Source organism: Lepisosteus platostomus, chromosome 12, assembly GCF_059453375.1.
Source record: "Lepisosteus platostomus isolate fLepPlt1 chromosome 12, fLepPlt1.hap1, whole genome shotgun sequence".
NCBI lineage: Eukaryota > Metazoa > Chordata > Actinopteri > Semionotiformes > Lepisosteidae > Lepisosteus > Lepisosteus platostomus.
In genome coordinates this window covers 17,819,339-17,891,427 of record NC_142622.1, presented here as the reverse complement: position 1 = coordinate 17,891,427, position 72,089 = coordinate 17,819,339, and the positions used below count along the sequence as shown (strand labels likewise).

The 72,089-nt window shown below is 37.8% G+C and overlaps 2 protein-coding genes across 2 annotated transcripts; one reads left to right on the top strand and one right to left on the bottom strand.

Annotated features, from left to right (window-relative positions):
* Positions 1-5,709: 5,709 nt before the first annotated feature.
* Positions 5,710-26,887, top strand: tmem170b (transmembrane protein 170B). The gene is made up of 3 exons (XM_088601257.1): positions 5,710-6,056; positions 12,138-12,308; positions 16,748-26,887. The coding sequence occupies exons 1-3, from the start codon at positions 5,894-5,896 to the stop codon at positions 16,876-16,878; spliced, it is 465 nt and encodes a 154-aa protein (XP_088457383.1). The 5' UTR covers positions 5,710-5,893; the 3' UTR covers positions 16,879-26,887.
* Positions 26,888-49,119: 22,232 nt separating this feature from the next.
* Positions 49,120-69,239, bottom strand: LOC148651218 (androgen-dependent TFPI-regulating protein). The gene is made up of 6 exons (XM_088601256.1): positions 68,898-69,239; positions 64,880-65,011; positions 61,178-61,279; positions 55,783-55,898; positions 54,584-54,735; positions 49,120-50,360 (listed from the first exon to the last, which is right to left on the bottom strand). The coding sequence occupies exons 1-6, from the start codon at positions 69,048-69,050 to the stop codon at positions 50,329-50,331; spliced, it is 687 nt and encodes a 228-aa protein (XP_088457382.1). The 5' UTR covers positions 69,051-69,239; the 3' UTR covers positions 49,120-50,328.
* Positions 69,240-72,089: the final 2,850 nt, after the last annotated feature.

The following is a 72,089-nucleotide window of genomic DNA, read 5'->3' as shown; positions in this document are numbered from 1 at the left end:
GTCTTTACACGTTCTGTACCTGATAATTAAATTTCTCATTGACTTTGCCCTTAAACATTCATTAGACAGTGTGCAAATTACACAATGCAGTTAAGATATATACAGTATTCACTTCCAGTCTGCATTTCCTTTGAGCTGGTTTAATGGCAACATCATATTTATTTCTTGCAAAATCACCTCCTCTGTATTTCACCCCTTAATGGTGGAACCTGTTGTATCAAAACTGTGTAGGGTTTCCAGTTTGAAGCTGATGGTTGAATTAACATGATATCAGTGCTTCCATTATTTATAAAACCAGAGAGACAGGTATTTTAAAAAGTGGATGATAGTTTTGTGTTTAATAACAATATATTCTTTATAACTGTTAAAAAGCTGCTTTATAACAGGCAGCCAATATGATGCATACTGTATGTTCCATGAATTTCCTTAGCTGAGATGTCTATATTATCTAGTTTACAGGGTGTTGTTACAGTATATCAAAGGCCCTCTGTGGTCCCAGATGCTGTGGGAAAAAAGTAAGCTTTTATCTTTCCAGGTGACCCTAAAGGCAAACCACAGCGCTAAAAATGAAAGAGGGTTTCTAAGAGGAGGCACCTATAATAGCAACTGTCTGGCAAAGCTACAATGAAAACTTCTCACTTTGCTGGATACTGATTCTGTTGACAATTGTATTACTTACACTCCTGCTGTTGGCTATATTTCAGTAGCTTTGATATGAGTTGCACAAACTGACCTTGGTAAATACTCTGCTTGACTGGCTCATAGAAAGGTTTTCAAAATGCAATGACAAGAAGAGTAGGGCCAGATCACATTTTAAAGCTGGTGGGAGAGACTTTCTCACATCTTAATGAAAACCTGAAAGTGATACAGAGTGAGAACTGGATTCTCTGCAGCTCCTGTAAAATCTGTTTTTATGCTTTCACACCCTTACTTTTCTGTCAGTCTATTTTTAGATTTGAAAGACAAAAGATGTCTAAAAGCTAGAAAGCTATCTTAGAACATCCCTTCATCCTACAATATCATTACCTCCCTGTTTCCTTAGTGATTTGTTTTCTATGTTAATCTGCAATTATTTATTTTGAAACTTGTTTTGCATTAGTAATAAAAGTAGAAGCATCAGTAATACTAACAGGGGCAGTAGTAGGAATAGCAACAGTAGTAGTATTAATAGTAGTAATATAAGTAGTAACAGTATTAATAGTAGTAGAATTAAAAGTAATAGAAGCAGTAGCAGCACAGGTAGTAGTAAAAGTAGTTGTGGTAGCAATAGTATTGTTATTAATAGCAGTAGCAGTAGTATTAATAGTAGTAGTAAGTATTATTAATAGCATTAGCAGTAGAAGCATTAATAGTAATAGCAGTAGCAGCAGCACAGGTGGTAGTTTCAGTAGTTGGAGCAGCAGTATTATTCTTAGTAGTAGTAGTAGTAGTAGTAGTAGTAGTAGTAGTAGTAGTAGTGCTGTCTAGAACAGTGTTGCTACACTGACTGGGGTCCTGAGTTTGATTCCAGACTGGGATGTCTTCTGTGCAGAGTCTGCACTCCAGGGCTCCAGTTTCCTCTGAATTGTCGCCTGTGTATCTATCCTGTGATGGCCTGGCATCCTGTCCAGAGTCTGTCCAGCCTCGGATCTAGACTCTGGCTCTCAGTGGTGACCCTGTACTGGTCTAAGTGGTTATTGAAAATAGACCGATTCTTCTTATTTTTTCAACTGATGCATTTATCCAAAGCAGCTTGCATTCAGCTTAACTAATTCAAATTCAAATTTAAAATACTTTATTCCTTCCCATGGAGGAGAAAAAACATCTTAAAAACTGAAATTACAGTACATTAGATAAGGTATGGTTTGATTTTTCAGGATCAGCCTATTAAATAATATCATCAGCTATTTGATAACACTTGTTGTGAGGGTTGTCTACAGCAGATAATGACGTAGCACCCCCAGGTGGCAAAAGAGACAAATTGCTTTTAAAGCTTCAGGCTCACCATATAGTATGTTTGAAAATCTGTTTCTAAACTTTGGACGAATAAGTAATTGTTCTACTATTGTTGATAATGCTGTGGTATTTCCCCATCGCCTGGGTTTGCCACACAAGAGATCACTTAGAAGCCTAACTGCAGACAACCTTAGAAGAATTATACAGCAATCATAGTCATCTGTGTAATATTAAGTATTAAAATGTTATTATTCTATTGAACTATGGAAAACTTGATTTAATATATGAACCAACATTTTAGCACAATAGTATATATTTTGCAAATCTTGAAGAAGTGATAACTCCTATAGTTACAGCAAGACTGACCTTGAATTATAAGACCTCTACTGGATTGTCATCTATTAAGCAGAGAATTTACACTAAGGTCCTTAGCATCACTTTTAAAGAGTTTGTTTTTTTATTGACTCTCTTTATTGCCAACTGTACCAATTTTACAAACATCTCAAAGTCCTGTGATCTAATACTGGGCCAAAAGTGAAGCTGGGGCTGCAATCTTCAATCTGTTGAAAGAGGTAGTCCTCGGTAGTTAAACATTTGAATTCTATGCTTTTATCACAGATGATTTCATTCACCTCTTATTGAAAATTCTATAATGATTAGTACTGTTTACACTTGTATTAACTCTACTGTGATATGGCATTTTATGATGGGTTTCATGACAGCTTGTAACATTATAACATGTCAGTCTTATACACTTTAAGGTAATACTTCATTATTCAAAGGCTATTCATTTATAAAGTGCAACTTACATTACTGTATATACAGTACCCAGTTTCCTTGTGTTTCCACAATTATTTTCAATACCATTGTCATTCTTTTTTTTACCTCTCCAAATACAAGTATAATTTTCATTCACTTCCTGTTTGATTTACAGCTGTCAGCCGAAACCTAACATACAATTGTGGTGCACTGAAGCCTTTCCCATTTCTGCACTAGCTTCATAGCACACACTTTGTCAAGCAAAAAGTCATGCAAGCTTCTTTTTTTACAAATTCTCTAGGTTCTTTAGATAAGGTTATTGACGACTAACCATCAATACCTGTACCTGTATTTTTTTTCTTGAAATATCCTGTAACGAACCTTTAAATTTTAAAAAATAATCTTGTTTCTTTTAGTATTTAAATCACTTAAAATATACTTTTCTGCTGTTTGTGCTGCAATGTGAACTCCAACTACTTCAAGTCCATGTGAGCCCCCTGTTGGTGATGTGGCACATTTCACAACAGTCTTACAGTGATTTCCTCCTAGTAAAGCCTATTATTTCTCAAAGGTTATTAGCAAATTAAATCTAGGAATATGTGGAGGCTAATTCCAATCTGAAAAGTAGAAAGATATAGTAGTTCTTAATAAAAAACTATTAAGAACTTTTGCCAAATATAACATCATCATAATAAATTATGATTATGATTTTTATAGTAACAATTATTATTAGTAGTAGTATTCCTACCAATTGTGAAGGGTGGGTCTTAGCAGTAAGAATTGCTACTGAGCATGTTGTTAAATATTTTAGATTTGTGTTTATAATCTATGTTAATCGTAGTTGCAAGAATTGTATTGCTTAGCTCTCTAACCCTAACCTTCAAATATTTAGTCCTGCACAGTACACTGCATATGACACAATAGTGTTGCTACATTCTTTATTCTAATTTGACTGGATTCTGTGTCTCTAGCATGACTCTACAAAGATTCCAAAACTCTGTAGAATACAGCTTTAATATACAGTATGATCTTATAAAGTACTGCTTTACTATAAGACCTTTTAGAATATTGCTTAGAATCCTACAGTATAATTTAACTATTGTGCAGATTATTGTATTTTCAAAGGACATATTTGACCACTGGATGAGCACATATCAGAATCAGCACAGTGAGGGCTTGACTGAAAGTTGAAAAAATGTTATAACAAGTTAAGTACCAAGAAGAGAAACAAGAGGTGTGAAGTCAAGGGTTCCTGGCAATCTAGAAATTCACTGAAGACTGAAGTTCAGAAAAGGAACCAGAGTGGAATGAAAACTCAGTCTTTGATGCACTAGTACCTCCATAAGGACAACAGCAGAATCCAGGATGTACCTGTATTTCATTTGAACATCTAGGAAAATACATTCTTTATTGTTTTTCACATTCAGGGGACAAGGACTAGACATCTCAGAAAAAAAGGTACAGTTGTTAGGGTTTAGATTATCTACAATGTTAGGGTAATGCAGAAGTTCTGACCATAGGCGTAATTGGGAAAAAATCCAAAACACAGGTTTATCACAATCAGTAATTTAATTTCTAATGAGTACAGTTATACGTTTCTTTTCAAAAGGTCATATAAAGTACAGTATAATGTATATTGTATATAGACACTTTATAATGTATAACATTTCTAAAAGAACAGATATACAATAAAATGCCGGAGTTAATCTAATTTTGATTCATATTACTTTATCATGGTGAACCTGAATGACAGAAAGGGATTTTTTTTTTAAATTATGACCTGCCACATGTATTAATCTTTTCAGGGAGTTTTGTTCTTAATGGGGCAAAGCCTCCAGGGCCTGGAAGGCTGATTCATCAGTGGCAAATTACGACAAGATCAGTAATCCCTGGATCCTTCTTGTTTGTTTAGAGCTGTCTCCCAATTTACTGGCATTGTAGAAAGCTGCTCTCAAATATTTCATTGTAAACTTTTGATTGGTTGGTGTTTAGAAGTTTGGATTTTTTATTGACTCTAGACTTCTGAGTGGAATTACTGTTTATATACAACATGATCTGATCCAGAATCCCGTAACTGCAATTTACTGGTACTGTATCTCAAGTTTACTTGAACTTTTTTTCCCCTGTATTTTTGCTATTAACCGTTTTAACAAACTGTTCAGCCCTTTCAATAATTAGTGCCTGATTGGCCAGGTCTTTTAAAGGGGAGTCTGAAAAGGGATAGGGAAGTATGTTACCATGAATCTGCAAAGGGAAATAAGATACAGTATAACAACCTTTAAATTCATCCATAAGTACCGTAGCCTTCAGAAAGAAAGGTATTCCGCTGGACCATTTACAGTAAAACATCTACAAGCAAAGACAGAATATTTAAGCACCAGAGTGCAGTCCTTCACTTACCAGGACTCAACGTGCTGAATATCACTTCCACACCTGATCTGAGTATGTAAAAGGCAAATTGGAGCAAGATGCTACAGTGACTTGCAAAAGCTTGAAAACTTTAGAAACAATCCTTTTGGTTAAAACATCTCAAATACCTTCTTGGTAAAACAAAATGAGGAAGAGAGCAGTTACTGTACATTGTATAACAATGCCTGAATACAATATCTGACTGACATGTTTACTACTGTGATCAGCTTATGTTGAGCAATATCACACTGCATATACAGTATAAGACCGAATGCCGAACCATGATACATAATGGTTTGATGTTTATCGATACATAATTCATTGATAAATCACAGTTTTGTAGATGTAGTTTGTTTATCAATCGCTGCAAACAACTGCACACAACATACTCTATGTATTGTTTAAAAACACTTACGTTTTTAACAAACCAATGCAAAACATTTTATCCCAACACTCCCAGTAATGTTACTTGTTTCTAACAAATGCTTCACAGTCCTGTCATCCGTATTTAAGAGATTTTTCCAGGTAGTCTGAGGCTAAAGAGGGTTTTTTTAATTTTCACTGTTACTCCCCTTTAAGATTCCTGTCGCCTTTAAGTGCTTTGTAGTGGTACTGCTGATAGTGGGAGGACTGCGCTTGGCTCTTTACTTCATCATGGCCCCCAGCTCGCAGCTGTCTTGTCTAAGGCAGAGCAGACGGGCAGTTGGCACTACCCTTTCCAAAACCGAACCGGTCTATCTCAAAACACATTTCAGGTAGAGGCCACGGCGAAAAAGCCACTTCGGCCTCCATGTCTTCATCAAGACCCTATAGCTTGTACAGTAACTTGACAAAGCGTGCAAACCCGGGCAGCTCCGGTAGAAACATGAGGGATTACTCCATCAACCTCTCGGTGCATCAAGCGCTGAGTCTTTGGGTCCAAAGCACTGCGCCGGATCTCCAGCACTTCACAGGTATGGAAGCACACCTCGCTTGGAGCTGTCAAAGTGCATGTGATGTTTAATGGTCAGTTTTTCATTTCCTTCCTCCGATGGAAGTGGTCAAATTTGATTTTTTTGTGCGCGTCCATTTTTAAAGAGCTAGGAGCACAGTACCACTGACATAGCCGTGATGGAGAGGCACCTGTCGAAGTGTATATACTGTACATCACTGGTCGCTCTTAACAAGGCAGACTCACTGCAACATTCCTTAGCTTTATTTCTGCATCTCGGAACGAAGGTGATGCATACAGTATCTGTTCATTTGATTCTCCACATTCATCACACCTTGCCTTTTCTTTATGTCATGTTTGAGCAGCATAAATCGGATGAATAAGACCCATTAACTCAGTGTAAAGACAAATCCTTTTGTAGCGTAAAACCCAACTTTAATTTTAGGAGATGGTGTTAATTATTATTGTTAAATGCTGTTGTTGAATATATATTTTAACTACGGAGGAAGTATTGCTGTTGTAGTACGATTCTGCAAGGTCCGCATTTTAAGGCGTATGTGCTGAATCTATCGGCACAGCATGTGACATCACAAGCACGTCTTTTCTGTAGGTCCTTATGAAATATCTTTATTATTCCTACTTTTACAATTCGGGTATGGATGCAATGGCTGCAATTGTTTCCCTCTACAGCAGTGAACGTTTTGATCAAATATTGCTGCCATCAATGTCTAGAAGCGTTTTCTTCGGCTAAGATGCAGTGTGCATAAATGTAATATACTGTAGTAGTTAAATGTAACGTACTGTGCTAAGCACACAGAACATTTTGACTGTCTAGACAACAGTCATGAGACTCTCCATAGCCTGACTTTAGTTATTGATAGGTACAACCTCAGAACCTTGCTGGCAAATGATTATAATAATTAGCAACAGACTAATGTTAATTGCAGGTACATGTAGCTTGTTTAAAGAGTAAAGATGCAATGAAACTTGTCTGGGACTACACAGTGAGGCCATTTCTGGTCCCAGACTTTGCAAAGAAACACCGTAACTGTATTACTGGCTACCAACTTTTAACGAATTAATCTCCACAACAAGTAGATTTCTCTGAGCATGTGGTCAGTAGTTTTGGTAGGGGGTGGGGGGTTGCTGTTCAATAAAAGGACTTACTGCATCTACCACCAAAGCACAGCTCCACTTAGGAAATGTTGCTGCAGCCACTCTACTCCAGCAGCTAAAAACATACAGTAATAGCCGAGGTAGAGAAGTACTTCAAACAATTGCTTTGAGAGTGGAGATTTGAATGTGCCAGCCTGAGCTGGAATTACAACAAACTCAGTGGTTAACCCATAGTCTAGCTCTAGCGAACAGGGACAGGGAATTTTAACTGACAAAAAGAAGTCAGAACTGTGTTTTGTCTGAAGGACAACAGTTCCTAAAGCACAATTCCCTCACAATTGAAACCACCTGGCCTCACAACTCCAGGACACCTTGAGACAAGGACTTCTTCTACTCCTAATTTGAAATGAAAAGGAGTATTTCAGGTGGGTAGCTGCGTCAGCATGTGTAGGCTGCAAAGGAACAAGTAATAGGTTTATTCCATGCTGAAAAGAGAAGAAAGAAAACACAGTGTTTCGGCCGTGGAGCCTTCTTCAGGTGTTAAGGTGCCATGGTGCCATGGTATCAGGTGCCATGACACCTGAAGCAGGCTCCACGGCCGAAACATTGTGTTTTCTTTCTTCTCTTTTCAGCATGGATTAAACCTATTACTTGTTCCTGAATAGTAGTATGACTTCAGCATGATGTCTAAATCTGATTTTACATGACATGGAATATTTTTTCGGTTATGAGACTTGAAGCTGTCAATAACCTTTTCATTATTTTTATAATAGAATTCTTGGTGTAGATGTTGATCTATACAATATCTGTATTATCTATATTATAAATATTGTTTATCTACACAATATCTATCTTTATATTATCTACAGTATATTAATATACTGTATTGCTCCTACTCTCCTTCAGATTAACTGTTTTGTTTGCTCTAATTGGCAGCAGGAGGTAACTGTTGCTCACTCCATTGAATTAACAAAGTTAAAATTTAGATAAGTGCAGAGATGTTAATTTCATATTAGATTATGGTATCGTTATAGTTTCTTGGAATAAATTAAGGGTCAAAGAATGCTGAATAGAGGTGTTGCTCAGTGATCCTGTTTTGCCAGGTGAACATGTGCCATATCATGACTAGAAGCATCTAGCCATCCAACAGCTGCTAAGATGTTCCAGGTGGTCCAACTAAAAGTTCTACTGTACCTACTGTATCAACAAATCCACTAGTTGAGAGCACCAAACATTGAAATGGCAGAGTCGTCTAAGAAACATACATGTGCGACACATGGATTGTTGCATGATACTTTGAGAAGCAACATAAAGTTGGAAAGAATTTGTATTAAACCAGAGACAGACCTTCTGCACTGTTTACGTATAGCAGAATAGTTTCTCTATCAAGCTACTTTCACTTGTCTTAAAGGAATCAAAGGTCTTCCTCTACTTGGCATTCAACTGTAAAGCAATGTTGAAATCATTAGGCAAAGATTATAAAGCACGCACAATGGTCTTTATTCTGGTCATGAATTCCTCATAAAGTACATGTTCTCTCACACTGAGGTCTTAAATTGTAGCCCAGGTTCAAATCATTCACAAGTCATTCACAATCTCGCAATTCACAAACACAGCTGGCTACATATCACACACTGTTATCCTCCTCCCTCTTTGTCCTTCCAATATTTATTCAACAGAGACTCAAGAAGGAGGGCAAGGCTGGTCTCACTTAACTGGGAACTGGAATTATCAGTCATATCACAATTATCATACTAATAGACTTCTTTATAAAGATGACAACAAGCAATTTATTAATAGAAGTGGCTCCTCTTGACCTGCCTGTCTCTTCATTTTTATGCAGACTGACTCTGCAATCAGCTGATCTGTCATGACACCTGTGGTGATTGTGTGAATGATATGAAGATTTGCTATTGAACCAGATATTGTAACGAGCAGTTTTCTAGACCCTATGCGGACGACACAATCCGGAAAAAGTGAGGAAACACTGGGGAAGAAGGTCATGCAGGAATACGAGGATGAAAACAGGGGGGCGTGTCCAAAGTGCTCTGGTGCACGGGGGAGGTGTGGCCGAGGCAAACAATCCAAAAGTAATCCAGACGGGGAATCCAAGAAACGGGCAAAAGTCCATGGCCAGGTGATCAATCCACGACGAAGGCTTAAAACCAGGAATCGGGTCGGAACCGGCAGGGGGAACAGGAACAGAGACTTAAAAAAATGACGGAGCCAGACTCATCAGGACCCGGACTCGCACAATATGGAAATCAGATGCAGAGCCTCGATTGGTGACTGTGTCTGGCTTTTAAAGGGGGACAGGAAGGAGGCTGGACCAAGGGACAGGTGTGGGGAATAAGGCAAATGAGGAAGAGCTGGAGCGCCCTTAAGAGGAGGAGTAGTGATCATGACAGATATAGTCTGTATATATACCAGGGATGGACATTATGGTGGCACAGTGCTTAGCATTGCTGCCTCGGCTCGCAGTGCTGGGGCTCTGGGTTCAGTTCTGGATCTGTGGTGCTGTCTGCGTGGAGTTTGTAAGTTCTCACTGTGTTCATGTGGGTTTTCATTGGGAGCTCCATTTTCCTCCCACAGTCCGAAGACATACTGGAAGGTTAATTGGCTTCCCAAAATATTGGCCCTGGTGTGTGTGTTTGTGTCTAGGGTATAGCCTGCCTTGGGCCCGTTGCTTGCTGGCTCCCAGCATCCCTGCAACCCTGAATTGCATAACGCAGTTAGAAAATGGAGGGATATACCAGGGATGCTTTTATGTAATCCCTGGTAAATGTAATTGATCATCTGAGTCACTAAAAAATGCCATTTTCAATACCAAAGCTTTGAGGTTTTCTCAGTTCCAGTTCTGCACTTGAATTGGAATTTACTGTATATGTGAATTAAAATTCAGAAATGATCCAAGCTCTGCTATCCACAGTGCATGTCATTTTTTCTGATCTCCCTTATTCTAAGTATTGCTAAACATCAATCCTCTCTGACTTATTCGTGCAACACGGGCACAATGGGGGCAGAGCAGAGGCATTTCAGAAATACCTTATGAAAGACATAATGTGCCATATTGATTTCCTCCATGTTGGCTGTTTGTTAAACTTTAAGATTAAAAAAAGATCTTAAAGATAATCTTAAAGATGAAGATTAAAACATGGACAATAGTTACGTCTTTCAACAGAGCTGTGTAAAGGAGTATAATTCAGCTGTTTTTTGCTAACACAAAAAATTAATCTCTCTTTTGCAGTTTGTGTTGGAAATTAATTTAACTCAATCAGTTAATTACTGTGCAGCAACCAGATAAATTGTCATTGGTCGGCATAGAAAACTCTCAGAGATTATTTTGGTCAAGGTGCAAGGAAATTATCAGAATTAGGAAGTCAGATATTTTTTCTTCCCTGTTGGTAAATAGGTCAATTCTGTATACTGTAGGCTTAGAAAGTCACATCGTGATATGTTATTAAGGACATTATAATAACTTACAGTGCATGACTGACCTTCTGTGCTGGAAAGTGCAGAAAAGCAATAATAAAAACATCCAACAGTTAATTCTGTGTGGAATGTTATTGCTGCCGCTGTGGTGTTGGTCCCTCTGGATTCTTCAATTTGTCAATTATTTTCGGAATAAAAGCACTATTTAAATGCAGTTGTTGTTACTCATTATATAATTGATTATATTGCATAATATAATTATTATGAATTAGTCAAGTTTTTTGTGTTTTTTACAGTCAGGGAAAAGACCTACTTTATAGAATTCCAGACATCATAAATAACTCCTCTTCCTATCTCTGCAACTGAAATATGTAATAACATTTTGTCAAGATAAAATTTAAATCCTTGAATCAGATATTTGTCCTCTTGAAATCACTGTTGTATATGTATTCTTTAGCATTGCTATCTTAATGATCTAACATGGTAGTGACAATAATTCACCTTAAGTTAATTATTAAGGCTCCTATCATCATCTGCAACTTTTGCCCTGTTTATTTCTCCCAAAGCCCAGTTAACATCTGTTTAAATAAATCTGGTTTCTTTAGAGGAATGGCTGGATAAGATCCTCAAGTCAACGACCAATAAATAATTAAGGGGCTAGTTGGACTAAATGGCCTCCTCTCATGTGGAGCTTTTCTTATGTTTTTATGAATGTGAAAAGGCACATCAAATCTTAAGTCTACAGGGGTAGCTCCTTTGTTAATAATGGCTATTAGAGTATCCTGAATATTTACCTTTCAATCCTTTTATGTTACTTTGGAGAATAAAAGGAATCAATCCCCTGGTGAACTGCTGATCGACTTCACGCTCGTGCTGGGATGCCCTCAGACAGTGCCACGTGTGTTTCTGGTAGTATTTATATTGCTGTATGTGTGGTTTTGGCCCGGGCCAAGAGCCACTTATACTCTGAAAACCACAAGGTATTAGAGCCTAACCTGATTATCACAGCGCTGCAGTGATGAATCCACTCCCAGTGGTGATGTTGTGTAGAACATTTGCCACTGTGTACTTAAGCAATACCAACCATGTGGATGTGGATGATGCAGCTTAAGTTACAGTGCCATCATTTCCCAATAAGAGCCTGAGAGTAACAGAGCAGTTTCCTTTTACTACAAAAGGATATTTCTGCATGTGAAAAAACCTTATTCCTATAAATAACACCCCTATAGTTGGGCTTTAATTTTGTGCCGCAAGTAATTTATTCTTAAATGTTTGCTTGAGTGAAGGATTATGGAACCATGAGTCAGTTTACAATTGTTTTTAAGTTATTACTTTGGACTAAATATTTGAGGTGCAAGAACCTGAGAGTCCTACATGCTCCTAATGGCCTGCTTGAATTTTTCTTAAATTTGTTTTCAGCTTTATCTTTCTCTTTGGTTGCTATCCATTGTGATTTTGGTGTGACAGTACAGCTCTGAGTGAATGATTGTGCTCTTTTCCTCAGCTGACATGCTGTCTCCCTGTTGTGACCCCCTGTGGTTTGGTGTCATTGCAGAGATGTGGTACTGTGTATTCCTGTGGGCCCTGTTCTCCTCGCTGTTTGTCCACGGTGTGGTGGGCGTGCTGATGTTCATCATGCTGCAGAGGCACAAGCAGGGTCGGCTCATCGCCCTCGTCCTGATCAGCGTGGGATTCCTGGCCTCAGTCACTGGCGGGGTCATCACGAGTGAGTTTTCTTTTCTCTCCTGACTGTGGGAGATGGCTGTGGGCTCACGCTTGAATGTCTCTCTGTGGTAACAAGTGCGGAATTACTTTTTCAGAAGGAATTGTCGTTCTAGAGCATCTTTTCCAGGAAAATTCATTCCCTGGTAAATGCTACACTGCATTTGTGTACTTTTTTGTCCAGTTTAAATGGGAGGTGACACAGATAGCCAAATATATTCTTAATCATCTTCATACCAAAACACTGCATGTTTGATCAAAGTTCTTGGGGTCCCAGCTTTGATTCCAGACTGGGGTGCCTTCTGGGTAGAGTTGGCATATTCTCCCCATGTTTGTGTAGGGTTTTCTCTGGGTGCTGTGGTTTCCTCCCACCTCCTGAAGACCTGCACTCTAGGTCAATTGGTATATGCATTTCCTGTCTGCATAAGTCTTTAAATGTACTGTCCTGTCCAGCATGTTGTCCCACATTTAGCCCTATGACTTCAAGATAGGCCAAGGACTGTGGAAGCCCACAGCAAGAATAAACACACTTCTGAGAATGGATGGATGGTACCAAAAATGCATTCATTTGTATTGTAGGAATGTAGACAGTAATCCATATTTGCTGTTGAGATTATTTATCTACATATTAAAAAGTTCAAATGGGGAGAAATCATCTTCTTAGAATGAGAATACCAATAGAATAGGAATCAGAACAAGGACAGAGAGAGAGTCAGAGGGAGGATGATGGACAAGGCTCAATAGCTTGACTTAAATAGTCTGGAGAAGACGAGCGCTCATGGGAGATCTTGTGGATCTGAACTGACATGAGTGGATGCCAGTCAAAGTCAGCTAACGACAAATGCCAGACTCAAAAGGGAGATGTTAGGGTTGCAGGGCTCAATTCATGCAAATGCCTAGTTTTTGTTTTTTTAAAGCACTTTAGTAGCCCTTTCCCTCCCATCCCGTTATGCTGTTAGTGTTATCAGTGAAGGGGATGAAAGTGGTGTGAGGGACCAAGGAGACATGGACTATCAAAAAAGAAAACTGAAGTTCTGCTGAAAGACATTGTGGAGCTGAATGAGTTCATTTGGCTTATATAATGTATTGCGCGTTGGCTCTGAAAGCATTCTTGATTTTTTTCTAAATCTTTCCAAAAAGAAAGGATACCCCACAGAATTTTTTAGAAGGTGATTTCCAAGGTTATGGCCAGTTGTGTTTGTGTTTCAGACAGATAACGACTGTACGAATAACGAAACGATAACAAAGTGATCTCATTTTAGACAATATGGACATGATAGGTGGCTGTTGCTGACCTGTCTGCCCAGGAGATGTCGTTATACCTCAAAAGCAGTTGAGGACAGTGGGTGGTAAGTAGGCCAGTAAGATTGTTTGTGTGGAATACAGTGTACTGTAACAGATAATGCGCAGGACTGCTAAACTAGGGCAATGTGCCGTGGCACTTTATTGAGCTCTACTGTGGATCAGAGAGATTCACAAATTGGCTGCCTCGTTATTTTATTGATTGCACAAACATTGCTTTCATCTGGAATTTGTCACTCCTGCTGAAAGTTCCGGATGAGCTCAGCCACTTTCTGCTCTGTTACCTTTCAGAGAGGGTCTCTGATACCTTAGGTTAGAGAGGATTGGTATATGCAGATCTCTTGAGCCACGTCAGAGCAATGAATCAAAATAAAACTTATCAACTGAAGTCCTTCAACCATCCTCCTCCCTCCCACCACCATGGAACAGCAACGTAACTCAGAAGCCACAGTGTGTGTAAAGGCTTTAAATAACAGGCCAGAGAAATGAATGAAGAAATAGAATAATAATAATAATAATTAATAATTGCTTACACTTATATAGCGCTTTTCTGGACACTCCACTCAAAGCGCTTTACAGGTAATGGGGACTCCCCTCCACCACCACCAATGTGCAGCCCCACCTGGATGGTGGACGGCAGCCATAGTGCGCCAGAATGCTCACCACACATCAGCTTTCAGTAGGGAGGAGAGCAGAGTAATGTAGCCAATTCATAGATGGGGATTATTAGGTAGCCATGATTGGTAAGGGCCAATGGGAAATTTGGCCAGGACGCCGGGGTTACACCCTACTCTTTTTAATGACCACTGAGAGTCAGGACCTCTGTTTTACGTCTCATCCAAAGGAAGGCGCCTGTTTACAGTATAGTGTCCCCGTCACTATACTGGGGCATTAGGACCCACATGGACCACAGGGTGAGTGCCCCCTGCTGGCCCCACTAACACCTTTTCCAGCAGCAACCTTAGTTTTTTCCAGGAGGTCTCCCATCCAAGTACTAACCAGGCTCACACCTGCTTAGCTTCAGTGGGTTGCCAGTTGTGAGTTGCAGGAGGAGTTGTTTGATGTCTCTTTGGAACAGTTTCTCTTCGTGCCTTTAAGTCATATCTTCATTTTAATTTCTGTTTCTTTTAGTGGGAAACTTTCAATGTGTGCTCATGACAGAAGAATCTTCAATTTTGCCACCTTGCTGCAATGACTGTCATGTTGTTCTTGAAATATACAGTATGTTGACCTGGTTATTTCTTGATATACTACAGTAGGTGGAGCAGAATATCTGGGCTGCTAGCTTCTATCATCTGTAATTTATATTTTATGCAGTCATGGAAATACAAAAGACAGGCATCACAATCCGATTCGGACATCACGTTCTGAACTTGGACACACAGATGCATAGCCAATGTGTTTCGCCTTCGTTGAAATCTCACTTGGTGGAAAGAGGATTGTGTTTGATGAAAAACGAATTGGATTTCTGATCTGTACAACTTGCATAGGATGTCCTTTTTGTTGCATTCTTGTAATTCACCATAGATTTTTGTTGTCTTGCTTATTATTCTAAAACTCTCACAGTCCTTGCAAAGCAAGTTATGTTCACTCACCTGTAGCTCCCTTTCGGATTCAACACAAGCTTGACATTGGGGTTTTGTATTTACTGTACAGTATGTCAGCATCAGAAAATTGATGGTCCTCTTTCACTGTCTTTTGTGTTGCTTATGTGCCCATAGAAATGTGACACTTGTTGCCCTTTAGCTAACAAATATAAGGAATTATTTATTCCGAAAAATAATAAATAGGAGTATGGACTTTGTAAATTTAGGATTTTATTTTTACTCTACACTAGGGGTCTCAATCTGCGTTCCTGGAGGGTATGGTGGCTTCAGGCATTTGTACCACCCATGTTTGGGTTCTCAGTTACACAGGTTAATTATTCAATTCCCTGCAAAATTGGAATAATGGAATAATGTTAACAATGGTCTATGTAATCACCTGGAAAATAGTTTAAGAATAATCCTATTTATGTCTACTTTAGAAAAACAATCAGATAAAATTGTTTTAGATAAAAATTTAGTTTAATTGATTATTCAGGTTGAAACAAAACCCAGGAGACACAAGGCCCTCCAGGAACTGGGTTTGAGTCTCTGCTGGATTGGAGCCCCACAGGACAAGGCTTGGAGACCCCTGAATTAAATAATACCATAAATGTTATACATCCGAAGACAAACTGTAGAAACATGTGCTAGCTGAATTGAGAAGGAGGCCCATCATCCCAGCATGTAAACCCTTGTGGCTGTCTGAATTGACCCTGTAGTCAGATGTGGTGTTTCCGTCCTCATGATGCCCCAGAGGCATGTACCAAGAACAAGATGTCTTGCTAGGTTACTTTCAGTATGTCAGCTTTCTTTCCCATGGCACAGCACACCGAGAAAACGAATCCTGGTTCGCTGGCACTATACTGTACTCAGCAGTCACTGAGGAGCAATCACCGAACAATTGGTCTGGGCCCAGTGTCAGAAGAGTGTGCAGTAAATGATGTGTAGATGTGGAAGTGGATACAAGTACACTGATGGAGTCTAGAACCAAACCATTCAAGCCCTGAAACAAGCAGAAATCTAATTCTAATTAATCTGATTCTAAAATCCACAGGACGTCAGTGGGGGGGGTTTGTTTACAATCTGAGCAGATGAGTTCTGATCATGCTGCAACTTAAGAACATGCTTGGATACACCCACAATCACTGCATTGAAGTACTGAACACAATACAGTTAGTAACAAAATTGAGCTCATGGAGATCACAAGTATGCCATTCCTAAACTTCCTTAGGATAACAACAGAAACCTGTTGAATTTAAATACAGTTTTGGTATATTGCTCCAATTCAGTTCTTTTAGTAAAATTGCAGTCTAATTCTCAAAAACTCTCCTGTTGGGTTTTCTTGACTACAGTACATACTGAAACAATTACACCTGGTGATGACCTTGTACTGCTGTGTCAAGTTTTCACTCAAGATTTTTTTAATGACGAGAAACACTGGCATGAAATGTCAGTTCCAAGGGTTTGCTTCTCGCTTTCTCCAGCTTCTTGTCCTGCCTCAGCTCTCCTTCCCCGTTTACAGCCTGTGGTAACAGCGGCGTTGTCTGTCTTCTAGGTGCTGCTGTGGCAGGCGTGTATCGGGTAGCAGGGAAGAACATGAAACACATGGAAGCCTTGGTTTTCGGCGTGGGACAGACTGTGCTCACCGTACTCATCTCCGTCTCCAGGATCCTCGCCACACTCTGAAGGAGCACCCCTCTGCCCACGGCACGAGATGGGCTGAATTCTGAGCTTCCTCCGGGCCTTCTGATTGGAGCCTACAGGAGGAGAGGGGACAGTACCCTTGGAGGAGTCGGCGTGTTGGAGCAGGAGCCTTTCGGGGCCTGAGTTGTCTGCAGGCCTAGGTTAGAATTATCTGAGCACTCCCTGGTGTTCAAGCTGTTGCACTACTGCACCTCACGTGCCTCTGTCAAAGGCCAGGTGCAAGGAGCACATTGTCACGGCATCTCGAAGCCTTCTGATCACCAAGCACTTTGCACATCTCATGGCTGGCTTAACCCTGGCCAGCAGAGAGGAACGGTAAGAGCTGTACAAGGCTTACCAATATGCATGGGCTGCAGGATCTCTGCTCTGCATCAGTGTCATGTGCCAATAGGACTTTTTACAAGTGTAAATAAACTTTTAAAAAGGGACAAGAAGATCGAAACTGGGAGTCAGACTTTTGGTAGGAAGCCGTATTGTTTTCCCTGTGTGAGAGGGTATGTTTAAGGGTGCCATTTTGTTTGCTGCTGTTGTAGACGTGAAATTACAGTCCTGTACAGACTTACATGTTACATGTGAAAGTTCGGGCTTTTCTGCAGTAGCCTTGGGTGTCTGCTCCACTTCTGGCAAATCCATTTATAGATATGTGTGTGTATATATATTTATTTTAATTTATTCTTGTCATTTTCTGCTATCAGTGAGCAAGTCCCTGCATCATGGCAGTCTGTTAACTCACAACGACCTAATAAAAGAGTAGCTTCAATGTGCAGCGACAGTACAGATCATTCAAAATGTTTGTGCTGGAGGCATGCCAGTAGCTGAGAAACTAAATAATTTTGCTGGTTTTCTCAAACTACTTTTGCCTGCCTTAGTATTGTGGTGCTAGTGAATGGCACCCCTTTTTCTTTTGAGCTACAGTACAAAAGCTACTTCTCAAAACAAATAACCAATCCAATTATTCCACAGTATTTTCAATTACAGAGAGCAATGATAGTGGTTTGTTAGCATAAGCAGTTGTAGTGCACTTTACAGAGGTTTAGAAGTTCCTCTTCTAAACTGTGGCACATTGGGGAACTACTGCACAGTATGTGGGGGTCCACAGATGTTGCAGTATCTGTTATCACAGCAGCTGCCCCTGCACAGACAACAGACAGTTCCTTCTCTGGATTGTGGTGTTTATCACTCTTTATCAATATCTCAAACTGAACCTTTTTTGAGGATGTAGTGTATGTGTAGTCATTTAACACTGTCAATAATCCTATAAGCAACAAGCACTACAAAATGTGTGAAAGGGCAAATTAAATCCCTTTTAATGTAGGGATTGTATACCACCCCCCTGCCGAATAATGGAAAACACCAATAGTGACGAGTTATTTTCAAAAATGTAAAATGGTCCATCCCTTTGGAATGGATAGTCTCTATGACTCAGTTATTATTATATTATGTTGACTCCTTGACATCAAATTTTATCTTAATTGACCAAGAAAGCTCTCAAAGATGCATGTCCCATGGCTACTCATATTATTCCATTTTGTATGATAATGTGTAGCTCTCTGCAGCACCTTTAGATGATTTCTCATGATTTCTTATGATGGCAAGAATGATTCCTCTATCAGTGTTAAGAATTCTGAATTTCTATGGAAGGACTTAGAAGTCAAATGCTTGGTTATTGTTGGACGGTGTGAAATAATTTATTGTATTTTTATTAACTTCATGCATCATAGTTAAGCATAATGAATGAAAAAAGAGCTTTTATTTTGAGCCCAGAACTGTATTTTTTAGCAAAATAATGCAATATCAAAGTTAGCATAGATGGTTTTTCTTTGAGACCATTGACCAGTAAAAGATTACAGCATTAAATTAAGAGTTGACTACATAAGATGAAGATCTCAGCTCCATACGTTTTCAGTATTATTTTTGATAGCTGAGAGTCACCCTGGAGACACTAATTTGGTAGAAGAACAGCTGCACCATTACCGCACCATTACTCGAAAAGAGTAGGGGTGTAACCCCGGCGTCCTGGCCACATTTCCCATTGGCCCTTACCAATCATGGCCTCCTAATAATCCCCATCTATGAATTGGCTACATTACTCTGCTCTCCTCCCCACTGATAGCTGATGTGTGGTGAGCGTTCTGGCGCACTATGGCTGCCGTCGCATCATCCAGGTGGATGCTGCACATTGGTGGTGGTGGAGGGGAGTCAACATTACCTGTAAAACGCTTTGAGTGGAGTGTCCAGAAAAGCGCTTTATAAGTGTAAGCAATTATTATTATTATTATTATTATTATTATTATTATTATTATTATTATTATTATTATTATTATTACACTCAGAAGCAGCAAAAGTCTAAAACTTTGGGAGATCTTGTAACGGCTTTTGTGCCACCTAGTGGTGGAGGGAGAATACAACACATAGCATTCCTAAAATTGATCCAGAGGAGTTTTAAGGCAGATACAAGGGTTAAAAGGTGACACAAAAAAAAATTGAATAAGAAATGCAATGTACTGACCAGAACTACGTACTGGAGATGGTGCTTTGTGTAGAAGTGCTCAGCATGTTTCAAGTTGTATTAAATATACATTACAATACGTTTAAGTAAACCTCACGTAAACAAATACTGTGTGTGTACCATTATGCTGAATAAAAGCCAAATGAATGTGGGTCAGATCAGATCTGGTGAGAAGGGAGAATGGTGAGGTGTGACATGACTGTCACCTCTGGCATCTCCTGTGACATTACTGTCCAGCATGCAGATCAGAGCAGACTCTTGCCATAGTGCAGTGTCACATCACATTTGTCTTTATAGTACATCTTGTGCCATAGTGGGGATAAAAAAGCAGGTTTTATTTTCTCTGAGGAGGGCAGCCTGTTATCACAGATGACCGTCAATATTTATTTGAAAACTAGGAAATCATTAAATAGCATTTCACATCTAAAAAAGTCACTTAATTATAATTACTTACATTATCAGTAATATATTTGGCAGGACTTCAGGTTTTTTAGTAAATTCAATGTTATTTTTTTGTGAAATAAGTTATTATAAAAGAGGCCAGAATATACTGTATAAATGTTTCCTGCTTTTGTTTCCTTAGTTGATTCAAGAAGGAGCCCAATGAAAATTTCTGTCTGTAGAATGTAATTCATGTATGTAACTGCTTAAATGGATAAAGTTAAGTTATGACCCCATGTTCCTATTTTGCTTGTGAGACTGAAGTAGTCCCCTGGGTTGATCCTGCCTATAACACATATAATTTTATACACTTTGATCACATCTTCTCTTTTTCTCCTGTGTTCTGTTCAGAAGAAATTAAGCTCTTTTGTCTGTATGTGACAGTCCCTTAAGGTCAGGACTCCTTTTTGTTGCTCTTTATTGAACGTTTTCCAAGATTATCATCTTCTTTTGGTACTATGACCAAAACTGGACACGACACAGTAATCAAAATTTCCCGTGCTTTGTAGAGCTCATGTCAAGCAAGTTTGGTGAGCAAGATGCCTTATACAGTATATGACATAGGGTTCTCACAGATTTTCAGTTCTAGAATCCTGCTTCCTTAACAGCAGCAAAATGAAAAAGGTTACAATCTGTGGAAGCAGAAGTCATGAAAATAGGTGAACTCAGTGTCTGGGCATGAATATGTCGCATTATTCAGTAAAGGGAATAAAGACTATTAACTTGTTTGAGCATTTTATCGATGGTAGGAAAAAATGCTAATAGGATTATGATGACCCCTTTCAGTAAGTCTGGAACAGAAGGAAGATCTCAATGAATCAAGGGTGTCTCTGTAAGCCTTGTGACGTTCATTAGATGAACTATCAGCTTCATCTTCCACAAACACTCTCGATGTTGTCTTGCTGTCTTCGCAGAGCACAGTTCCCTTGTTTACATGGGGAGGAACAACCAAAAGAGACTTTGCAGGACTTGGAGCTAGATTATAGCTTGCATTGAGACCTCGCTTTAAACTCACACTACGTGGAGTTTCTGTATGGGAGTAGTCACTTTTCACAGTAAATTGTCATTACCTACAAATAGCCAAGTGTCAGTTAAGCAAACAAATTCCTCTTTCTGGTCTACAAAATTGAGGATAAAGGATACTATTTTGTGAGCAGACCTATCAGAGACCCAAACCGGGGAGACCGAATGTGGAATGAGACAGTGGCACCATTTCTAATTACGCAAATCTGACCACCTTTAGTTTCTTGAATTGCAAATGCCAAAATGTTTCAGGTTTATTTTTAAAAACATTCTTCACTGCAGACATCCATATATTCTATGGAATATATTCTAAATTCACCAATCAGTTTAATAGAGATGGAAAATGAAAGTGGCTGTGCCATTCACAAATCATTGCATGCCATTACCCTAATCACAGCCTCAATTAAAAGACAATCCCGCTAAAATAGAATGGGATTGTGGTGGAAAATTTGTAGTATTGAGTTGTAGAGGGCTGATACATTCCTAACATATACTGTAGCTTATGGAAATGGAGAAGGGAGGAGACTAGAAACTACAAGGTCCAGAATTCATAGCTACCAGAAAAGGAAATGAGTCCCAGCTGAACTCACCTGTGCTTCATTGAGTCCAGGTATAAAATTTCCACTGTCAGGGGCTGATGGGAGTCTTATAATCCTCCCAAAGAAAGATAGAGGTAGAGTAGAAACCCTAAAGTATTGAAAGAACTAATTAAAGAAAGTACAGTTGTGTGGAAACTTGAGCTCTTGTTTTGGAGAAAAACCTGCTCTGGATTCTGACCCCCGACTGGAAAAGATCTCAATGTGGTTACTCTATAGCAAAAGTTTTTTTTTCTGATGTTTTTTGCATTCTAGTGATTAAGTTAGTTCTGGAACTGAGAGGTAAGAACCTAAAGAAAAAAAGTAAGTGCTACTGAAGTTCTGTTTTCTTTGGTTTTGTTCTTTGTGGCTTATGTGAAGTGTTGACATTCAATATATTTTGGTAAGGAACTGGGAGTTTTGTGTTGTAGTGCTCAAACAAAAGATTTCCTCATACAGTTTCTTTCCCTCAGTGTGTCTTGACTTCGGACCCTTGTGAAATGCATAATAAGTCCAGTTCTAACTATTCTTAGCTATTCTTAATGATTGCAGAAACCCAAGATAGTATTCGACAGGGAAATCAAATAGTTACAAGTATGTATTATCTGAATAGTTTAATAATCTTCTTTAAAGATTTAGCTGTTTGTTTCAATTTTTCTCTACAAGCACTATAAGGTCCTATCACTTGAAATTGCCTGAAACCAGATGACTGAAAGGTGTTTTCATAGCTCAAATGAAAACAGAAAACTAAAAGTAACTGCATAAAGCTCTCCAAAATGAAATAAAATGCCACAGGCAATAAAAACAATGGGTTTCAATATCTTGCTTTTAACTTGTATGAAACATAGTTAAACCGGGATACTGGTAACAATGAAAATTAACACACTTGAATAAATACAGTACCTTTTAGTATTTACTGTATTTGTTCAAGCTTTCAATATGTAAAACATTCTGAAAAAATGAAATAATATAAGAAATTGCACCTACAAAAAACCTGAACAATCTGAAGAGGTGATTCTGTATGCTCTGGAGTGATCCTGGTGTACTAATGACAATAACTATATGCTCTATGACTAAACGAAAACAGCAATTTTAAAGCATGTTGAACAGTTGAAGTGCTGCCTACCTGCAGTTAAGGAATCAGTCTAATCAAGAAATCTCATACCTTTCTGTATCATAGTCTGTTACTCTTAAAAATCCATCCCCCAATTTTCCAACCACTCTATCTAGGGTTGGGGGAGGGGGGGAGCCGAAGTTCATCATGGCAAGCAATAGGCGCAAGGCAGGGTACACCCTGGATGGGATGCCAGTCCATCTCAGGGCATGCATTCACACCAGGGCTACTTTTCCCAGAAGCCACTTAACCTTCTAGTGTGTCTTTGGACTAAGGGAGGAAACGCACGTGAACATGGCCAGAATGTACAAACATTAAGCAGATAGCACTCTAGAACCCAGGGCCTCAGTGCCGTAATGCTAATCACGGCACCACTGTGCCACCTACTCTTGAAAATGCTTTTGTTAAACAGAATTGCTGCAGGAACTGATGATCTATAGATAGCAGTGGTCCAGAAATAAGTGGTTCCTTGCATCCACCCAACTTCTCCACCAGGTGGAGACAGTCTGCCAACTCTGAAAAGCTCCATTGGACTCGAGCCATAAATTTCAAAAGACATGGAGGATTAAAACCACTTCATGTGGATTGCAATGTACAGTATAAAAAACACAGCTGAACTCCTTAAATAACCTTGAAACTTGAAGCTTTTTTTCCCCCAATTTGTTATTGTATTTCTGGACCTGGACTCTGGTCTGCTCCTACCTCCCAGACACAGACTGGCTAATCCAGGGGGGGGGGGGGGACAAAGTAATGACACCATAATGATGTGGATTATGAGGAGGCCAAGATTGGTAAAGGCCAGGTTTCTAAATTGCCCGTATGTGTGTGTCCTGTGCTGGACTGACCTGTCCGCAGTGTAGTTCTTGTGATTATAGTATAGGCTCTGGATACTGTGATCCAGGACTCTGACTGTAGTTACTGGACTGTGAAGCCAACTTTTTTGAGCATAGCGCCGACAGCACTGATTCAGGGTTTTCTTCCTGTCTAGTCCCTCTGGGAAATTGGACTCCTGCCTCATTATTGTCCTTGAGGACAGGGATGTTAGACTGCACATACTGTACTAACTCAATAATTATGGTCTGTATTTTTTAAAAGTAGGTAGATATTTAAAACTAGAGTACAAAATACAGTATACTGGTGCTTATAGTTGTGAAAAATCCATACACATTTTTTATAAAACAAATTTAGTTTCAAAAGTGCTATTAATAATAAGCCTTAACTGCAATAAAAATGAAATGTTCTCACCTGAACTTTGCTTACTGAAAGGTTATTTTTTAAGGAGCTCTTCAATAAAACATGTACCTCTAAAACAAATTGGGGACAACGTTCCCTTTATTGCAGTGAAGGTTTATTATTATTTATTATTATCCTTAAAAACAATATAGACAAGAGTGGGCATGTTGGTATAAGATAAGGAAAGATGTACAAATTCACTGGGCTAGCATGAGACTGTGAAAGTAGTGATTCATAATCATAAAAGGAAATTATTCAAAGTTTCGCTTTTCTGATTTCTACATTTTCTTGATGGACTTATTGACACTTAAAGACTGCTACTGCTGTGCTTAGTCTTTTTTTAACCCATGTCTGATGAAGTGGAGTGCTTGTTTGTTGTAGTACAACCCAGCATCAAATTTAATGACTAAAATCACTAAAGCTTCTGTGAGCTTAATTTTCTAAAAATAGACAAGATATTTCTGGCAAATAAGTGTAGTTTACTAAAAATATTTAATGAATAGCCTTGTTTCACAGAGACAATACAAGGAATGTCCAATACGTAGCTATAAATACCCCTGGTTTGAGGGTTTTGTAAGGTTTGTTAGAAAGTAGAAGCCTAGGATGGAATAATGAAGGTCTACCTAGAACATTCTCCTCAAACCTTCTTACCTTTTTCTAATTAAGCTTTTTAAAAAATATTGTAAATATTACATCTGTGTTATTTGTAGTTAGTAGAGTAACTAGCTACTTTTGGTTAACTAATCGAAAGATTCAGCTGGTGGCAAGTGATGAGCTCAGGATAATTAAATTCAAATTATTAAACAAGAGTTCCACACTAGACATTCTTTCTTTTGACAAATCTCCATGGTGGGTGTATGTTATTAGATAAAATGCTAAATATACTGATGCATGTTTATTTGCTTTGGTGTATAAACGAAACACTGTTAGAGCTGTGACTGTAAAGTTTCTTTCCTTCACTAGCTAGTTTGACTCGTGTTAAATATGATTCATTTTGACCATCAGATTAATTCATTACAAGTGCTTATGAAGTGCTTATGAAGCTAATTTGCCCTCTCAAACAGCTGCATCGTGCAAAGTGTGTTCACGAAGATTTGTAATGGCAGAGGACCTATGAGTTTGGGGCCTTATAAACCATAAGGTTTATAAGAAGTATATTGGTATATTGGTGACTTTAATGGATACGGGCATCCTCTGTCACTACACTGTTGTGCGTTTTCCCAAGATGTCAATTGTGTGTGTGCTGAATTCGCCCTCTGTTAGCAACCTTTAATATGCAGTTGTATAAAAAAGCCTCCCTTACTTTAAGGAACTGAATCTGAGGACCTTCCCTTTGTTTTAGAAGAGGAATAATTGTCTCTTCGGATTTGTCTGTGTAGCTTTGTGGATTGTGTGGGCTTTGGTCTGAGTTATTCTGTCATCCTGAATTAGCTTTGCCCTCTGAGAGAAGAAGAGAACTGGAGGCAATCGCATCATCATGGGCTCAAGCTGACTTGCACTGATCCCTCATAATTCTGAACACAAATGTAAGAGGGTAACATCAATTTTTAAAATGCAGGTTAGAGAGGAGTTCATTTGCCATATGCGCATATAAATTGGGATTCATATTTGCACTCTTCTCTTGGGACGTGCACAGTACAATAGACATCACTTTTGCACAGTGTGTACAGTACATTAAAACAATAAATAATGTGTTTCAGGATCCATGCAAAGGCATCTTCATAATATATTATTATTCAAACATGATTACTTGTCTATACATGTGGAATCTTGGCAAACTGCAACAGTCCTTGATGCGCTTTGTGTACAGAGATAAAGCATTTGTGTAGTGGAAATGTAGGAATCCTGCTAGGGGATGTCAGCTGTAGTCTTGTGGTTAAAAACCAAACTTGTAAAAGTGAATAACTGGAAGGCATACAGTAGTTAGGTAACTGTACTGACGACGAGATCTTCCACACCTGTTTAGACAAGCACAGAGCAACACCCTCCAGTTTACAGAACACTTTTCACTCATCTAGCAGTTCAGTGTTGCCTTGTGAATGCGACAATGATTAGATGATACTGTAATCAAAGTCATATCTGTCCTTGAGTTAGAGGTCTTTCAAATCCAACAAACATATAACATTGGACTATAGGCACTCTTTGTTATAGTGCAAAAGACAGAAGAATGAGTTGAATTCTTATTCACAAACTGTTTTTTTTTTGTAAATCACAGAGGCTGCAGGACTTTCTCCAATGACTGTCCTTTTGTTACAGAAAAGATCAAGGTGTTTGCACATTCTCCACTTGTTTCACTCGGTGCTGTGGTTTTCTCCCATCTCCCACTGACATGCAATTTAGGTTTGATAGACAACTTTAAATTGTCTCTTTCTGGGGAGGTTTCAAGATTTTATACCTGTGGGTTCCCAGTATAGCCAGTACAGGTTACAGGCCTACAGAAATGGAACCAAGTGAGCTCAATGGGCCAGATAGCCTCCATCCATATGTGGCCTTTCTGCTGTTCACACCCCTGTCTTATCTCACCCTCAGGTTAAGGAAGCATCATGTTAGGACCACACTTTCCTTACTGCTCTGATATAGATTTTTCCACAGTGAATGATTTTCAGTCAACAATTTGATTTCTTGCTCTTTCTCACAGACTGAAAGAATACATTTATCCTTCTTAATAATGGAGAAAGGGCACAGATATTTTTCTTCCAATATTAAAAGCTTACAAGAGCAAGTTCAAATAAGTATTCAGTATTTATCTATCGAACCTTTATTAACTCAATTAGCTGTTTGATTCTTTCCAAACTCTATATTTTGGGGGCTTATAGTACATAGTCTCCAAACTGTGACAGTTCGTAGTGTTGATGTGAAGGTAGTGTTTCTTTTCCCCACACTGCAGCTGTATGGACTGCATGCTTGCTCCATACAGTTCCTCCCAGTTTTCAGCTACATGAGCCACTTTAAGGTACCTTATACAGACCTGTATGTTGGATACCAGATGTAAATATTGTATAGTATGGTTTTTAATTTTATACGGACAGCGGCTGTGGTTTGTAATTTCCCTATTTATGTACATACTGTAACTGGAAATAAAATTTTACACTATTATATGACTTCTTTGTGTTTTTTGCCGTATTTCTGCATTAATCTCAGATCAGTAAGTCAATGTGGAACTTAAAGGCAACCTAATTTATGGAATTTCATTTGGTTCTGAGGATAATCTTAAAGGCTCCCGTAGTTCATGGGGAAGGGCTGGTATCATCATGTTACCTACACTTTTTTCAAGGGCTGTATCTTTTCAGACTCTGAAGTAAGGCTTTCTTGACTCTTTGGGAAACACTAGTCACAGTCAGCTAGTGGCCTGATCCAGACGTGAATTTGACTTTTAACCTGGGCTCAGAGCACATGGAAACTTCTTAACCTTTCAGTTGTTGACTCTTACTGATTTCATTATATGGCTATTGCCTTTTAACAGGCATATCTTATGTGATATTTATTTTCCTGGAAGACGACACTAGGAGGAGATCTCTGCACTAGATAATCATCGTCCAGGCATACTGTTGGGGAAAATTCCATTTCAAATAATTTTATTGGCATGACTGAGGAATTACAACATACAGTTAACACAATAGTTAAAGTAAAAACATTGAACATCTCATGTGGTTTTATCATTGGACATTTAAGAATACACCTAATTCATTGAGCATTTGTTTACAGCTTTTCTCTTTCGTTTGTTGAAGGCATTCTTTCAAATCATAATCCTTAGTACGAAGCTTGCACCGCGGAATGAATGTCTTATGAGCTCCCTCCACTGTTGTCCAGAAAAAGTTTCGTGGAACATTCTGGGTGGGTTGGATAGACTGTTTTACATTGCTCCCTTCCTCTGTGGCCCTGTGATGGATGAGCATATACAGTACCATTCAGACAGTGAAAAGACACACGCATCAGACCTTGACTTCTTCTACAGGCTCCAACTTGCAATGGCCTTGTGACCTCTAGGCAGATGCAACCAACTTAATTGCCTAGCCACGCAGGAAGGAAAGACTGCTTGATAATGAAAGCAGGCAACAACAATAGATGAGCAATTTGTACATACAACTACTTGGATTGTAATGATGAGTTTGGATCTTTCTCTAACACTTGCTTGACCACCAAACGGGCAGTCAGGTCAAGGTCACTGCAAGGCATGAAGTCCTTTTAGGAAAAGGAAAAGTGTTTTGTTTAAAAAATAACAATGTGGGGTTGCATATCGACATCATTTCAGTTGCCCTCCAGAATTCTTATTTTTTTAAGACAATCAAATGTAAGGATCCTGCCAAGTAAGTACAGTAATGGGATGCAATATTACATAGATAGTTTCATATAGGCTCCTTCATTTTCCTGGTTGCATTTTAGTTAGAAATTGCATTTAGTTAAAAATCACCACATTTAAGATATTCATTTTTGTAACCAGATTCATGTACAGTATTTTACTTGTGTTTTCCTATACAGTAAATTGTGCAAATAAAGAGCTTACATACTGAAGCCGTAAACTGAGGTCACTTTTCAAGGTTAATTTAAGCACTAGGATTGTTATATTGGTTGTAGGAACATATGTTCTAATGTTCGGTCTCATGTTCTTATAAAACTATCTTAAAAGAAAATTGAGAATCTCAGATTTTTTTTACGGAAACCAATGGTTAAATCTAGGAGTTATTTCAAGTTGTATTTTGTAAAACAAAAACAAGCAAATAACTGGAAAATCATTCATAGCCAGTTTTGCGCTGAAAATGTGAAAGCAACCTCAGATGCTGGGATTTTTCTACGTAATTTAGTGCCTAGGAAAATGATGACCAATGATGTGCTGAATATTCTTGTTAGTAAGGAATGTTTCCTTGCAATCGCCACTAGATAGCACTGCTGTCTAATTTTCAGGCAGGCATAGTGCTGAACTATTTTGTCTTAGTTTTCAGTTTTATGAAGTCTTCTGCATGGGTACCTCCACTGATGCCGAAAATGGACAAGAAAGCTTCCGGATAGGCACTTTTCTGACCCCTGGTTACGAAACTTAACTCAGAATTAACTTAAGTACTTTCTTCCCCAATAACATTTTTTTAAATCCAAAAGTAAATACATCAAAAGGATGTGAAAAAGGTGCAAATTAAATGAGGTTTGAATATGACAAAAGATATCTACTTTACATTGGCCATAACCTAGAAATTGTTCTAGGAAATTGTTTGGAAAGTACAGTATCTTGTTCTCCAAATAGTCTCGTAAAGCTATTTTTTTTAATGGAGTTAGACCCCAAACAAAACATATTGTGACTGGATAGCATTTATAGCAGGACGGGAATCAGCATTAGTTGGTCAAGGGTTCAGTAGAACCAGGAACATACAACATACCAAAATCATGCAAGCTGTATTATATCAAATGCAGACCCAAAAATTGAAAATTCAAAATGGAACTGAAATATGCTGAAATCTTCCTGCAATTATTTCTTTTCATTTTTTTTAATGTCACAATCATAGCTAGGAGAAGGCCACTCTGGTAGAAACCTGTTATTTTTTTTCTACTGTATTTTTGTACAAATCTCTTTGTGCATCACTGCAAAGTCTAATTGTCACAATTGGAGATTTAATATCAAATGTGTATATGGAAAAAAATGAACGTCAATAGTTATGCTGGTTGTTCCAGTTTCTTTATATTGAAAAGTCAGCTTTTATACGCCATACCCACTACCACAAAATGTGCTTCTGAAACTATTATTACCCAATTAGGTGTGATTTGAAACAATAAGTTGTTTTCTATGTAGAGTATGATTCACTGTTCATAATGGGAGTATTAGTTTCTCTTCTTTGTTTTTGACTGTAAAGTGATACAGAGGCAGCATAACTGACTTTGAGTCATTTGTCCAGACAGGAACAAGTGCTTCTGGTGTTCATTTAAGGACACACTCCATTTGTGCCAATAGATAGTTATCTTTCAAAGCTATTGTTTCACCAATCGCTTTTGAGTGAGAACACACCAATGATTTGAATGCATTATCTTGTAAACTCATGACAAAACTACTTTTTTTTTACTGTTTACTGATTGAATCCTGTTGATGTCTTTTTACAGCAGCCTTCACTGCTAGGCAAAATAGCCTTGCTGCCTTAAGTTTGGTAACTTAAAGATGACTAATCACTTTAAAACAAGGGAAGGTGGATATGCATGAAACCGGCCTATAATACGGCTTCCTGGATCCCTCTTAAAAGCTGGAAGGCAAGCCTCAAAATGAGGAAAGTTGAGATTTGTTTTTCATATCACATCTTTGGATTTTCCTTGGTTACTGTTGTTGTTTTGCTCTGTTTTTCACACATTCAGTTCCTGAAGGGATTCAGGCTGTGTAAAAAAATTGTACAGATGATTTCTGTTGTCTGGCTTCTTATTAGCATGATACCACAGCATCCTTTTAGTGCAAAACTGGAAAAAAACATTTTGCAGTGCCTTCTAGTTGTTCCAGGCTGTCAAAAATATTAAAGTTGTTTTCTGTATATCATTAATAAGATGAAATTGTCTGTTGGGCTTCTGTGTTCATTAGGCACTTTGAAAGAGAACACTACACACGCAATGACAGAACATGGAACTGGAAACAGTCTGATTTAGTGGCCTCTAGCATCTCTTTACCTGCAGTATTTAATACCTCTAGCATACCCATTTGGGATACAGATATTAGAAATAAAGCTGGTTTTCTGAGGTATAGTTGTAAAGAATGTTGTGTTGGGGGTGTTGTGATTATTGTATGTAGGGTTCTTTCAGATTTAGGAATTGCTCATGTTGAATAGTACTCACATGTCAGTGGAAAGAACACAAATGTGTGTCATTGCAGGAAATTAGACACCAGTTTTGCACCTCTTGGTCAAAAACTGGGTTAGTTGTCAGCTATTTCCACCAGGTCTGCCCAATCTTAGACAGCTGCTCTGAGTGACTGTTTGAAGAGCAATGGCACCCCATGAAAGCTTCTTCTAACATCTTAACATGGATTTGGACCTCTGTCATCAACACTCCACCCTGAAGAGTGATGCCAAGCATCTGGTCTATGAGCCCTTGTCTGTGATCCCTGCTAGCAATCTGGGGTCCTGCTGGCTTACTAATTGTTGCTAAGGTTAAAGCAATTGACCTTGCCCTGACAATTACAGAAAGAGGGTTTAGATTAGGAATGTTCCGTTTTCCGGAACCAGTTACCTTTTTTTAAGAAAGAAGTGATTTAATGTAAACAGGGCTCCTTCAAACTGTTTGAAATGAAGAAAGCTGCCTCTGAGCTGTCAACAAACAGGCCACACACCTGGAAAGGAAGAGTCACTAACTCTACAGCTCATAGACATTTCACAGTAGTATACTACCAATATACTGTAGTTATTGGTTACAATGAAGAGCCTTTGCTGATTATTGATTCAGTTAGTCAGAATCAAAGGTTTTGTATTTAAACTACAGTACTTTTTTAAAAGAATTATCAATAGACTTACTATACAGATCAATATATCATGAGTTGCTTATACTGGATTATTTTTTTTAATAGTGTTACTTTTTTCCACCGATACGAGGTCAGACAGAAGTGCAGTAAGATACAGACATGCTTTCTTAGGCGGTTAGAGTAAAAGATTGCTGAAGCATCACTATTTACTCAATGATATATATATATATGCAATGTATTTTTCCTAAAAAAAAAATACAAAAGTTTCTAATCAACTAGAAATAAATTGAGATTACTATACACAGTATGTTTGGGACTTTAACCAAATAACAAAACACTTTTCCCTGTTCCTGAAGAAAGGTTCATGTCTCTCTTCTCCTAATTGCTATTCCTTGTCTGTCCAGGGGTTTTTAATGGGAACCCTGTGTAGTTAAATTAATTTGATTTTTGGTGAAACATCAGTGTTGGTTATGGGGGCACAGTGGGGACGATCTGAAAGACGAATGTTTTATTCTGTGGAGTCTGGGGAAGATAATTGGGATGCTTCTGTGACTGCCCCAGAGCCTACAGACTCTGCAGAGATGGGGAGAATGTCAAGTGTAATTGAAATTACTTCTCAGAATTTTACCAAGGCAGTTTTGCAAAAGCATACAAATACTTGCTCCTGATTTTATGTTATACAGTACGTACAGTAGGACACTGAGAGTGATGTTTTTGCCAGTTCGGGCTGAAATGTTAGAGGAGAATATGCAATTTCTGAAACTATCCACGTGTGCACATACAGTACCTTTGTCATGGAGCCCATTCTTATAATAATGAAGAAAAAATGTGTTGAATGCCCACATTCTTCAATCTAATCATCATCACGCTGCTGTTTGTTAAGAAAATGAAAAGAATGCTCGTAGATGCTTTGTTTGTCACTAGTGGCAACTGGATTTTTCTGTGCCTGCTTCCTGGCATTTTGGAACAATACACATCTTTAGCAAACAAAGGGTGTTTTGCAGAAGGGGCTGGCCTATCAAGTAGGCCAGACCTGTAAATAATTTCCCTGGAGACATTGCTGCATTCCGCTGTGGAGTTAAAAGACGGGCCTTGGCGAACAGACCCCAGCTTGCACTCACAGTATCCTGTCTGAGGGGCTGACCTTCCATTCTCTTGTGTTCACCAGGTCTCTTTTGAAAGGGCTCACCACACAGGAAAGCCCTCGGTGGCGCCTGGCAGGAGGGCCGCTTCAGCTGCGAGGAAGCTTCGGAGATACAAACATAAATCTTGATAGAAGCTCTTTTTTTTGCTCCTCCTGTCTCTAAAAAATCCCTCTTGGTGGGGGGAAGGGGGGGGGGAAATACCAACAAATGAAGAATAAAGTGTCTATGGGGTGTCAAATTGATTTTAGACTTTAGTGTATTGTAATTTAAAAAATACTTATTTTTACCAAATATTTTACATCAGTATCTTTTATGTGCTGTAACAGGCCGGGGGCATTGATTAGAATATTAATTAGAATAAGAAAGACCGCAAGCGGAGGACCATTTGGTTCATGTAACCCATTTGGTATTTAATTGATAATTCGTCCAAGAATTTCATCGAGCCATCTTTGGAAAGACGGCAGGATATCGACTTCAGCAATATGGCTGAATAGCTTGTTCCATACACCCACAACTCTTTGCATAAATCAGTGCCCCTTGTTCTTAGTTGTACACCATACACTTCCACATACAGTAATTTCTGCTTATATCACCTGATTTAAGCTTTTCTCTGAGTTCTGAAGACGCCTGTTTTTGGACTGACTTTGTCAGTGCCTTTGGGAATTTTGAAAACTTTGATCAGGTCTCCTCTAAGTCTTCTCTGTTAAAGTAAGGCATTTCTTTAAGATATTTAATGTATCTGGTTCAGTTTTTTTATAACTGAACCAAAATTGTACACAATATTCTACATGAGGTATTATTAGTGCATTATTTCTAAGGTAACATTGCTTGATTTAAATTATGCTTTTAACTATACAGTATATTCTAACATCGTCTATACTATTACTTCCCCACATTGTCTGGAAAATGTTAATACATCATATAAAAGTTTCATAAAATCTAACAGATTTTGAAGTCTTCTTCATAAATAGCCTCTTAAACCTCAGCATTACTCATTTCATATTTGTCTTGTTTTTGCTATCTGCAATGTAATCCTCTGCACTTCATACAATACTGTAACCGATGAAACCTAGAAATTCCTATGTAATATGCACTGTGCTGTCCCTTTTAATGGAAATTGGTAGAATGTAAAGAAAATAAAGTCAAAACACAGATCAACGGCTCTCAAAATAGCTCATCTGCAAGACAAAAGTGTACATGTGTGGGCGATGTCAAACAAGTTCCTCTGCCTTCAGGGAACACATTATGAATAGTCAAAGTTTTGTATAACTTTTTTTTTTGTTGACATAAGAGCTGCTGTCCTTGCTTAGCCCTGCAGGCAGACATCAGTGCACCCACCCTAATCTAGGTAGAAACCGAGACTCAATATTTTAGAAATTCACTTTTCACCACTCGCGTCTGTCTAGGAGTGGCTCAGTGCAGACCGCAGCTTTCAAGTCAAATTGGTAGCAGCGATGTAAATGCTAGACAGTGTTTCATCACTATTGACACAGGAGTCTTTTTAAATTTATGGGCAGGAACTCCACAACTCCAGGAAAAAAAGGGTACCATGTCCAGTTCAAAATTATTTTGAGGGAAGAAATAAATGACTCATGCCACAGTAATTTAATCTGTTGCTATGCCAGACACACTCAGTGATTCAGATACATAATCTGTTTTTCTAGACCTGAAGTTTTAATGACTTCCATTGCACATTGACATCCTGATTATTCAGCTAGTTTCTGGTGCCTAGATGGGCCTTCAATTTCTTCACCCGCACGAGCGGAAAGGAATGAATAAGATAAGCCAGCAAAATTATTCTGAATCCAGCTAGCGGCTTCTGTATTACAGTTAACATTCAGGAAATGTTTCAGAGATCTTAAATTGAAAAGAAAACCTGAGTAACACAGCATAACAATAATAACACCATTTCCTAGTTCACAGTGAGAACAATAATTTTATTAAAAACAAAAAAGCTACATATTTTGATGAACATCCTGTTGTTGGGAATGTTCATCATGAAGTGTGTGCCTTACAGAAATAGTCATTTTTGCTTTGGTTCTGTCACAAAACCGTTTGAAGCCAATACATTTTTTGCCTTATGTACTAAATGTCAACTTTTGCTTTCAGGAGACAGCTTTTTATGCAATGTGCTTACACTTTCTGGATGAATATTAATTTCAAAGGGAATAATTTATTCATAATAGATTTATTATAGGTGTTTTGGAAGTATGACTTTTTATGGCTAGAATTGGAAATTATATTTTTTTATGGTTTTTGAGGTGCTCCAGAATTTGAGATTTATTAATTTGGTATTAATTTAGCAGGCAGTTATAACAAAAGCATAAGACTTTTTTAACCACAAATTTGCAGAAGGCAAAGACATTAAAAATGAAGTACCCTTGGGTGTTTTGCTGTTAAAATGATTCCAGAATCTATTTTCAATCGCTGGTGTGTCACAACTTATTTATGGAAGCTGTTTATGTACAGAATGTATGCTTATCCTAATGAAATTTAATTTACAGGCAGAAATTTATATTTGGTTTAGAATGTACTTGTACCTCATAAGGAATACAAAGGATAGATTTTAGAGCATTTCTGCTTCCTGTAAGAAATTATTTTTGAATTATTTTAGAACTATAAAAAACAGTACTAAATCTTTACATCACAAGAAACACAAATATGTCCCTTCACAAAGCGGAGAAGAATAAAGTGGTAAAATTGTGAAGGAAATTCATGAAGTGCAATAAGGGTGAGAAACATTTGAAAAAGTAATGCATTATTTTTTATTTGTATATAGTGCCTTTCACCCTAAAGTGCTTCACATACAAGAAGTGACGTGTTTCATCCACCACTGAAGTGCAGCACCCAAGAGTAGACGGAGAAGTTAAAAACTACTTCGCATTTTGAATTAAAATGGATCCAAAATAAACAATTAGGGAGGCCATATTGTTCCAGAATGGAATTTAGCCAGGACACCCAGAATTTTACAATTATGTCATGGGATCTTTAACAACCAAGAAGTCAGAATCTATTTAACATCTTATTTGAAGATAAGCACCTCCTAGGGAATAGCACCCACTACTTGTCCACCAACACCACTCAAGATGGTAACCTGTTTTTTCTTAGGTGTCACCTATACAGTAGCATTATTGACCAGCCCCATTTCTTATATTCTGAGATCTGACAAGATCAGTTTGGACAAAATGTCTCTAGACTAACTTTTTTTCTAAATAATAGTTTTGTCCTAACAAATTCATGCATATTTTGGTATAGTCACAATGCATGAATTTATCAGGACCCTATCTGTCTGAGCCATGAATAAACCCCAGGAAGACCACAGTTCTTATCGTAAAGAAATCTCACAATTAATGCCTTTACAGTATGTTTGAGCTGCACTGTTTATGATCTGCCTTTTTGTAGGATATTAATAATTTGCATGTCCCCTTCTTGAAACAGTGTATAATTCTGACTACCAGCTGCAGTGCAAATTTAATTGCAAGTAAAATCAGTTAAATGTTTTTAAATTGCTATTTTTACTTAAATAATGAATATCGGATTCAGGACTGCTTAGTGGAGTGGGTGTGTCACAGCACCTGTGATCTCCTGGAGGCATTTCAGGCCTGTATGAAAGGGAACCATAAGTGCTGTACTGACTGAGGGGCTGAGGGGTCACCACTGGACACTAAAGTGGACACCTTTAGCCTTTTTTCAAGACCCAAATGCAGAGCACTTCCTTGAAAATCGTGAAGAATGCTCCAGGGAGTCCCTGTTTTAGATCAAAGGTTAAAGATTTTGAAAGATCTCATCAAAAGATACCAATATGTCATGAAATATGACTGAGTGTTTAACAATCATACTGCCCATCTACATGTAAAGAATATCTCATAGCAGCTGCTTTTGTTCACATCCCTAAACCTATATGTTTATTCCTATCATCAGTTTCTGACCTCTTTGACAACAGCACCCCAATAGACTCAAGACTAATTTCCAGTCTCCCATCAAAGAGCTAAACTATTTAGAAGACGAGCAAAATATTATTTTTTAATTCCTGGGATAGGAGTTGTTCTCGAATGTCTAGGAGAAGGATAATGAATTATTTAAAGACAAGTAAAGGTTGATGCCACACTGGTTAATATAAAGGAGAAATGTGTTTCTGTTACATTTGAAGAAGGTTCTGTAGCCAAAAGGTTGAGTTTGTTGTTTCTATTTTTCAACATGAAATTAACCTTTACTTGCTCCTTTGCAGCCAACACACACTGATGCAGATCCCCACTTGAACATCATTATTGATTTAATGTTTACTTCAAGCAAAAAAAATCAAGAGACGATTGTTGCTTTGAAGGCTTTCACCAACGTGAGACATACAGTACAACAGACAACAGTTGCTCTACATTAATATATTGTGAGATCTAATCTGATAATTAGCTTGACTATTCAAATAAAGGTCTGGGGTTGTTAGTTCGACTGCATGTTAAAAACAACCCTTCACAAAGCAAAGGAAAGCCCCCTGACTTCTTGTTCTCTTCCTACAGTATATGTCAGTTTAACAGCAGGATAAAACATTAAAACGGCATTATTGAGATAAAATAAAACACTGCATTTCAACCTAAATGTTTGCACAGAGCGTACTGTAAATAATATATATGGAATGTGAATATTAATTAATCCTGCTTATTTCACTATGTTGGAAAGCCATCTTAAGAGACTTCTCAGTTTTATTTGCAGATTTATAATGTCAGACTTACAGTAGCAGCCATATGTAGCTTTTTCAGTCTTGTAAGGACACATTTCCCATAATAAACAGGTCAGTTCTACTAATGGGAATGTTAATTAGCTCTGGCCATTCCACTAAGCTAAAAGGAGGAAGCACCAAAATATATTTGAAATTATGCAATATAACTTCAAATTTAGCTGCCACTGTTTCACACATACATACAGTATATAATATAATTAGCTAAAAGGAGTGAATAATTGGATAAGGGAGGTAAAATACTAAAATAAAAAGCAACGTCTTGAGACAACACCTTCTGTTGTCATGGAATACCAGTAAGAGCACTTAAAGGTTCATGTCTTCATTGTTCTCTGGCATAGTGGGATAATGAAGTAATAAACTGCAAAGGCAGCAGATGGGGAAAGACAACTATGTATCAACGAAAAACCATGTTTAAAACAGATAAATGGAACTTTTCCTGTTACCAAAGTGCAAAAACAATACAGTGGGTATAGAAAGTTACCACCCTCACAATGTGTACCTTTTCTTGCATGACACTCTGAAAATAAAAAATTAAATGAATTAAATAATTCATTAAATATTAAATAATATTATTAAATAAATAAATAAAAATTGTTCCATTTTTATTTACACACAGAAACCTACATTAGCCAAGTGAAAAGAAAATTCTAAAACATTCTGAAAATTAATATTACAACAGTAAAATACTTTATTTGGATAAGTGAACACCCCCATTACAATTGCATTTGTAAACTTGCTTAGGTATAACCAATCACCTTACAGATCACACAACAAACTAATTGGCTCTCACCTGTGATCAATTGTGGTGAGTTTGATTAGTTCAGAATAAAAGCAGCTGTTTCTAGAGGATTCCACTGATTGGAAGTGCATTTCAAAGCTAAGAATCCACTATGGATGGAAAGGTGCTTTCAAAAGAACTTTGAGATAAAGCTGTAGAAAAAATGTCACATCAAGCCTTGTTTGTGCTTTGCTAAAAAGCACCTTAAAGATTCTGTGGCCATGTGAGTCCAAAAAGTTCCCTTTTTGGCTGGAATGTAAAACGGTACATCTGGCAAAACCCTACTACATCTTACCATCCAAAGAACACCACTCCTACAGAAAAGCATGGTGGTGGCAGCATCCTGTTGTTGGAGTGTTTCTCTTCAGCTGGGACTGGGGTACTTGTCAGGATAGAAGAGAAGGCAAATTCTTGAAGAAAACCTGTAGCCCTCAGCCAGGAAGTTGAAAATGGGAAGGTGGTTCACCTTTCAACATGACAATGACCCAAAGCAACCATACAGTGGCTGAAGGACAGAAAGTTTAATGTCCTTGAGTGGCCTAGTCAGACCCCCAACCTAAATCCCATCGAAAATCTTTGGAATGACCTGAAGAGGGCAGTCCATCAACCGTCACCACGCAGTTTGACTGAGCTTGAACAATTCTGTAAAGAGGAAAGGGCAAATGTTCCTCCCTCTACGTGTGCAAAGTTGGTAGAGATGTATTCAAAAAGACTCAAGGCTGTAATTCAAGCAAAAGGTGCTTCCACCAAGTATTACCTCAGGGTGTATGTACTGTATGTTCTCTTATCCAACCCAGCAATTCTACTTTCAGAAATCTTACTGTGTTTTTTCATTAGGATGTTGAAAGGTACAATTTGTAAATAAAACTGGAAAAAGTCTGATTTTATTTGTCTTCTTTTTGGGCTTTAGGGCAACAAAAGGTGAACATTTTGAAAGGGGGTGGTGACTTTCTATACCAAGTGTAATGTATATCCAGCAATGTAACAAGAAAACCATATTAATTACAAGATTCCACTAAGTAACTACCTACAATCGAAACAGACCTTCTTGCCTTGTTCAAAATAGCATATCACTAAATTAGCAAGAGATTTCTTTTACCCTGCTGGATACCATAAATAGAAAATAAATATTTCCAAAGAAATTTCCATTACTTGAAACATAGAGTTGGTCTCATTAGTGCTCACATTGCCTGGATGTGTATGGTTTTTCCTCTCTACCCAAGATGAGCCTTTCATGGTCCTGTTCTTCGTTCTCTTCCATCTGATTGGATTTCTGAAGTGTCCTTTATACTGTCTTTTCTATTGATCCCCTAAAAAGGCTAACATAATCATTAATTAATTGGTATAATCTGCTATACTGTTACGATTGCTTCAAAAGAAAGACTTAGACTCTCCTTGCTTTTTAAACTTGAATCAGAAATTGATCCATTAAAGCTATAGCACTGAATACGGAGCACTAAAACATTCCCTGTTAATCTCAAATAAAAGTATAATCTTTGTAACTGTTTTAATCTGTTTAAGAATATCTGTACTAGATTATCATAATTTTATCCAAATAAGGCAGACTGAGAATGGATAGATGAATATACCATGTTTAATTAGTAAGACAATGCAGCTAGCCCTTGCTTGAGATCCACCAGTACAAACTCAGGCCATGTATTGGCTTCCAATGACTGGAAGGATTAAAAAGCCTAGTTTCTTCATCCTGCACTCCTTTTCCTTCAGAAACAATATTGTTGAGGTCTCTGGATGGAAAAGCTACACACAAATAAGGCTAATTAGCTTTGTCTCCTTAGCATCTTATTTCATCTTTGTAAACAAACTTGGAATCAGGAATAATTTTATGTTCTGCACCATCCCAATATGGAACAAGCTATTGTTTCTGAGCTCGGCATATGACTGCAACTCACAGGAAGAACTAGGACTTGTGAACTCATTTCTCTGACACTCCCACCTGTCCACCCACAAGCTTTAACAAGCCAATCAAGAGTACCAGGTTGTACCTCAGAGTAAGTGCCTTCACTGGAGGAGCCCCTTCTTATATTTTAATGTCTAACGGGAACCAAATCCTTTATGGGGAGCACTCAAAGAAAAACAAAATGTGTGGACAATGTCAATGTTGTCCTTCTCCATTGGGCCCCTGGGCAAGGCCCTTAACCCCAGCTCCTCCAGGGGCACCGCATAAATGGCTGACCCTGCGCTCTGACCCCAAGCTTCTCTCTCCCCGTCTGTGTGCCTGTGTCTCATGGAGAGCAAGCTGGGGTATGCGAAAAGACAAATTCCTAATGAAAGAAATTTAATATGGCTAATAAAGTGATCTTATCTTGTAAATTAGGTAATAAATCAGAAATTTAAAGGAAAGTGGAAGTGGTTAGGAGAGAATATGATTTTTTCTTACCATACCCCTATTCAAATATTATTTCCCAATAGGACTGAAGCTATCCGTAGAATGTGTCCAGTGTTTTTGTTTTTGTAAAAGAAGTGATAAAAACTGTTTAGTCTGAAGTCTCATAAGCAAGTCTCCAAAGTGTTGGACTGGCCTCAAGACCATTGCACAATGATTGTACACTTGGCTTACATTGTCTACTGTCTCTTTTTATTTTTAGACAACAGGATGAGGGACTCTTTGGGCATGTACATTGTTAGTGTGCTCCCAAAAGTGACATCTGGCTGAAGTCACTGTCTACTGCTCTTCTGGCTCTTTGGTTTTACACTACTGGGAAATCTTTCCCTTTTTAAAAACTGTATCGCGTGTCCTCCCCTTTGTTAGATCTATGTACCCCTGCCAAAGTGTGCTACAAGATAACATTGTTAGTTAAAACAATGAATAATTAGAGCATGATGGGATGAGCTAATTCCCCCCACAGATTAATACGGACTGATTTTTATAAGTAATGAAATCCGAAAGCTTCCAAAAAAAACCTTGATTATTTATGAAGATTTCATTGGACCCAACATCTAAGGTGGTGGAAAAGGATTCCATGACAGGGGCCAAACAAAATTCTCTGCTTTTCCTTGTGTCCTGCAGTTGGACTTGTCCTGTCACAGAGGGCATTTCTGAAGACTGTATCATATCTTGGCAGAAGAGTATTTTTAATATCAGATGTCTGCACCCTGCCAAATTCAGAAAAACAACAATTTTTCATTCTGTGCTTCATAATTCCACAGTTACAGCTACAATGCTGCTGTGACCTGAACGATGTAACTTTTTATTTTTAATGTAACTTTATTTTTACATCATCCAGAAATCATAAAAGCTCCCAAATGGAAATGTAAGTGTAAACATTGCTGGAAACATTAGAACTTAGAAATAAAGCATTCCTACTGTCTTTTCAGATAAGGATGCAGTAATACCTGTTACACAGATATAAGCAAAGAACCATTTGAGAACATAAGGAAAAATACAAGAAATACAAGATTATATTCTGCAGGCACTTCCAATCGAGCAGTCTGTGAACTAAAACAACTACAGTACTACACTTGAATTATGTACTAGATTGTCCAACTCTAATAATACCAAGAATACTAATAATTCAGACTACTTCAGCTAAAAATCAAAAGAATAAAAATATTAATTGTGGTAATGGGAATTGCACACATTTTTTTAAAGAGCTAAAAATACAGTAAGTGGCGTTTGCCAAAGAAATTGGTAGAAACATCATGAAACCTGCTTGTTTTCCTATTACTTTCCACACTTTCCACTTGAGGGCAGCAAAGCTCATCTCTTTCATTCAGAAGAGTATTACAGAGATTTCATACAAGCACAACCTCCACAAAAAGTTGCATAAAACTAATTTTAGTTAATACAATGTAACACATACTAAACAAAAAGAGCCTGATTGTTCTTCAGATTTTCTAATATTAAAGAAGGATCTCGTCTCTTTTAAATGTATATTAAGTTCAAGTTCAAAATGATTTAGTTTGTGTATATACAGTAACTTACTTTTTAAACAAATGGAGTAGCAATGTCCCCTCAAGTATTAATGCAAAATTGTTACATTTCATAATGAACACTGTAGTGCCTTTGTATAGACTAACATATCACTGTTTTTTGTGGATATTCACAGTTTGAGATACTGTACAGTTGACTAGTCTGTTTTTCTACCATGATAGCCAAAGCTTTTTTCTAGTGATTAGGAGTACCCAGACTGTAGGACAGAGGTTTAGAAAAAATGCCTAATTGAAAGTGTTGTCTGTATGTTGTCGTTTATTGCTCTACATTTGTAAAATTGCTTTAAACAAAATGTTGTGTGCTTCACTGAAACCTATTTTTAAATAACAACTTAAATCTTTATGGGTGTTTATTGCGTATAAAGGAGTCAAAGACCATAAAATCAGTTTGGATATATTCTACTTTAGGAGAAAACGTTTGACAAGAAATGTATGTAACTTAACAAGACACCTGGTTAAATAATCTATGTAGAAGTATAATCACTTGATTAAGTTAGGTTTAAATTCACAGTGCATTGGATTGACTTCACTTTCACTGAGGTCACCGTGACCAGTGTTTTGTAACAAATAGTTCTTTCCGGACCCTATGCGGACGACACAATCCGAAGAAGTGGGAAACACTAGGAAAAAGTCATGCAGGAATACGGGGATGAAAACAGGGGGGCGTGTCCAAAGTGCGCTGGTGCACGGGGGAGGTGTGGCCGAGGCAAACAATCCAAAAGTAATCCATAGAGGGAATCCAAAAACGCAAGAATAAATCCATAGCCAGGTGATCCATCCAAACAAGGAATTAAAACATGAACCGGGTCGGAACCGGTGGACAGGAAACGGGAACAGAGGTTAAAACCTTAACGGGACCAGGCGCTTCCAGGTCCCGGACTCGCACGGTGCGGAAACCAGATGCAGAGCCAGGATGAACGTCAGCGCCTGGCTTTTAAGGTGGCTGGGAAAAGGTTTCAGGTGCACAGAATTAAGTCTGAAGTGAAAGGGCTGGAGCACCCTTAAGGAGGAGGGACTATAATCGTGACATGTTTGTCATTATGACAACTACAAAAACAATACAACTGGTTCAGAACATTTTGTTATGTGCGGATGCCCAAAAGAAAAACAACAGTTGGAGTTGTTGATTAAATCAAATACAACTCATTTGTATACATTTTAAGTAAAAAACATAACACAGTCAAAATGTAACCATTTGTATCAGGTATGATTTCTCTGAACATTAACACAACTCAGGCAATGTTGACACACAGGCCTGTTGAAGCGACTAGCTTGCAAAGGTTGGCCATCCGTACTTATTTCCTGTTGAAGGCAATGGAAGTGCTTTTAGGTCAGGAGAAAAAACTGGTGATGACAAGATCTCACCATTGTTTTCTTGGAAGTCATGTTTCGGCGTTCTCAATTTTGCATTGGCCTGTCAGAAAAAGCTGTTGCCTTTTTCAATGTGTTATTGTGATGTGTTTTAAATGTGATTCCCTCCCATATCCACCACCTTACCACATTTCCACAACCCTACCAATTGGCTTGAATAATGCCAACCACAGTCTTCCAAACTACTCACAATGAGGATGTTTTTCACACCTCTTAAAAAGAGCAAACTGGTTGATATCTGTGCATAGAACACCACCACTCTCCATGCTCTAATCTAAGATGATCCCTGGCCCACAGGAGGTGACAATTATGTCTCTCAGCTGTCAATGCTACCTATGAATGGCCTCGGAACATTCAGGTGATTTTCTTGCAGAAAGCAAGCTGAGTCATTCCACTGATCTGCGTGGGTTGGTTTGAACTAGAATTCATTGTGCTATAGCCACCACTGTCTAAAATTATAACATACTGTATGTGGATCAGACAATGTGACAGCCCTGGGCCAGTACGGACATGGCCTGTGGTTCACAGAGCCAGTTTCCTAGTTTTCCTAGTTTCTCTGGATTCATTTTCTGATTGCTGAAGCAGAGCAACTCAATTATCGGGCAACTTCTCCTGCAGATAGGCTGCGTTCAAGTCATATAAATAGCTGCAGTACCATGTGATTATACCTTTCGACTTTCTTTATTTAATGAAAATCATGTAGTTTTGAATGTCATGTTTCCCAACTGATACTATTCAAACAATCAACAAACTTCGTTTCTATTTAAAATGTAAACCTGATTACTATGTGCCCAATCAGGTATTTTGAAGTAATCATAATCTTGAAGAAGACTTACAAAGCTGATTCTAATAAATAATTCAAGTGTCATAGAGAAACTGAGACCAGGGAACACAAAGAACACAAATGGAAAATAAAATTCAAATCCAACTCATGACTGTAAAGAGAATCATTTAAAATATATATCCAAGTCAAACTTTGGAAGTCACATCAATGGCATCCTTCAAGTCACAGTTTGATGAGCTGCTTAAATCAATATACTTTCAGTCCAAATAAGCTACAAGGGTTGGATGGCCTCCCCTTGTTATTAACCTTTCTGTTGTATTCCTGTAGGACTGTCTGGGCCATGAACATGGGGAATGCAATTATTGATTGGCTTACCAATCAGTCGATTAGCTGTCTAGGGCAGACGGCAGGTACAGAAGGCCAGAGAGGAAAAGGCTTTTAAGTTTATTATTGACAGCACAGGAGTTGTTACAAGCCGTTCATTGTTGATAAAAGCACTTGCTTTTGAATTAAGTACAAGAGGAGCAGAGAGCAGCAAACTTTCCCTGGATCTGATGTGCAAGACACAGAGAAAGAAAAATGATGTTTCTACTATAGTACTGTTGTTTCGCAATGGAACTTGGATTCTATCTTGCTCCATCTGTGTCGTCCAAGTATCACTTCTGCTCTGTATACAGTTCTCATGATTAAGCTGTTTTTGCAGGTCGAGAAACTTTAAGCAGTGTATTTTCATACAAAAATGTAAACAACTAGAATTTCAAGAGTTTTTTTTTTCACATGGGTATTTTAGTATCACTATCTGATACCAATACCATCATTGTTTTCATAACTGCTCAGGCTGTGCTTGACTGAAAGAACTTACTTGAAACTAGCATAAGTGTTTTGGCTCTAGGGCCTTCTGTTGCTCTGCTCTTTCTTTTGAAATTAGCTTTGTTAATTTGCTAGATCACATATAAAGTGCCCTGTGGTGCCAATGCTCTATGGTGCATGCACAGTACTGTTGCTGAATGATGCTGACGTTTTTTTGTATTAGTCCCATCCATACTGTATACTAGTCTATCTTCTGAAGCAGTAATGCACAGCTGGAATCTGTCTGTATTGATCTGATGTCTGTGCTTCATTTACAGTATGTATTTAATAAAAAACAATCTACCGTACGTTGCTTTAATCTGAACACATGAAAAATCTCGTATTACATTACCAGCATTGCAACCTGTTGGTAATATGATAAGAATTAGAGCAGTACAAACAACCACTTTTAAAAGTGGCACACCAAATCTCCTGAAAGCAATCCAGATAAGAAAGAAAATAACTTATTTTGAAAACAGAAGCCTTTGGCCTTCTTAGGAGAGTAATATAACCCGAGAAATCAAATCAAATCTGATGTCCAAACCTCAGAGGATAAATTGCATGAAACCTATTTGTTTTCTCTTATTTACTAATTCAGTGAAGAACACCAGCCCAGTATGCAAACAGACTAACCCATTTTATCACACCAACACATAGCGAGGGCAACAACACAGCACTAAGAGTGATGTCATTTCTTAATGGCAGCTGCAGTGAAGTACAATCACATCACATTATCACATATTCAGTTCTCCTGTGGATTCCTGGTTTAGTAAGAAGCAGCCCTGGTTGATCGCATTGAATTTCATATCATGCAAGTACCATAAGGTAAAAATAAACACTATCACAGTGCAAGTGCCATGCAAATAAAATGCAAGAAAACTGTATATGGTAAAAGAGTATGCAGAAAGTGTTGATAAAGGGCAGTAATGGAGACACACTTTTGGTACATATTCCATGTTTGCAGGGGAAAAGGGCACTTGGCAAGTTATATTGCAGTTGTGAGCTTTGCAAACAGTGGAAGCAATAGAGAGTAAGACATTAAATGTAGCTAAGAGAACACAGTTGCCAAATGTGTCTTGAGGAAGCACTAAAGGGTGGTCAGAGACTGAGTTGTTCTGGTTTCAATGGGACCTTACCAGATACCAGGCTATGTTAATGTTTTTAATTAAGCATCACAATGTCAAATTTAGAGACAACAGAGAAGACTGAATAATAAGCAGTGTAAAGACTAAAGCTGAAAGTATTCTATGCAGAGAAGATGACAGCCCTGTGCTTGTTTTTTTTTTACTTTTAGTATCTACTGTGGTCTCCCTGTCAAAGTCATAACATAGTTTTCAATGCACTCAGTATGTGTTGCTGTAGCTTGCTTGACCCCTGATGCTGCCTTTCATATTAACATCTGAACTCTTGCTGTGTTCCGGTGATTCAACACTAGGTAAAATTTCATGACTCTGATTATGAAAAATATTGTCAATTTGCTGAAACTCCCTGAAAAACATGATATTCCCTTTCAAGCCTTCTGAGGTTAGAAATACATTTGATCAGTCAAATTCAGCTCTGGTCTGACTGCCACATTCCAGGAGCGCATTCCTAGATAAGAGAAAGCTGGCCATCATGTGGAGAAGCACTGGGGGTCACTAATCCTGCTTGGTTTGTTATTGCAGGGACTGGGGCTCTGTTTTCTGTCAAGTGACACTGTGCACACACGCGCACAAAAGCAATAGACAAGGATGTTTCCCTTATTATCGTCACACTGGCAGATCTCATGCAGACCAGAGTATCACATCATTGTTGTTTGAAAATTCCAGGCCAGACAGACTGAAACATAATGGTGCATTATCACTTCCACCAAGCTAGGTCATGTTTTCACTCTACACAGGAACCTGCTACCCAAGGTGGCGAGCAGCGAGGTCAAATCCATTTGGATGGAGCTATAGACCGAGGCTGATAACAATAACAGGAACTCTCCACTGCTGAGAGGCTGTCTTCTGGAAGTGCCTCTCTACATTTAATGAGTTATGACCGCACAGTCCCCTTTGTGTTTGGATAACTTTGATTATTTGAATTATAATAAGAAAGAAAAATATGACTCTGTGTGCAGAGTACTAGACAGAGGGAGGGTCTGATGCCAGAACCTGATGTCCTGTAAAACACGGAGCCTTGTTAGTACAAGTTAAAGTTGGAATTGTCACGTTTTAGTAGGGAATGCAGGTTTTCAGCAGTGCCGTCGGATTTGCCTTCAAAACATGTAAACTGATTTCCCTGATGCTTGTTTTCCAAAGTGATTGAAGAAAATTTAGTTAAAAATGAAGTGGAATTTAAGGGTCCTGGATCAGGAAAAGCAGACTGAATGGTACCCAAAATGGCAGGGTTGGGAAATGGGTTGTTGTCTGACCATATGATTCTGGAAATCTTTTCAAAAAAGAGAACTTCCTTCCCCCATTGAAATGTATGCACCAACAAAGGCAGTATTAAAACATTGTTTACTTGGTATGGTATTATTATTATTATTATTTTATATAGTGCCTTTAAAACTATCTTTTCTAAGTATTTTAAAGGAAAATTATCTATTGAATATAATTAATCAGTTCTTGAAAGATAACACTTTAAGAGTGCAATTATTACTTTTAGTTTTTGCCACTGCCCATTTTTAAAAATGTATTTTCAGTTATTTCAGATACAGGGCCTTAATTTTGCAGTAATTTATATCTAGATTCATCTTATTCAGAAACATAGTACTATTCAGTGGTTCACTGGCCTTGTTCCACCTTTTGGATGGAATCCGAATTGCTACCGTTGATAAAAGCAGTTTCTATGAATTTAATCAATGTGGTGCCACAACTTCTCAATTAACATGTATTGTTCTCTTCTGGGTAAAGAATTAGAATCACCATTTTTTTAATGTTACCCAACAACCCACCCTTAATTATCTATTGATTTATTAATTATCTAATCAGCTCATGTCATAAGGGAAGCATTGGCAAGGGGCATTCATGCTCTGAATAGTTTCCTGTCATCATCCTCATCTTTTTCACACTGCAAGGACCTTGTCACCTTGGTCTGAGCCATGAGCCATGGTCCCAGAGTGCACAGGAAGCCATTGCAAACTGTGGTATATACAGTACAGTAGCTGACTAGCCCAACCCATCCAAGTTAGAGTTCAGTAACTCCTGTCCACTAACCAATCCATGCCAGACATGATCTCACATTCCTCCAGCTTTCAATTCATGAACCTTCAATGCAAAACCTTATGTTTCCTAGAAGTTATTCCTTTCTAGATATCTGCCTGTATACAAAGATTTTTTAAAAAGTTACAAATGCAAGGAAATCCTCATTTGCACCATTTGGTTGGAGGTAGCTTACTGATCCAAGAATCCCTTCCTGTTTCTTCTTGAAGGAGGCCAAGAAACCAGCTTTGAAAATGTGGTACTGTAGGTTATGTTCTGGACACCAAAAAGAATTTGTCCTGTTTTCACATCAGGTTTGGGATGTACAGTATGGTGGGCTCTGAGAGGTAGAACAAAAACAGGAATATGTAGGAATTTGTATATTTTAAAAACAATAATTCCACAAGAGTCTTTGACTCGGTTCAGTCCTTGTAAATTCCTATATATACTGTAACACTATAATTACAAAAAAAAGCTATGTCTAAATTCTTTATTAAATTATGTCCTTTTCAAAGACAACTTACATTTACTGGGGTCTTCCTATCAAAGTATACAGAAAATTAGATATCTCTGAAATTAACATAGATAAAAATACTAGTGACGTCTCATATACCAAGATACCTTTCTAAATGATTTTGAGGAGACCAGTCTGAGAGGCTTGTTGGGAAGCAAAATAAAATAATAAAGTAGGAGTTCAGAGTGAGTCATCCTTGCCACTGTAGATATAAATATCTATAGGCGAACATCTTGCTATTTATAGACCCTTTGAATTACATAACACAAAGTGGAAAGGCATATCTTTGTAATATTAATCGGATATTGTTTTTTAATGTTATTCTTAAATAGTTGCTGTAGCACATCCATGATTACAATACCTTTTTTGCAATTCTCTTTTGACTGTTACTTTCATGACATGAAAGGATAAATAAGCTGTGAATGAGTTGCTAAGATGTTCAGTACTCTCACATTACTCTCACATTCCTGGCACTTTAAAATATTATCAATCCAGACCTGCAGGAGACATGACTGAAACCCCTCTTTGAAACTTTTTGATCACATAGAAGACTATTGATACAGTATCTATCTGCATAACCTGGTGTCTCAATTGTCTCTTGTATCACAAACTCATTTTAGTCCCAGTCACATTTAATGTATATAATGCACACATTTAGTGATATCCAATGTCACAGACAGCATGTGACAACTATAGACTGGATATTTTATTTCACATTGTGCTTAACAAATGTAGACTTACATTGTTGTGTACTGTAATTAAGACAGTTCACAATTAATAGAGTGCTAGTGGAGCCATGCTGAAAGTGGTCACATGTTAGGGCCCTGCTGTGTTATTTAAGCTACATTTTAGATCAATTCACAGTGTGAGCAGTTGGAAGCTGTATCAACAGGTGGCGCCAAAGTGTTTTTTTTTTCTCCTGAACATTATGGAATATAACTTCTCTGATTACACTGCATGGATGAGGTACACTAGACTGATACAACAGACTTTACCTTTGTTAGGTATTTTAATATCATATGGTGGTTGATTCCTCAGTTTTTGTAGTTGATCCTCTCTGAGTACACACATACTGTACTGTAACACAGTTTCAATCACAAATATATAAATACATAGTTACACATATGAAGAAATGAAGAGGTGAGAGGAAAACAAATAGAAGTTTTTTTTTTGCTTTTACTTTTATGCAAGATGAGTATCAAAAGTCTTTCTCCCACTGATACATTTAATATGAGAAATTACTTTTCGAAAAGAAGAGATTTGGAAACCCTATTACACTTAACATAATCTCAAAGGACATACTAATTACAGTAATCTTTGGTGTTTCACTCTATATCATATGTTGATTAGCTAATCCAGTTTTACAAATAGTATTCCAATTCGGATGACTTGCATCTTTTCATTTATACAAGGAGGAATGTGGGACAGCATGCCTGGTATGTAAAGGGGGTTTATTACTCATTTTTATAGGGTAGGATTCTCAAAAAACAAAAATGAAACTAATTCCAATATATAGTACAGTACAATGTTTGGACCACAGAAAACACAGAGCCTGGAAATGCAGAGAAAAATAACAAATCTTATTAGTACCAATGTGTTTGATCATTACTGTAAATAACCAGCTTTATAAGCAATGTTCCAGTGTTGCAGCTTGATCTTTGCATTTAATAGAACCAATGAGAACTGATGAAAGACACATAAAGTGTTTGTGGTACAATGCACCAGGTCTTTTGGAATGATCATGGCTCCCTTGGCAGTACACAGGCCTCTCAGTCTGCACCAGTGACTTCACGGGGCTCTCTCAGAAAGTGTGGAGGAAGCATTCATGTCCTTTTCACCTTGTAATGGGGTTGGCCTGTCCACAAAACAAAATATGTCCAAAACACAGCTTAGTGTTTATTAATTAAATTTACTCTTTTGGTAAAATACAAAAACAAAACCCGCTAGCAACGGCCATAGCTATGAGGAAGCACAGCCTCCAGTCTGTATTAATCATCCTACACAGCCACTGAGAGCTTTTCCTTGCTGACCAACATTGCAAGTGTCTCCTTATAAATGTTTACAACAAAAACAAAAGATTAAAAACATTAATACAGAGAACATAAGAGTTTAATTGTTCATTATTATTTATTGTATCTGCAATTGTTTTGTAATTTGCCTTGTGCAAATGAGGTTCTTTTCATGAAACGACACCATTAACGAGCAAGATGGCTTTGGAGACCAATTCCTTGGCTTTAAAAGTGTGCTGTTTAAGAGAGTAGACCCACCTACATTTTTAATGGATGTTTGAAATACAAAGCAAATTACCTTGAGTCAGTTCCATCTCACAACTAGTGTATAGAGAATGTGAGACCTCTCTCATCTGAAATAAAATGTGGAGAGGACCTTTCACGTGTGAATCTGTCATTGTGAATTACTGCTAAGAAGCTATGTGATAATTGCCAGGAATTCTTTTTAGTTGCATATTTGGAGCGTAAATCAAATTTCATAAAGGAGCCCTCATTACTGGAACAAAGAAAGAAGTACCATCAACCTGTTTGGCTTCAAATTAAACCCACAGCAATCAGTGAGTGCCTAGCCTTGAACAAGTAATGGATCTTTCATTTTTTAGAATCATCTACCAGAAGAATTAACTGCATTTTTAAAGAGCCATTTGTCATTCAGTAATATAGGTCCTGAGCATGAGCCTAAGCATGAGAGAACACTATTATTGAGAAAGTCCACACTGTTTTAAATTACATTACAGGGATGACACCACCATCTTTCTTTTGCCTTTTGTTCACTTGTTACTTGAACTAGTTTTCTTAGTTCTGAAGGTTTTGCTTGTGATACTTCAAACACCACTCTTGCAGGTGAAATTATGACAGTTGAGTTAGACAGCAAATTCTGCAGCAGATCAAGTTACCAAATGGAGGATACCGTAGGTCTTGACCCCGACTTGAAACATGTGAATAAAAAAACTTGTGAGCTGTGGTTTGTACCAACTTGCTTTTATATATGGTATGAAGAATTAGAAGATCAAACCCATAAGGCATAACATTTGTTATATTCTCTTGTGGAAAACTTATATGTTCAATCCCAATAATCGCAATAAGGAGGTGAGTGCAAATGCAGCTTACTTTAATTTGCTAGAAACATACAGTATGTCCACACAACATAACTTTAACATTCTTTTAAAACTTTCCTATAGTCATGTTCCATAAAGTATAGCAAGTTGCCATAACAACACTGAGTTAGTTCTGTTAGGTTTTCTTGTAAATCGAGTAAAGGAGAGGATAAGACTTAAAGACCACTGTTGCCTTATAACGGGTAAGTTTTCTTTGAATTTTTCAATCCTCTTTCTAAAAAAAGATTTCTTAAAATTTTCTAATGAGAGATTTTAAGATATTTAACCTCATCGAGTTGACATTTTTCGGGGTCTTTCTGTTATTTCTGGTCAACACCAGTTGCAGGAATACTGGGCTTTGTAATTCTAGGCCTGACACAGTAATGACTGCCATCACTGTCTAAGGGTGGTAAAGTGCATTATTCAGCTAGTAATTGACATCTGCTGTAAATTTTCATAAGTCTAACATGTTTAAATGATCATGTGATGGATGCCTTATTTGCACTTGACTTTCAGCCCGCAGTTTGGAAGAACCAGTTGTTATTCAGTTTGCTTTTACTTTTTGACCATTGTACGAGCATTTCCTAGTGGAGGGTTGAATGCATACGTTGTCTGTTTTTCGTAGAAATCTCATCCATTAGATCTTATCTTTGATTTTGCATTACTTAATGAAGCAGAGATTGAACAGAATAAAGGCTGCAATGGCTGAAAAGCTGATTGACAGTTACAGGATGGCCTTCTTTTGTGTGGAATACAGATGACAATATTTAGATTTCTTTTAGTCAGAAAGTTAGAAGCTAAGGAAGAAAAAAAAATTAATAATAGCTTATCCGATACATGCACAGATTAGTGCCAATCATGGAAGTTTACACTCCTGAACACTTAAAAGCTGGACTGTCAATACTTTGTGCTATGCAAATTCTGTTAGATGTTACTTATCAGTATGACCTGGCTCCTTAATGGAGTCTCAGTTAAGATATGTGGATCAGAGGTCCTGGATTCGATTTCTTCTTAGTGATGGCAGAATGCTCAGCAATAGTTTGGTGCATTTATTTAGTGTGTGCAGCTAAACCTGGACCCATACTTGGAAGAGAGCGCCTTCTGAGTTGATTTCTTAAGTGTTGAACACGTACCTGACCCAAAAAAATAAATGCTCTCAAGACAAACTAGATTCTCAAGGAATTTTCCTCTGTCTTGCAATGCATCCTCCATCTTCATGATTTTTATCTAATATTACAATACCTCTTTGATAACACGTTTGTATCCTGGATAAATATGGTAAATGACAAGCATCTGAGGAGAAACAGAGTAAAACATGCTAACAGTATCAAACTTCTCAAACTGGTCTGAATTTCTGCTAGGACTGCCTTACAATAGTTATTTTTTTATGTATCAGGATTTGAACGTGAGAGTAAACAAAGCTATTGATATACTATTGGAATTGCAAAATGTAAGCCGCAAGACAAACTGAGTTTCTTTTACTGTATGTAAATTGTAATGTAAACTATGTTGCAATGTAATTTAAATGAAAATTGTTTTCTTAAGTGAAGGCGAACACAAACTCCAGTAATAAAAAACTGATCTGCCTATGGCCCGATTTTCACATTTTTAAAAGATATTTGTCATCAAATATTTGGGCCATTTATTCACGAAATATTAAACAGCAAAATGAAGTTATCACACTAATCAAGTGACCATCTGTTGGTTGTATGAGAATATTATATGATTATATACAGTATTATACAAATTGGATGTTTTAATAAATGAACTCATCTTGAAATAGTATTTGATACTTTGATACTTAAATCCTTCTTTTTTTCTGGTGATGGCTATTGCTAGGTACAGTTAAAAGGGAAAGGCCATCCCCTTTGATGCAAACAAGCAAAATTATGCACTTAAAGAATATATCATCTTTATTAATTATGGTCCTCTTTATTAAATGTTGTCTACTTTGCTTCATCTGCCTGTGATCTCTGGCCTGTACAGGTGGGGTTCACAGCTCAGTGTGACGCCATCTGGTTGAAGGTCAGCACCTCCAAATCTGAGGTCAGTGATCTCTCTTGGAAAAGAGTGGCTTGGCCTGTCCAGGTGAGGGGGGCACAGCTGCCCCATGTGGTGGACTTGAAGTAACCCTGGGGTTGTGCTCATGATTGGGGGTAGAGGATTTCACGAGACTGACCAGTGGATTGGTGCAGCAGCTGTTGTGATGCGGACAGTGTACTGAAACATGGTGGTGAAGCAGTAGCAGAGCTCTCAGACGGAGCTCTCAGTTGTCCTGTCGATCTATGTCCCTTCATCTATGGTCACAAGCTTTCAGAAGTGACTGAAAGAATGAGATGATGGGTACAAGCAGCGGAAATGAGGTTTCTCATGGGGCTGGTGGGCTTACCCTCTGTGACAGGGTGAGGAGTGAACAACACCTTATTTTTCATTCATGTTCATTCATAGCTAGTGAGTACAAACACATACTTTAGATATGCTAAAAGCCCTTGAGTTATCAAGGAAGTCTGAGTCACTGTCAGTATTCCATACATAAAATAATCTTTCAGATGAAAGATATGACAAAACAGGTATGCTGGAGGTGTGCCTCCTGTCTTCTGAAATGCCACAAAGAAGGAGAATTCAAAGCCAGAAATATGTATTGCAAAGCATATACTGATGTCATTTTAAATGACAAGGCCTGTGAGTAATTTAAGGTCAGGCTATAAACAACATGATTTGAAACACAGAACAAAGAGACATCATATTGGCAGAATGTAGACCTTAAAATGTTTTTGTGAGTTTGGTGTTCAAGGAAATCAATTGCTACACCAACAGTTAGCCAAATTATTGGTCACCTCCTAATACCATATAAAATATGATTTAATTATTACAATTTAGTGCACAATAAAAAACAAAAATGAACCTGCCATCTATGAGATTCAACTACTTATATCTACTATATGTGGAACACAATTACAGCTGGAACTTACCCCAGATGAAGCAGTTTAGTGCTTCTCCAAATAGATACAGACCTTCCACAACGCTCATGTTGAAAAGGAAGAAGTAGGCAAGGCCAGCTGGGGTGAACTTGCCAAGGACTGGGTACACCCAAACCCCAACAGTGAGGTATATCCAAATGACCCTGTGAAGGAAGTCAGGAGGGAAGCTGTCTTACCATGACAATGGCTGGAAAGAGCAGAACCAGGTTCACAACTTCTTGTTATTGATTGTCATTACAATTATTCTTTGGAGAATTATGTAAACCTAAACAGCAGTATTACTTTTCTTGATTATTCCATCCATTCTTTTCCTTACTGTTTCTTCCAAATCAGGGTTGTGGGGGAGACAGAGCCTATTCTGACGAGCAACAGGCACAAAGTGGGGTACACCCCAGATGGGGTGCTAGTCCGTCACAGTGCAGACACACAGACATACTTCTAAATAGACACATACTCACACCAGGGCCATTTTTACAAGAAGTTAATCAACCTACCAGTAATTTTTTTGGACTGTGGGAGGAAACTGTAGCATCTGGAGGAAACCCATACGAACACAAGGAGAACATCCATAGCCACAGTGCCACCATTCTTGATTATTGAACTGTATTTTATTAATATGTGCATGAAATGTATTTACATTTACTCAAAGAGTCTTAAAACTTCAAAAAGAGTGCTAACACTACAAAAACAGAGCTCAAAATACATAAACGCATTCACATAAGAAATACAGCATTCACACAGAAAATACAGCAGTTTAAGTTTTCCATTACACCTCATTGGGTATAAATATAGTTATTTACATTTTACCTTCATCTGGTAGCTATTGATGTTTGTTTGTATGTTAGAGAAGCTGACAAGAGAATGAAACAAAACACCTTAACTGTCAGCCAGCTGACTAGCCCACATAAACTCGGTAACTGGCTCTGTGAGTGACAGACCACATCCTGGAGGACAGAGGTCTACTCATTGGCTCTTGATCACTCAAGGTCATGACATCTGTCTGACCATCTGCCGAATGCAATGGTTGTACCACTAGTGTTTCCAAGAAGAAACAAAGCTCACATCAGCAGAGTTTTGGTTTCTTCTTAACAGAAGAGGTGATTTATTTGAAAATGGGGTGTTCAGCAACGTATTTATCCCACTGAAAAGGGATACAGTGTTCATAACATTTACATCTCCTCATTCCTTACCAGGTCAGGTAGCCCACCCCAATAATTCCAAGAGTAGCTAGTCCATTCTGTTTCTTCGGATAAGCATGACGATGGAGAACAATTTCAACTGCTAGCAGAGGCAGAACAGCTGTGTGCTAAAAAACACATAGAGAAAACCATGGGTCCCAATGACTTTACAGGAGACAAATTTTCATTAAGCAGCACTTAAAGAAAAGACTCTGTTTCGGGACAGCCTTACTGTTCTCTTGTATTTGTCCTAGATTAAGTTCTCAATTCACTAATACTTGGCTCACTCAGATGTATTTCTGAATCTCCTTTATATCTGATGGCTGTGAAAGGATGTATTTGATTTTGTGCAGTGCGCTCCAGTTCCAGTCCTAGAGGTCAATAAGCATTTAGGTTTTCTAGGTCTCTTTAAAGCAGCAGCACCTGAAGAGCCTGAAGACCCAATTGAGCCAATGAAGAGCCAATTTAGGTCATTAAGGGTAGAAGTGGAATAGAATTCTGTAGACATGCCAAAACTATAAAATCAGGGTAGGATTACTGTATGTAGAGAATAAAATGCAAATAAACAATTTTAAGATATTTGCCCTGAACAACAAATTAATATCATGTGATGGGATCATAATGGCATGGAGAACACAAGAAAACAAGATGTCAGCATAGTGGTGTCATCATCAAATTTGCTTCCATAAAAACAAAACATATTATGTCATGTCATGTCATTTGCCAAACCACTTTATACCATATGGTGTCGCAGGAAGAGCAATGAGCGCAAGGCAGGGTACACCCTGGACAGTGCTCCAGTTAATCGCAGGGCAAGTGCAAGCCAATCATACACGTGGACAATTTGGAAGCCACCGTAAAGGTGTAACGGAGCTAGTTTGGATACGGTGACATCATCGCCCTCCCTGCGCATAGCAGGGACCTCAGCCACCTGGGCTGGGGGAGGTCTCCTTTAGCTCATGCGGCTGCATTACACTGGAGACCTGAGTTTGTGCCCCAGGTGTTGCGGGACGAAATGGGCGAGGTGGAGCAGCGGCGGGCACAAGCCCGTGCGGAACCGCAACGGTCACAAAGGCTGAGAGGGGAAATTTGGCCCGGACACTGGGATTACTCCCTTCTCTTATCATGAAACGCCCGGGGATCTTTAATGACCACTGAGAGTCAGGACCTCGGTTTAACGTCTCATCCAAAAGACAGCGTTCCCTACAGTATCGTGTTCCTGCCACTATACTGGGGCATTAGGACCCATACAGACCACAGGGTTGGTGCCCCCCTCTGGTCTCACAAAACATATTATACAATCCCCCAAAAAATCTCCCAGCAAAAAACATGTTGCACAGCAATTGGTTAGAATAAACTTTCATTTAAAGTGTTTTACGAAACTATACAGTACCTTGTTCAAGGGTATAACATCAGTGTCCCACACGTAATTGAAACTTGTAACCTTCCAGGTAACTATTTACAACCCTAACCAGTACTCCACACCACTTCCCGGGATGGGCAGTTCATGGAATATGCTCTCCCAGCTAGAGTTTGTAACGAACGTTCAGGAGGGATTACAACAACCAAGTTCAATCAGACTTGACTGGCAGTAATAAGCAATCGCTCCTGATGTGATTTCCTCTCCTAAAACACTATAAATACTTACATGATCCCCTTCACTTCCTTGCATACATCTTTTGCAACCCACCTTTGCAGCTGCCCCTTAGTCACTCCTCAATCTACATGGTAGTTCAAGCCTCCTCATCCTACGGTCAGGAGTTTAGCCCTCAACCAAGTGGGTTAAGCCAAATTTTCACTAAACGCTCCATAATCCTTTCAGGACACTTTATTCTTGGTTGTTGTTATTCCTAGTGAAATGCACATTTTGAATATGACACAAAGAATGCAAAGCACTGTTGCAGAAAGGCATAGAGGAAATCTAAATGCTAAATCTAAAAACATAGTAGATGTAACAGGATCATGGCATCGAGATTTTCTGATATTAAAACGGGACCCTCCTGTGGTGTGACTGACAGAGACCACAGATTTTTCACAGCCCAGCTACAGTCTGATTACAAAAGATCTGACATGAAAAATCACAAACCTCATGAGCGGAAGGAGGCCAATGCTAAATTCTAGGAAGCTGCAAATATTACTGAAACAAATTGCGAAATGTGGGTGTCAGACAGATGCTTACTGCAGTCCAAATCAAATGCAATCTTTTATTTCTGCTGTAAATACAGATGGTTTTATTCTATGTTTGTGTCCATTTTTGTTACTGTTAGCAGAAATATGTATTAGAATCCTTGTATTTTGCTACAGGATTTGAAAACAGAATGAGGTAGGATTATGTAATGATTTAATTGCAGTTTTCCACATCCAAAAACAAAGAAATGATAGAAACCTAAGATTAATCATAGTGAATATGATATATTTATCTATCAATTTTTTAACCGCTTTATCCAATACAGGGTCGTGAGGGAGCAGGAACGTATCCCAGCAAGCAATGGGCACAAAGCACAAATACATACACTCACACCAAGGCCAATTTTCCCAGAAGCCAATTAACCTAACAGTCTGGCTTAGGACTGAGAGTGGAAACTGGAGCACCCGTAAGAAACCCAGGCAAACACAGCAAGAACATACAAACTCCATAGATAGCATCCTGGGAATTTAACAAAGGACCACAGCACTGCGAGGCAGCAGTGCTTACATCTGTGCCACAACACTGCCCCTGAACGTCTTTTAATTCCTACAGTAATTTTATAACAGTTCCTGAAACTTTCTCCATAGGGATTATTGTATGTGGTAAATTGTGGCTAAAAATTGACACCAATTTTCAAATGCTCAGTTGTTAATGAGCTGTCTAGAGAAAATGACATTTCAATACAGTTGATACAGTATCTGTTCAAACACACAGGACAGTACTGCAGTAAGAGTGCAAAGTGATAAGAGAAGCAGCAGTCAGGGAATGAAACACGTTTTTTTTGCAAAGAGAGCATGCCCCATTGCAGACTAGAAACCCTCTAATTTAACCTTTTGCTAAAGAGCTATTTCCTTAATCTCTAATTTAACCTTTTGATAACTTCCAAGTTTTCTAAGTCTGTTAGCTGTAGTGTACATAACCTCGAAATCTGTAAAAACTCCAGAGTACAAACATAGCTGTACTTGATTTTATTTACTAGTTGTACAGCTAGATCTTGTATATCATAGATATTATCTTACTGATAGGCAATATGATTTTTGTTATTTTGCCTTGAATATTCCAGAAGGTATTGAACCTTATTGTTCAGTGTAATCCATTTTTTGTAAAGTAACCACTAAAACAAAATTTCTCATATGTGGCAAATAGGTGAGTAAGAAATACAGCTTTACTATTCTTAAATGAGATCTTGCACTAAACCCTTCATCAGGAGACATTCCTGCAAATGAAAATATCACAATAGTCTTTTAGGATGCTATGAATATCCTTGGTCTGTATTGATGAAATGGGAGAAATCCTTTTTTGATAAGAAAATATAGTCCATGCATGGACTGTGTATATGTCCATATTAAAACCTTTGCAATAGGCATATGAGCTATTATTAAATGGATCTGAGTACACAAAGGTCATTGTTCAAACTATACACTGTGGGGAAAAAAACACTCGTTCAGAATCATTTTAAAACTCACATTTGCCTTTACCACTTATTTCTGTATTTAGATGATAATTTGTTTCATATTACACACATCTGCCTTATGTTCAGAGCTTGTTCCTGATCCATTTTCTCAAAATGTTTTTGAGAGAAGTGGGACAGTTGGTAGAGGACTGCAAACAACAGCTGATATTAAGTCACCACCCAGCAAGTGGTGCCACTTGTTCCTGTGGGTTCCTGAAGGTCTTGTCCAGACAATTATGTCTTTGTCAGCTTTGTTGGCCATTTCTGTCACTAAAATGTATTTTATTTTCAGTTGCAATGTTAATGGATTCAGAGCTCAGTTAGTGAAGTTAATTTTCTAAGTCCTGAGTCTAGATATTCTAAGAATATGAAAAGTGATGTAAAGACAATTAACACACCATGAGCACATTAGAAACATAGACCAGGTGAGCAGTATGCAAGAGTGGTTGGGGTTTGGGCTTATAACTGAAAAGTTGTGGGTGCAAATGTAAGATGCTTTAGAAAATAGCATCAGCCTAAAAAATGAATAATTATTGATAGAACAAACAAATCCATCATCAGTGACATTGGACATTTCTTTAATCTATATTTCACTCACAAGCTAAAATATTAGAAACACCAGTGTACTGCATGCTTCACTGATTCCAGCAGTTTTTATTAGAAATGCTATCTGGGACAGTGCATAGAGAATACCTCACATACCTCATGCCAGCCATACATTAAACATACATTCACTACTACTAATTTTGAGTTACTTCACTATAAAATAGCAGGTGAAAAATTACTGTGTTTTAGGCATTGATTTCTCTCACTGCTAAAATTTGCTTGTTAACCAAAACATACAGTATACAAAGTGTATATACTACACTTTGTAGTATAAGATATTCCACAATGTTTAAGCTTTGTGTAATTAAATATTTACTGTACCTGTTGTCTGCTGTTGTTCAGATGAACCTCTGAGCACATTAATTAAGAAGTGTCCTCAGTTGTCCCTAACTATTAGAGGATGGTGTATAAATTAATCATCTGTTTATTTGTCAGCTCTGTTCGTACAGCTTAATTTGTGTTTTTAGGTCGCTTAGGTTGTGATAGTACACTTGTAAGTATTGTGGTTCATACAGCACATACAGAAACCCAGGATTAGGAGAACTACAGTATGAAGCTGGACCTGTTCTAGAAATTAGAGTTAGGCTGTTGTATGATCTCGGTCATAAATCATGTCCTATGTGTGCTGTCTAACAGTTCAAGACACAATTAAAAAAAATCAGTTTTATACACTGAACGGCATTTAGACAATATTATTTCAATTTTGAATTTTTTATTTCTTTGTCCTGGAGTTATAAAATGTTATGGCATTTTTCAAATTGAAATGCATGTCTTGTTTCTCAGTACACACAATAGATTTAGACAAATTAATGTATTTAGTAATATATGATGATTAATGTGGCTTGCATGTCTAATTCAGAAAGATTGATCTATGATGAACAACCTTACCATTTATTTTTAATCTTCACAGAATAGATGACTGATCTGACTGAAATTGAGTGCTACACCTTCTCCTAATATTTCTTCTGCAGACATTTTTAATAATCATTTTATTTCAATTTAGCGTGGAGGGCAAAACAGACAGACAACACTATAAGGAAAATTAAAGTTTAGGTCAGTGAATGATAAAAAACCAGCAGAAGAGAAAACGATATTTTGGCCACGCTTTTTAAAATGCTGTTATTGTGTGAAAATAAAAAATAAAAATTTGGTTGACTTACCATAGCATGGTTAATCCAGGGAGGAAAAAAATTGTCGAGGTTATCAGGGTACACCAGTTGCCGATCATACATAAACATTCCCCAAAAAACCATGACCACAAACTGGAAAGGACATAAAATGCAAATGTTAATAATGGCCTGTATATGGTTCCTAAGTCATTTTTGCTGAGCTCCTGAGAGCTGGTCTTTCTTCATGTTTTCATGGTCTTTTAAAGCAGCATCAGCTGAAGAACTGGGTGAGGCAGTTGAATGTGTCCAGTTAAGCCACTAACCAGCTGATTAACTTCGATAAGAGCTGAGACTTCATGAAAGCCTCCAGACACACTTATCCTCCAGGACCAGGACTGACTCCCCTGCTCCAGACACACTGATCCTCCAGGACCAGGACTGGACTCTCCTGCTCCAGACACACTGATCCTCCAGGACCAGGACTGGACTCTCCTGCTCCAGACACACTGATCCTCCAGGACCAGGACTGGACTCTCGTGCTCTAGACACACTGATCCTCCAGGACCAGGACTGGACTCTCCTGCTCCAGACACACTGATCCTCCAGGACCAGGACTGGACTCTCCTGCGCTAAACACACTGATCCTTCAGGACTGGACTCTCCTGCTCCACACACACTGGCCCTATAGGACCAGAACTGGAATCCCCTGCTTTAAACTCTTATTTAAAAAACACATAACTATTCAAATAGTTGTAGGTGACTGCAAAGCAAGTCTTTGAAAGCAACAAACACTGCAATGTCATTTTATACTTGTGTTTGGTCCCCCTGTTACAAAAGCCTAGGGAATTTATCATTTTTTACTGTATATACAAATCGCATTGCTAGCATCAACCAATTACAGGTACAGTACATGCATTATCAGTAAGTGCTGTGGCAGATTGCCCCAGCAAGGAAGGGTAAAAGCTATTGAGGTACAGAAGCAGTTACAATGAGTCAGGCACTAGAGGTCGCACGCAGAGTGTGCAAAGAGTGTTGCAGGGCTGTCTGGATCTCTAAAGGGAAATTAGCAGTCTCGTAAGTTAATTACATCTGAAGAAGAATAGGAGGCAGGACTCTCTATACGTTTTTTGAATCCATGCAGAGTGATGTACTGTAAGTGTGGGTTGAGCTTGTGTACTTTAGTGCAAGACAAAATAAACCAAATTTACAAGAGCAAATTACCTTGATAAGGTCAGGAGCAAGAAAGTCAGCCCTTTGCCTTGGTTGATCCTGCAAGGGATCCTTTATTAAATAGAATAAGAGAACTTGCAACAAAGAGATAGGCCCTGAGAAAATGAGCATATTTCAGTGCGATGCCACAATACTAAGGCCACAATATTAAAGCCACAGTACTAAGGCTCTGAGTCTTCCACAGTAGAGCCAGTATATCAACAAAGGCTGTACACTGTTCTCTCGCACACGTGTAAACGAGAGTAAACTTCAATCTGCAAATACAATTATTTTTGCTTCTCTTTATTTTTATAATTTTATGCAGTTACAAAAAAATATAAGGGTTAATGTTTACAGGGACAAATCAATCCAGCATCAGTAATAGAACATTCTCTGTTATACTGAAAAAATGATGTAGTGAGTGTAGCACAAAGCGATTTTTGTTGTGTCACTTCTGTACGAGGTTATTTCATTTATCAAACCTTGTGTACAGAATCAACCTTCCATACACTTTGTTTTTTCAGATTTCCAAAACTAGCAGGGTTTTTTGTCACACTTTTACTTTCATTCTTGAGACAAAAACGTTTCTTCCTGAGCATTTTGTTTCCTTTTTATTACTTGCCAATACCCTTCTTCCTTCTTGAGTATGTTGCCAGTGAACTGCGCAAGGCATTTGGAAAAAAAATGGATGTGTTGTGGAAGGAGTCCAGACATAAATATTTAGGTCGTTTTTTTTCATTTCCACAGAGCCAAGCATTTCCAAAACTATTAAGCCAACAGTCTGCAGGGAACTGTTGAAGTAAAATGCTTATGTGTTTGTCTTTGATGAATGCACCAAAACAGCTGAAGCACAGTGGAAACAGTGCACAGCTACTGTAATGTTTCTGCAATGCAGCTGCTGAGTGGACAACAATAAACAGAAAGGACATTTCTTTCCAGAATATCTTGGCGCCGTCTTGTACAGACACGTTTCAAAATCCTGTTATTATAATTTAAGCTGACGATGTTCAGTTCATTTGAGGACAACTAAGATGGCCCATTTGTTCCAAACCACAAAATACATTTTATTTTACCAAAATGACTGAGGTCTCTTCCACAAGTGTAAAACACAAAATCAGTTGGACAGCAGTGAAAAAAAGGTAAATAGCATCCCAAGCAACTCTCAGATACCAATAGTTGGATAAAGCTTTAAGTCTGGTGGAAGATATAGTAATATAAGACAAACAGATCTTCAAGGTATAATGGTCGTCAACCAATTTTTAACAAGATATGTTATTCAGAGACCATTAAAAAAGCTCTTCCAGCAATCAATCAAAACAGAGCAATTAACTTGAATGCAGTTAATATAGCACCTCTTCATAAAAAAGAGAGACAAAAGACCAATGTCTTGGTTTTATTATTGTACAGTACATGTGAGATATTCCAGGAACATGGAAAATGCTATACTGTATTCACTTCTGAAAGGGAAAAATCAAAGGAACAACATTGGATTTATGGAGTTGGATTTACCATCAAGAATGATATAATCAACAACCTTCTTAATTTTCCAGCTGCAATGAATAAATTCCTTTGTTTGTCACTACTCTAGATTCAGAAGGCAAAACCAAGGAAACTATCTACTGTATGAAATTCTTCCAGAATATTTTTGGATTCTAGAAGGACTACAGATTTAGTCTTGGAGACTTCAATTTTAAAGTTGGAAAATAGCTCTGGAATGGAACCATTAGCGAGGAAGAAGTTAGAAATTTCCATGACATTTTTCTTGAATTACTCAGACCAAAAAATCTGTTCAGAACATTCTGGCAACGTCTACAGTTCCAGCACTTGCAGATGATTAATTTCATTGTCTATAAATGATAATGAAGGATAATGAAGATGCCAACATCATCAGAGTAATGAAAGAAGATAATGACAACTGCTGGAATGATTGCTTTCTTATATGCTTCATTATGACAACTGGCTCACAAGCATTACCTGCAGATGAAGCAATATCCACAGAACCACCAAAGCCAAGGAATTTTGAATCCAACCAAAAGAGCATTCTTAAAAGTCAAAATCACCTGTAGAGCTAGTCTATATGATTACACCTCTCCAAGATGTGCTTCAACAGAAAGCACAGCTGTAGACCCCTACTCCATGGTCCTGGTTAAAGTATGCTTACCACTAAAAAGGGGATTATTGTTTTACTGGTGTGTGCATGGGGTGACATCAGGGGCCTCTCAAAAAATAAAACAAATTCATAGGTAGTTGTTACGGCAATGCTGATGAAATTAATTGCTCTCATGTTGTCACAGTTTAGTCCTACTATGCACTGTGTTGCAATGTGACAAATACAGTATCACTATGATATTAGATGTTATCTCTCCCCCCTTTAGATCTTAGTGATTTGTCTTCACACTGTCTACTTGAAGGACCATTCACAAGCCCTAAAAGCTTTTACTTCTGATCATTCTCACCTACTGTAGTTTATGTTTTTGTTTCCGTTTCAGTTGTTAAATACACAAAATTCTTTAAAAAGAGTAAGAGGAAAGTCAGCATACTTACTGAGCCCACAGGGAATGCCAGCACAGAGAATAGGAGGTCTTTCCAAAGGTGAAGTTTTTTTGCTTCGCCTTTCATATATGGAAGCTGAAAATCACTCAGGGCTGCCAAGCCAAAGAACACCATCTGTAAAACCTGAAATGCAATCATTTTTCATAATTGGTCCTAGCCTCTTGCTTGGCAGTAGGACAAACACCACACTAAATTCAGATAACTGGCTTAAAAAAAAGCATTGTGACTGAGTTATGGAAGACCATGGCTCAATCAAGAATTGAAAAGGAAAGAGCAAGTAACTCCATGAGCTGTGAGCATCTACAGAAGTTACAGAAGTGATGTCAACCCCCCCCCGCCTTCCCAAAATCTAGACAGTATGAAACGCTGCCAAAGAAGACAACAGAGTGTTTTGGCATCATGGAACCTGCAAGTGACCCAGAATCGAATCCTGGCAGCAGCAGGGAGAGCTACAAGCATCACACGGCCCTGGAACACTGCAATCAACCCACCTCTATCTGTATAACAAAATATACAGGCACTGAATTTGACATACAGTGTATGCTCCTTATGTTTTTCCTCCTCATTTGTCATTTTTATTTTGCATTACAAACTTTTTTAACTGTATTATTCAAGATTTGCAGATCTTAATTGCTCATGCGTAGAGAAATGAATAAAGAAACTTGCTAGGTGGCAGACACAGGAGGTAGCATGTTCATGAACACACTTGTCTGTAATGGACTCTTTCAGTTTTGATCTGCCTAAGTCTGGCAGGTCCCGATATGCTAACTTTATTACCTAACATTGTGCAGACAGACAAGAAATATTCTTTATTCACGCTTGACTGCATAACACAATGAGTATGTGTAGATCATAAAGGATCATAAAATGCTTTGAATATATCCAGGGGGCAACAGTAGCTATGAATCACTGTGACCATTTACATGTTATGAAAATTTCAAAAACAAATCAACCAAATTACGAGTCAATATGAACATTGTAACATAGTACAGATTTCTAAAAAAATGAATAATGCAATAATATAACTGAATAAATTATGATGATACGTTTTTTTGGCAACATACTTCACTGCCATACTCCACTACATCATTTTTAGAACTCAGGCTCGTTGTAGCTTCAAGCTTACAAATAATTACAAGAGTGCATTCATTGAATTTGAGAAAGCAGATTTGTTGGTTGTCTGGTGGAACAGGAATGTGAATATATGTGATTCTATTAATAAAAATTGAGTTACTTACAATGAAGGGCTGATTAATTAAATAGAAGTTATGGTCTTCTTACTTACGAACTATTAATATTCCACATGATCCTAAATTCTTAAGAATTAACCCATTTTTATGCTAAGATATATAGCATTTGCCTTACCATCCTCCTGGTCACCATTCAATCCATGAGCCTGGAGGCTTCCGTAGGCATTTATCTAGATATTTATCCTTGTTACTGGAATACAGTCAGCTTTTGCAATGGCAAATGGGTAGAAATTCCAAAACAGTTTGAACACATGCTCTTGAACAAAAAATGACATTTTCGACCACAAATAAAGGGATGGAAACAATATTCCTTTTCATCAGATCTGAACTACTATTTAACAGAGCTGTTATTACAATCTTAATAGTTACTGTAACTTTAATTAGCTATTAAACATGATTAGGGATGTAGAGTAGTGGGCTAATATTTTATAGAATGAAATTTCAATGCTGTGTTTTCTTCCATCTTCAACAGAAAACTTTGTATTTCCATTTTGAGGTATGCACATATGCACAGTCGTTCTGAAGAACACATGATTTCTGGTATTGCTGCCGTCCTGCTTACATAATACTTATATAATAAGATGTACTGTATATATACTCAGTTATTCTGGAAATTCACATGTATTAGATAATAAATAAGAAAGAAGACATGTTAAAGGTATTTATAAGACAATCACATTCTAATCTTATTATGTTGTAGTCTAATTGTTCATGCTGCAACTTTTGTTTATGCCACAAATTTTATTATCATGGTAGCTATACCAATACAAGGGAGAACTGACTTGCGGAATGCACAAAATGATTTCTGACACAAATAGAACAGTCTTATTTCTGACTTCAAATAAAGCAGCCAGTCAGTCATGAAGACCAAACATGAGAATGTCAATGTGAGTCCTTTTGCACAGGGTTTGAGAAGCTGAATGTTGTTATGGCAACAGCCTCAGTTATGTAACTCAATATGCAACTGCATGAACAAGCAGCTTGGGCCCTGCCAAACTGTACTTTGATCTGGAACACAGTTTAAGATTTTTTACTTTGTGTCTGTTTATTTAGAAATGGATTACTCTCTCCTTTTTAAGTTGGTTTAACCACGGTGCTGCTGACCATGTTACAGATACCGTATAGGGGTAAGATTTTCACCATAAAACTTGATTTAAAAAATGAAGCGGGAATGGTTTTCCTCATTCATTTCCTGCTTTTTAGTGTAGTCTATTGGCCTTTACACCCTTTGATACCACTCTATTATAATTGCCAATTGTTATTCATACAATCTGACTACTGCATCCAGCACTGATCTAGATCAAAGACACTCAGGGGTGTCTTTTCAGACATCGGCTGTCAGGCATTCTTGTCTGCTGATTTTATTGCGAATCCAGAATAGAAATAGCAGTCATAATCCATAATGCTGCGCCTCTCAAATAATTGATTATATACATACAGTATACATTATATACATATCAATTTTCTCCTATACGCTTATTTATTTTTACGTATTGGCTTTCACTTAGCAAAATATTTTGTGCCACGGATCAAATATTAATGATTTATACATAGACCTATGTGTCTATCTCAAGAAATGAAATTGAAATAACATTGTTGCTGCTAAGAAGGTATAATCATAATCATGAATGCAATTTTGACATCCTACCTCACTAGTTCACCATGGGGTTAATACACTTTACTCTTTGGCCACTACCTCTCTAGTGACATCATTAGTCATTCACATCTGTTAATTTTAAAATGGATATTTACTTGGAGTTATAAGTATGGGGATTCACCCAATGGGAAAGGGAAATATTGCTTTTATTACATGGGAAGGGGGGTCCCTTCTTCAGTTCTTTTTAAATGGATGTGTGAACCATCCCAGTTCACGATGCACATCCTTTAAAGAAAAACAAAGTCTTAGTATTTGTTATTGGTATACTATAAAATTGAGGACAGCTCCCAAGTCCTGCAGGTTTTGCATGTAGTTCTCAATTAGCAAAACTAATTAAGAAATCAATGAGCACAATTTGGTTATTTATGATTGTATGGGGACTGGAGTTGTTCACTCCTGTTATTTGTTGCCTGAAATGTAACAGCATCCAAATATTACTGAGTAGTGTTTGGTTTATTTCCAAGTAAATTAGATTCTGTTTACTAAAATTATTTTGTTTTGCAACCAATTTGTTTAACACTCCTCATGTTTACTGTTTTACTCTCTTAACAGTCTGTTGTATACATCATATAATCATTAGGTAGTCTTTGACAAAAGCAGCTAAAGAGCTAGGCTTGCTGACAGCAAAATGATATCAACAGCTGTCAATAAATGTCTTAAATAATTTCAGTTATAATATTAGTAATTTCAGTTTTTTAGGAGCATGTCTTTTATTTTATAGAAAAATAAACCAATACAAGAATATGACATAATATTTTTTTCTGTACGCTTTCACAGTAAGTGTTCAAGACAGACTTTTGCCTAATTTAAATAGTAAGGCAAGTTGTTTCCTATTTTTCATAATTATTCAAGAAATCACAAAAAATGTAAAAAAATCAACTTCAAATGATAGTTCCTGTGTTTAGCTTTTGATAATTCTTTAGTCAGCATCAAGCAAAAAATTCAAACAAAAACTATTAAATTAACCTTTTTAAGGGAAAACTAAAGAAATGACACAGCACTACACTAATCTGATTTAAATTATAAATGTGCATATTTAAACTCTCACGAGAATGTTATTCTGTACATTATAGAATTAATAGAATAAAAGGAAAATGCTTACCAAATTTAGGAAAGTCAGATATTTCCATGGTCCACCGTATACAAAAAGTCCTTGGGGCAGTTCTTTAGGGTCCTTAGAGAGAAGTATTGAAGTTAAGAATGTATACCACATAAAGGTACTAATGTGATACGTTTTGCTTATAACTGTCCTCATAGTTGCCCCGGTGGTAACTGCTTCTCAGTACTCTTCAGTCAGTTCACTAGTTTCTCTAAATCTACCTAATTTCTGAAGTGTCTCAAATGTTAACATATATCTAAAGTTTAAATAGTAAAAATGGCATGGGGATTCGAATTACAAAACCTGTAGGCAGAGTGTTTTCCTCGTAGTGCAGCACCAAAGAAAGGCTTCTATTGAACGATTTAAAAAGATCAGGCAAGCTAATTATGGAATTAGCTAAGGAGGTTAGGTAAATACTTCTATATACAATGAAGTCACTGTTTCTTCTTATGTAAATGCCATAATACCATAAATGCCAATGTTATAACAGCAAAGGATTTTGGGAAAGGAGATGAATGCCATTTTCATTCCTATGATATACAGTAATTATTGCGTAAAGCTCCTTTATTCCACAGAAACACAACACTGAACTTTCAGATTAATTCTACAAAACCATGATGTAGTGATGGTACACAATTCTGACAAAATTAAACTGCATCAGGTTTTGAAAGGTGCCAAACATTGCCTCTTTGGCAAGAAATAATGTAGCAGTTAAATTGTTATGGTGTAACAGAAGTAATCTCATTTATATATGTTATTTCCAAGAAATACTGCAAATAGATCTCAGCTTCAGCTTAGTTTAAAATCCTGCATCTGGCACAAGGTAATGTAACTGTCTTTTAATTTAAGAGCTGATTATACAGTATTTTAAAAAATGGTAACTTAAAGGTTCACTAAACTTAATTATAAAAGAACTCAGCTGTTATAAAACAAATCCAGAAGACAGAGGGGCACTCAGGACAGTAATTACTGTTCTAGCATCTTGGTACATTAATTCAATAATGGGATTTAATAATAAAGATAAATTCTGCAAGCCTAAAGGCATTATAAACCTGGGCTACAAGCTTTTATCATGTGCAAGCAATAAAACTGAAGTAATATAGAAAATAATAAAGCTATCTTATAACATCACAGCACGCTGTAAGTAAAACATATCTGGTACTACTGTACAGGTATGTGGTTATACAGTATAAAGTGAATGAATATCCAGAATGCTGAAATGAATTCCCTTGGAAAATTTGATACACAAGCCTGATACAAAACGAATTGTGTTGTGTTAGATGTAACCAATATTCTCTCTTTGCTTTCAAACATCAGGGATAATAGATATTTGGAAATACAGTACAAAGCTGGGGGCATAGCACACAACTATAATAAGGAATAAGCTGGTCAAATGAGCTCAGGGTCTACGCATGTGGTCGACTAAAGAGGTCTAAACAGAAGACATTTTTGTTTGCCTATTTATTATGCTAAATCAGTGGTTTAATTTTAGATAATAATACACACAGCAGAATAAGCAATTATTATTATTATTATTATTATTATTATTATTATTATTATTATTTCTTACATTCACATACCTCTTTTCTGGACACTCCACATGATTTACAGGTAATGGGGGCTCCCCTCCTCCACCACCTGTGTACAGTATAGAACCTACCTGGATGATGCCAAAATGCGCTAGTATGCTCACCACACATCAGTTATCACTTGGCAGGAAAACAGAGTGATGAGGCTAATTCATTCATTGGTTACTAAGGTTGCTGCTGGAAGAGGTGTTAGTGGGGCCAGTGGGGGGCGCTCACCCTGCGGTCCATGTGGGTCCTAATGCCCCAGTATAGTGACGGGGACACTATACTGTAAACAGGCGCCGTCCTTCGGATGAGACGTAAAACCGAGGTCCTGACTCTCTGTGGTCATTAAAAATCCCAGGGCGCTTCTCGAAAAGAGTAGGGGTGTAACCCCGGTGTCCTGGCCAAATTTCCAATTGGCCCTTACTAATCATGGCCTCCTAATAATCCCCCTCTATGAATTGGCTACATTACTCTGCTCTCCTCCCCACTGACAGCTGATGTGTGGTGAGCGTTCTGGCGCACTATGGCTGCCGTCGCATCATCCAGGTGGATGCTGCACATTGGTGGTGGTGGAGGGGAGTCCCCATTACCTGTAAAGCGCTTTGAGTGGAGTGTCCAGAAAAGCGCTATATAAGTGTAAGCAATTATTATTATTATTATTATTATTGGGATTATTAGGAGGCCATGATTGGTAAAGGCCACAGGGAAATTTGTCCAATACCTTGGGGTTAACAGCCCTAAACTTTTCGGGGAAACAACCTGGGATTTTTTATCACCATGGAGAGTAGGGACTTTTCGGGGAAACAACCTGGGATTTTTGATCACCATGGAGAGTAGGGACCTTGAATTTATGTCTCATCTAAAGGAAGGAACCTTTTTTACAGTATAGTGTCCCTATCACTATATTGGGACATTTGACCACAGTATAAGGCTCCCTATTTGTCCCACTAACACCTCTTACAACAACAACTTTCCCAGGAGGTCTCCCACCCAGGTACTAGCCGGGCCTACATCTGCTTAGCTTCAGTTGGTCGCTAGTTGTGAGTTGCAGGGTGATATACAGTACCTGCTGGCATGAACTATCCATTTTAAAAGGAACATGAGAAACTGTGCTTTACAGAATATCTGAAGGAAAGTGGGAATACCACTGGTGATGTGTTTTATTTGGACTGGCCTAAAATTTATATTTGTATTTAAATATATCTGAATAATTATTTTCTGATATATTTAAACAAGGCATCACACTGGAGACATAACACAGACATGAAGCAATATGATTAAGTACAATAAATCATTTTGTTTTATAGAAACGTATGCAGTACATACAGTAGTGCAATGGTTTCTGTTCCTTTAGAGAGATCTGTACTTTTTCTCTGGTAGCAACTCATAAAGACAGGTCCATTGGAAATTTCTTCCTGCATCCTCATCACTTGTCTCTAACATGCTATTCGTTGCAGGCATGATTCTGGAAAATATCAAGTACTTTGAATATTATAGGTCATTGTCAAGATACTGTAAGGATTTTTGAGCTGTTATACAGTATATCAGATACTGATAACTAAAGCCATTTCTCCAGGAATAAAATTTTCAATTGATAAAAAGGCGCTAAAGCACTAAAACA

Coding starts and splice junctions, on each gene's coding strand:
- LOC148651218 (XM_088601256.1), bottom strand. CDS start 69,050: ATGAGGACAGTTATAAGCAAAACGTATCACATTAGTACCTTTATGTGG. Junction 55,899..61,177: donor CCTGGATTAACCATGCTATG/GTAAGTCAACCA, acceptor TGTGTTTTTTAG/CACACAGCTGTTCTGCCTCT. Junction 54,736..55,782: donor GGGGTGGGCTACCTGACCTG/GTAAGGAATGAG, acceptor CTTCCTTCACAG/GGTCATTTGGATATACCTCA.
- tmem170b (XM_088601257.1), top strand. CDS start 5,894: ATGTCTTCATCAAGACCCTATAGCTTGTACAGTAACTTGACAAAGCGT. Junction 6,057..12,137: donor GGATCTCCAGCACTTCACAG/GTATGGAAGCAC, acceptor GTGTCATTGCAG/AGATGTGGTACTGTGTATTC. Junction 12,309..16,747: donor CACTGGCGGGGTCATCACGA/GTGAGTTTTCTT, acceptor TCTGTCTTCTAG/GTGCTGCTGTGGCAGGCGTG.